We start from the raw sequence: 72,089 nt of genomic DNA, 5'->3' as shown, positions 1-72,089 counted from the left end.
TAGCTTTGCAGGAAAGTGATATGGCTGATTGTAAAGGATGGAACAAAATGTGAGAATGGTAAAATTAAACCAAAGAAGCATAAAAGTGTAAGAAAATTTCATAATAGAACAAAGGTTTTGTATCTTAATGCACAAAGCATTCAGAATAAGATAGATAAACTGATTATGCAAATTGAGGTAAATGAATCTGACCTCATAGTCATTACAGAAACATTGTTACAAGGAGATCAAAACTGAGAACTTAGCATTCAGGGATATTTGACCTTTAGGAAAGAAAGGAGGATTGGAAAAGGTGATGGGGGAGCACTGTTAAGAAGAGATGATACGAAGACTGTTGTGAGAGATGATCTAGGTTCGGAATAAAAGCAAATTACTGCAGATGCTGGAATCTGAAACCAAAAGAGAAAATGCTGGAAAATCTCATCACGTCTGGCAGCATCTGTAAGAAGAGAAAAGAGCTGACATTTCGAGTCTAACTGACCCTTTGTCAAAACTAAAACAAGGAAGAAATAGAGAGGTATTTATACTAGGCTGAGAGAAGGTGAGTCTACTTTTGCTTCTGGAGCCATGACTCACCTTCATTCAGCCTAATATAAATACATCCCTATTTCTCCCTTGTTTTTGCTTTTACATAGGGTCAGTTAGACCCGAAACATCAGCTCTTTTCTCTCCTTACAGATGCTGCCAGACCTGCTGAGTTTTTCTAACAGTTTCTCTTTTGGTATCTAGGATCGGATGATGTATCATCCATTTGAACAGAGATAAAGAACGGGAAGGGAAAGAAGACATTGGTAGGAGAATTGTACAGACCCCACCCACTCTGTAAGCTATAGATCAATTAATACGAGCATGTGAAAAAAAAAGAACAATAATTATGGGTGACTTTAACCTTCTTGTTGATTTGGATTAATGAAACTAAAAAGGATAGCAACAACAACAAATCATTTAGTACATTACAGATAGTTTCCTAGAGAAACGTGTTATGGAGACAACAGGCAGCAGGCAATCTTTGATCTGGCAAGAGATAATGAAGCAAGTTTAATAAATGACCTCTAATTAAAAGATTCCCTATGAAATAGTAGCGTGATAATATTTAAATATTCAGTTCAACAGCGGGAAACTTAGGTCAGAAACAATTGTGTTTAACTTAAAATGAAATTGTGATAAAGTTAGCTAAGGTAAACCGAGCAGATATGTTAGCAAGAATAACAATAAACAAGAAATGGCAGGGGGTAATTCATGGCTCTCAGCAGGGGAAAAGATTCTAATAGGATAAACTAACCATGGCTAACCAAGGAAATTAAGGACAATATTAAGTTGAAAGAAAAAGTATGTAAGCAGTTATATGAAAGCCAGTGATAGCCCTAAAGTTTGGGATGAATTGAGAATCCAGCAAAGAAAGTCTAAATAGATAATAAAGACAGTGAAAATAAACTATGAAGGTAAACTAAGGGGGAATATTAAAACTAACAACAATGTGTAAAAAGAAAGAGAGAGGTTAAAGTCAACTTATTCCTTTAGAAAATGAATCTGTGAAGATAGTTATGGGGAACACGAAAGTAGCAGAGGAATTAAATAGATATTTTGTGTCAGTTTTTACAGTGTAAGATACTTTGAATGTCCCTTTAATAAAAAGAATACAAGGAGGGCTAAAAGTAGATAAGATCCCTGGCCCTAATGGTTTGCAGCTTAAGATCCTGAAAGAGGGAGCTTCAGAGATAACGGATCATTCATTGTAATTTTCCAAAAATACTTTAGATTCTGGAGAAGTACCAGAAGATTGGAAACTGCCAATGTGACACCCATATTCAAAAAGGGAGAAAGGCAAAAAGTAGGTAACTTTAGGTCACTTAACCAAACTTCTATTGTTGAAAAAGGAGTGGAATAAAATATTAAGGAAGTAATTGCAGAACATTTGGAAAATCTAATCAGCAGAGTCAGCAAGGCATCATGAAAGGGTAAGCGTGTCTGACTAATGTATTACATTTATTTAAAGAAGACTCAACCAGAGCAGATAGAGGGGAACCAATAGATGGGCTGTATTTGGACTTCCAGAAGACATTTGACAAGAAATCTCACAAAAATGAAGTCAGAAATGTTATGTGTGTGCTTCCTTTGGAACCACAAATTATATACCAAGTAGGCAAATTGTAAATCTGAACAGGAACACTTTACTGACGATGTTTACACCTCCACAGCCAGTTAGAGACTGGACCCACGCTCTGCCATTGTGGGTCACCTTAAAGGGACAGTGCTCCCAACTACATAGATAACACCTCTCCCTCTTTATTTTAAAACTCCAATTAATAAACATATATACAACAATGCTTACATCTCCACAAGTGGTTCTGGGCTGAATCCAAGCTCCAACTCTCTATGTCATCTGATAAGATCTCTTAAAAGAGCAGCAGGTAGATAAATTACCAGATCCTGATCAAGTGAATCACAGGACAACATGGGAAGCTAGGGAAGAAATTGCCGGTCCCCTAGCAGAGTCAACAGCCATGGGGTGAGGTGTCAGAAGACTGGATGGTGGCTAATGTTGTGCCATTACTTAAGAAAGGCTGCAAGGAAAAGCCAGGAAACTATAGACTATGAGGTTGATGTCAGTGATGGATAAGTTGTCAGGGGATTCGGAGAGACACGATCAAAATGCTTTGGAAAGGCAAGAGATAAATGTCAGGTGCTGCATTTTGGGAAAGCAAATCTTAGCAGGACTTATACACTTAATGGTAAGGTCCTAGGGAGTGTTGCTGAACAAAGAGACCTCAGAGTGCAGGTTCATAGCTCCTTGAAAGTGGAGTCGCAGGTACATAAGATAGTGAAGAAGTCATTTGGTATGCTTTCCTTCATTGGTCAGAGTACTGAGTACAAGAGTTGGGAGGTCATGTTGCAGCTATACAGGACATTGGTTAGGCCGCTATTAGAATATTGCATGCAATTCTGGTCTCCTTCCTACCAGAAAGATGTTGTGAAACTTGAAAGGGTTCAGAAAAAATTTACAAGGATGTTGCCACGGTTGAAAGATTTGAGCTATAGGGAGAGGCTGAATAGGATGGGGCTGTTTTCCCTGGAGCATCAGAGGCTGAGGGGTGACCTTATAAAGGTTTATAAGATCATGAGAGGCCTGAATAGGATAAATAGACAAAGTCTTTACCCTGGGGTTGGGGAGTCCACCTGGGCGGCACGGTGGCACAGTGGTTAGCACTGCTGCCTCACAGCGCCTGTAGACCCGGGTTCAATTCCCGACTCAGGCGACTGACTGTGTGGAGTTTGCACGTTCTCCCCGTGTCTGCGTGGGTTTCCTCCGGGTGCTCCGGTTTCCTCCCACAGTCACAAAGATGTGCGGGTCAGGTGAATTGGCCAAGCTAAATTGCCCGTAGTGTTAGGTAAGGGGTAAATGTAGGGGTATGGGTGGGTTGCGCTTCGGCGGGTCGGTGTGGACTTGTTAGGCCGAAGGGCCTGTTTCCACACTGTAAGTCTAATCTAAAAAAAAAATGGTGGGCATAGGTTTAAGGTGAGAGGGGAAAGATATAAGAGACCTAAGGGGGAACTTTTACATCCAGAGGGTGGTATGTGTACGGAATGAGCTGCCAAAGGAAGTGCTGGAGACTGGTACAATTGCACCATTTAAAAGACATCTGGATGGGTAAATGAATAGGAAGTGTTTGAAGGGATGCGGGCCTATGCTGGCAGGTGGGATTTGATTGGATTGGGATATTTGGTCAGCATGGAGGAGATGGACCGATGGGTCCCCTTCTGTGCTGTACATCTCTCTATGACTCTGACTGATTAGAGATAGCCCGCATGGCTTTGCGTGTGAGAAATCATATCTCTCAAACTTGATTGTGTTTTTTTGACAAGGTGACCAAGAAGATAGATGAGGGCAGAGCAGTACTAATTATTTTCATTGTCTTTAGCAAGGTCTTTGACTAGGTATGACTTGGGAGACTGGTTAGTAAGTTCAGATCACATGAGATCCAGGGAGATCTATCCAAGTGGACACAAAATTGGCTTGATGGTAGAAGATAGAGGCGATGGTGGAGCATTGTTGTTCTGACTGGAGGTCTGTGATAATGATGTGCTGTAAGGATTGGTGCTGGGTCTACTGTTGTCCGCCATTTATATAAACAATTTGAATTCGAATGTAGGAAACCCCCAATGACATTCATACCAATAATATAAAAGCCAATAATGCTGAAGGTAGTATATTCATGTGTTTGGAGAATTGGCTATAGTACAGAAACTGAATTATGGTGTTCTTTTACACGTTAGCAACTTGTGACTCTTGGGTTTCTACAGGAATTAGTATGAGACTGCAGCATATATTAATGACTTGGAGGAAGGAAGTGAATGTACTGTTTCCAAAATAGGCAGGTTGTGAGCAGGATACAAACAATTTAGAGTGATATTAGTACATTAATAAGTTGGCAAAATGTTGGCAAATGGACTATAAAACATAAGAAGTAATTCACTTTCAAAGGGAGGACAGAGTTTTATTTAAATTGGGAAAGCTGCAATTCAAATGGACTTGGGGGTACTTGTGCATAAAATGCAGAAAGCTAACACATACACAATTATAGCAGATAATCAGGATAGCTAATGGTATGTTTGTCTTATTATATTTATACAAGAAGCTGGTGAGATCACAACTGGAGTACTATGAGCAGTTTTGATCCTCTTTATGTTCTGTGTTCTAATTAAGAAAATATATTATTTCATTGGAGTTCAGAGAAACTTCACTAGGTTGATTCCCAGTATAGAGGGATTATCTTATGAAGAAAAGCTGAATAGGTTGGAACTCTACTCATCAGAGTTTAGAAGGATGAGAGATGATGGCAATAAGACATATTGGATTCTCAAGGGGTTTGACAAGGTAAATGCTGAGAGGATCTTTCCCCTCATAGGAGGGTCTGCGACCAGAGGGCATAGTCTCAGAATAAAGAGTGTCCAACTTAAGACGGAGGTGAGGAGGAATTTCTTCTCTAAGGGTTGAGAGTCTTTGGAACTCCTTCCACAGAGAACTATGGGGGCACATTGCTTATGTATATTTATGGCTGAGACAGATAGCTGATCAAGGTTGGGAATCAAGGTTGTGGGGAAAGGGCTTGAAAGTGGATGTGAGGAATTGGCCTAGTAATGATTCTATTGGTGTGGGAAGCTAGAGGAGCAAAATGTACTATTTCTGTTCCTATTTCTTATGTTCTCATGATGTCATCATATTGGCTGACCCTAATGCAGTCTCCGAAATGAACCTTTCAGAACCATTGCCTTCTATAGCTAATTCCCCCAAACTTTTTCCTATTGTTACAAATGGAAAGCCTAACTTAAAATTATAGGCTATTGTTATCTTTTTCTAGGTTCTTGAGGAATTAATAATGAGACTACAGACTTTTAATACTTGTGAATATTTATTTTAAGAATACATTCTGGATTACACTGTATTCATGAATACAATATCATACAGTACTTGGTCAAATATAGTTACAACATAACAATTCTTCTCTAAATTTAAGTATAGTCTTCAGATCCATGAAGAAATGAATATTCGAAGAAATGTCAAGAAAATTCTATTATCAGTCGAATATAATTTCTAAGGAGGATGAGGCATCTTTCTCTGGATACATTTTCATCTAAAGATTTTAATTCTGTTCAATATTAATGCTATGCATGTTGTACTTACTAAGGTTCTCCATGAGTTTGAAGTCAAAATGAGCTTCACCACCTTCTGTGGCCAAAATGGGGCTCTCCTGTTTTCACACAAAATGGGTGATTTCCTGCTTTTTACAGCCAAAATACACAACAGCCTTTTTCATGAGTTCCCTAAATGAAACGTATTTGTTGTCTTAATAAACTCTTCCTGCCAGATCTGCAATTTAAATAATGGATCCTACTTTGGCATACTTTGTTATACCGTGTATGTCTACTTTAGCTTTTAAATTAATAATTTTATTCCCTTAATTTGCTTCATGATGCTCCCAGTACTGTAGGTATGAAGTATTTTGATGGACCTTGATTTCCCTATGACAGCCATGTCTCATTGTGTTCATTCTGTATGGCAGCAACAATCTTGTAAGTACTCTTTATTTTAAAATTCTAGCCCTTTTGCACTATTAGTTTAACGTTACTCTCCCTTACGCAACAAGAATTTTAAAACTTGCATCACAGCACGACAGTATGTTATTTTCTGGCCAAAACTTTACCAGTAATGCTTCCACAGATCGACACTCCCTGATGAAATCTGTAACTGCCAGAATTTACAAGTTTTTAATCTCCTTTTAGCCTACACTGCTGCTTTTGTGCAGCTGACAAAGTCTGAAATAAACTCGTTCTCCTTTGTGATATTTCCACAAGTTGCTGCTAACTGCTTGTTTGTGTAACAGCTTGCAACTCTAGATTGATTATATGAGTAGTTCTGATAGCAGTAAAGTCATTAAAGCTCTAAATTTACTTGTTTTTCTTCAAATTTCTTGATGAAGTGGGTTTATTATCGCAGTACCTTGTGGTATTAAACAATATCGTCCACTACTGGTACCATCTGGTATTTGTGGGTAAAAAGATACTGCCTCCATTTCTCTTTCCTTGACTGGTTTTAAAGATCTAATGGTTTCCAGGAACAGAAGAACAACAACTAGTGAGACTGAACAAGAATAGATTATTTCCTTATGTTACGACAGTGGTGAACCCTTCTGTTAATTAAACAAAGCACCCAGAAAAGCTCACCTCACCTCATAATCTGTTAAAGTATGAGTGACAGAGAACTCCCAAATTCCACTATTTAAAAAAAAGATATCAATTTATTCTTTAACTCAAAAAGTGAACATTAAACAATTATTCACATCTCTAAGCCCCCTTTTCTCTTAACTGCTTATTATCTGTCTTCAATTCTCTAACAATATGCTTTCAATAAGACGCTTATTAAAATGACATCAACTTAATGTCAAAACCACACAGCCGCTGTCATCTTCAGTATCTGAATTCTTCTGGCTGAAGATTTCCCTGGGTTGTCTTCTTTCTTTTTACTCTGAATACATTTCAAATGAAAAGGTACCTTTGATAGAGCGTTTTTCCTAATTTCTTGAATCTGTTTTGATGGCAGTTGCTCTGTCTCCAATTTTAAAAATGTCTGCATTTTATAATCCCCAACATCAGGTCATCTCATTGGTTCAATGTTTGCAAAACAATAAATTCAAACACAATTGGGTTTTAGTATCCTGGGGCATAATTTAAATTGATTGATTAAATTCAAATTGTTGTCAGAACAGCAATCAAAACTCAGGTATCCATTTCACAGACAAATGGTACATATTTTCAATTTTCTAGTACACTCTGAGACTACCATCTAGTCATATCACAGGTGCTTGTATTCTTTGTATTCTCTCAGTTCAGAACTGCATTCACTCTCTCTTCAAGGTACAGTACTTGCCTTCAATGTCATAACACTTAGCATGGTATAGGTCAATGCATGATAACAAATAGGTACAAGTAAAGTTAACTATTTAATAATTGTTACTATGGAAATTGGGAGACATATTTCTCCAAGACCCAGAGCTATCCTCTCATATGTGGTCAGAGTATTAAGTACAGGAGTTGAGGGGTCATGTTGCAGCTGTACAGGACATTGGTTAGGCCACTATTGGAATATTGCATGCAATTCTGGTCTCCTTCCTATCGGAAAGATGTTGTGAAACTTGCAAGGGTTCAGAAAAGATTTACAAGGATGTTGCCAGGGTTGGAGAATTTGAGTTATAAGGGAGAGGCTGAACAGGCTGGGGCTGTTTTCTCTGGAGCATCAGAGGCTGAGGGGTGACCTTATAGAGGTTTAAAAAATTATAAGGGGCATGGGTAAGATTAATAGACAGTCTTTTCCCTGGGGTCAAGGAGTCTAGAACTAGAGGGCATGTGTTTCGGGTGAAAGGGGAAAGATATAAAAGAGCCCTAAGGGGCAACTTTTACATGCAGAGGGTGGTACGTGTCTGGAATGAGCTGTTGGAGGAAGTGGTGGAGGCTGGTACAATTGCAACACTTAAAAGGCATTTGGATGGGTATATGAATAGGAAGGGTCTGGAGGGATATGGGCCAGGTGCTGGCAGGTGGGACTAGATTGGGTTGGGATATCTGGTCAGCATGGACGGGTTGGACTGAAGGATCTGTTTCTATCCTGTACTTCTCTATGACTCTATGACATCATTTGATTGGGTAGACCTTAATGCAGCATCAAAACCTTACTTTATATAACATTCCCAATATTAAAGTAGAGGAAATGTCTGTTCATGTAGTTATTAGATAAGTTATGTAATGAGTTGGAACAGCTGTTGAAGGAATCAATACTTCGAAGTGTATGGTAAAACAGGCCAAAGCTAGCATGATTTCATCAAGGGGAGGTCATGCCTGATAAACCTGTTAGCATATTTGAGGAGGTAACGAGCAGGTTAGACCAAGGAGGACCAAAGATATTATCCATCTGGACTTCCAGAAGGCCTTTGATAAGGTGCCGCACAGGAGGTAGCTGAGTAAGATAAGAGCCCGTGGTGTTAGAGGCAAGGTACTAGCATGGATAGAAGGTTGTCTGTCCAGCAGAAGGCAGAGAGTGGGGATAAAAGGGCCCTTCTCAGGATGGAAACCAGTGACTAGTGATGTTCCACAAGGGTCAGTGTTGGGACCACAACTTTTCACTTTAAACATTAATTATTTGGATGAAGGAACTGAAGGCATTCTGGCTAAGTTTGCAGATGACACAAAGATAGATGGAGGGTCAGATAGTATTAAGGAGTCAGGAAGACTGTAGAAAGATTTAGACAGGTTAGGAGAGTAGGCAAAGAAGTGGCAGATGAAATACAATGTGGGAAAGTGAGGTCATGCACTATGGTAGGAAGAATAGAGCATGTACTATTTTCTAAATGGAGAGAAAGTTCAAAAATCTGAAGTGCAAAAGGACTGAGGACTCCTAATCCAGGATTCTCTTAAGGTAAATTTTCAGGTTGAGTTGGTAATTAGGAAGGCAAATACAATGTTTTTATTCATCTTGGGAGGAGTATAAAAGCAGGGATGTACTTCTGAGGATTTATAAAGCTCTGGTTAGACCACATTTAGAGTATTGTGAGAGATTTTGGGCCCCTTACCTCAGGAAAGATGTATTGGTCCTGGAGCAAGCCAGAGGAGGTTCTTGAGAATTATCCTATGACTGAAAGGGTTAACATATTAGGAACATTTGAGGACTCTGGGACTATACTCAATGGAGTTTTGAAGGGTGAGGGGGATCTGATTGAATGGCCTGGACAGAATGGACGTTGGGAAAATGCTTCCATTGGCAGGAGATACAAGGACCTGAGGGCATAGCCTAAGAGTAAAGGGAAGACCCTTTAGAACAGAGATAAGAAGAACCTTCTTTAGCCAGAGATTGGTGAATCTGTGGCTGCAGAGGCCAGGTCATTGATTATATTTAAAACAGAGATAGGTAAGTTCTTGATTGCCGGGGTGATCAAAAGTTAGGGGGAGAAAGTGGGAAAATTAAAAGTTGAAAACCTATCAGCCATTATTGAATGGTGAAGCAGACTCAATGGGCCAAATGGCTAATTTCTACTCCTATGGTTTTACAGTCTTGTGGAGTCGAGAGAAGAGGTGCTGAGGTAAAATTGAAATGGCTATTTAATACAGTCACGGCACTGGTGCTGCTTTTAAATAAATATTGGAACGAGAGTCACGCAAATTCATGATGAAGAAAGGAACTCTATATAAAAACTTGCTAATCTTACACAATATTGTGCTCAATTCTGGTCTCTCTGCTATAGTAAACACGTTGTTAAACTTGAAAGGGTTCAACAACGATTTTGATTTATTTTATTGTCGTCACATGTACCGAGTGAAAAGCTTTGGTTTGAGAGCAGTACAGGCAGATCATAGTAAACAAGCATGTACAGATCATAGGGTGCTTAGAGGAAGGCATACAAGGTCGCGGCTGCCTAGGAGGTGCACAAAGCAAAATCAACATTGTTTTAAGTTAGATAGGTCCATTCAGCAATCTAATAACAGCAGGGAAGAACCTATTCGTGAACCTGTTGGTGCATGTATTCAAGCTTCTGTATCTTCTGCCTGATGGTAGAGGTTGGAAGAGAGCATTGCCGTGTGGGAGGGATCTTTGATGATGTTGGCACTCTTTCCATAGCAATGAAAAGTGTAAATGGAGTCCATGGATGGGAGTTGAGATTGTGTTGCTGGAAAAGCACAGCAGGTCAGGCAGCATCCATGGAGCAGGAAAATCAACGTTTCGTGCTGAAGCCTTTCATCTGGAATTCCTGATGAAGGGCTCTGGCCCAAAACATCGATTCTCCTGGTCTGCGGATGCTGCCTGACCATCTGTGCTTTTCCAGCAACACAATCTCAACTCTGATCTCCAGCATCTGCAGACCTCACTCTCTCCATGGCTGGGAGGTTGAGTTCTGTGATGCCTTAGGCTGTGCAGATAATTTTCTTTAGTTTCTTATGGTCCTGGCCATAGCCGTTGCCACACCGGGCAATTATACCCCTAGACAGAATGCTTTAATGGTGCATTTGTAAATGCTGGTGAGGGTCCTTATGGATATGCTGAATTTCATAAGCCATTGGAGGAAGAAGCCTTCTTGAGTGTCGCATATATGTGAGAAGTCCAGGACAGATTGTTGGTTATTATCACTCCTAGGAACTTGACACGCTTGACCTCTCCACCTCAGCTCTATGGATGTAGATAGAGGTGTGTCCTTCTCCTTTCTTCTTGAAGTCAATGATCAGTTCTTTTGTTTTGTTGACATTAAGAGAGGTTGTTATCATTGCACCATGATAATTACCACTCTATTTCCTTCCTGTATTCTGACTCATTGTTGTTTAATATCCATCCTACCACGACAGTGTCACAGCAACCCTGTGATTGGGGTTCATACTGAATTTGGCTACACAGTCATGGGTGTACTCGGAATACAGAAGGGGACTGAGAATTTATCTTTATAGCCTGCTAGTGTTGAGGATTATCATGGGGGAGGTGCTGTTGTCTATCTTCACAGATTGTGGTCTGTGGCTCAGGAAGCTGAGGATCCAGTTGCAGAGGGCGGAGCCAAGACCTAGGTCTCAGAGTTTCGAGATTAGTTTGGAAGGGGTTATTGAAAGTGGAGCTGTAGTCGATGAGTAGCAGCCTGACGTAGGTGTCCTTGTTATCCAAATGTTCCAGGGATGAGTGTAGGGCTAGGAAAATGGCATCTGCTGTGGACCTGTTGTACTGGTCGACACACGGCAGAGGATCAAGGCAGATTGAGATGTTGGAGATGATGTGACCATGACCAGCCTCTTGAAGCACTTTATAATTATGAACATCAGATCCACTGAATGGTAGTCATTAAGGCAAGTTGTATGGGTTTTGTTTAGTACTGGGATGATAATGGTCTTCTTGAAGCAGGTGGGGACTTCGATTGTTACAAGAAGAGGTTTAAGATCTCAGTGAATGCATCTGCCAGCTGGTCTGCACAGGATCTAAGTGCACAGCTGGGGACTCCATCTGGGCCCATCCCTTTCCTTGGATTTACTCTCAGGAAGACCAATCTGACGTCTGCAGCAATATGGAGGGAACAGGTACAATCGGGGCTGTTGGGCAGGTGACACCACATCGCTGGCATTCTGTTCGAACTGAGCTGACAAAGCATTGAGCACATCAGGGAGAGATAAGTTTTTGTCCGCTATCTTGCTGTCCTTCATTGTGTATCCCATTGCAAGGATGTTGTTGTGGTTGGAGGGTTTGAGTTATAGAGAGGCTGAATAGGCTGGTGCTATTTTCCATGGAGGTTGAGGTTGAAGGTGACCTTATAGAAGTTTACAAAATCATGAGGGGCTTGGATATGGTGAATAGCTAAGGTCTTTTTCCCAGGCTGGGGGAGTCCAAAACTGTCGAGCACAGGTTTAAGGTGAGAGGAGAAAGATTTAAAAGGGACCTGAGAGTAACTTTATCACGCAGAGGATGGTGCATGTATGGAATGAGCTGCCAAGAAGTGGTGGAGGCTGGTATAATTATGTTTAAAAGGCATCTGGATGGGTACATGAATAGGAACAGTGCAGGATGAATGGGACTAGATTAATTTAGTATATCTGGTCAGTATGGATGAGTTTGATGGAAGGGTCTGTTTCCATGTTGTACAACTCTATGACTCTCAATTAAGATCAGTTAACAATGTTTCTTTTTCCTTCAGTAAGAATTGTTTATTCATGAACATGACATTTGGGAAGAGTTCCATTACCACCACTATCTTTACTTATAGATATATCATACTCTTTAATGTTAGAAAACATTTTAAGACATTCACATACAAAGAAAGGAACACGTTTAGTTCTTGGAGGCAAGTTAGAAGTAAAGATCCAAATGTTTTTGTAAAGATAAAGTGCTAATATATAAAGATCCAAACATTTTTGCAAAGATAAAGTGCACAAATAAGTGGATTACTTTTTCTCCAGCATGAAGTCTATTTTGCTTGCTCCAAGTTTGCTACTCTTACTTTGTTTTTTACTAACTGAGGCGAAAGATATTGATGTTATAGATTGTAGGTAATTAATCATTTTCATTTAAACAGCCCCATTTCCAGTCAATGTCGAGGCTTGTGTGATAGTCATATCTAGATGGCATACGGAAGGAATAATAAATTCAGAGCACAGCAAGACACCAAATCACAATCTTGTACCTGATTAGAGTCTGCGATAGATCTGAAGCTAGCTCAGGAATTTGCAAATTTTTCAATGCATATGCGACCGGTTTGCAAACAAAAGTGGTTATAAAACGGGAAGATCAAGGATCAGTAAGCAAGATAAAACAGATAGCAACGATGATAGTAAAAGGGCTCCAAATATAATTCTTCCATCCATAGGAAAAGTGCAAGTCAGCTTCCTGACAAATGGCATTTGCCCGAAACGTCGATTTTACTGCTCCTCGGATGCTGCCTGAACTTCTGTGCTCTTCCAGCACCACTAATCCAGAATCTGGTTTCCAGCATCTACAGTCATTTTTTTACCTGGATGGATTACTAGTCCAGTGACATTACCACTACACCGACATCTCCGACTATGCTACTGATTCTCCCTCTTTGGATCAATTATGTCGGTAAAGACTTGGTAATTTCAGGGTCAGGAAATGGTTCATGCACTTAATATTCATAGAATCCCTACAGTGCAAAAAGAGGCAATTTGGTCCATCAAGTGTATTAACCAACCTTCGGAAGAGTATCCTACCCAGACCCACTCAATGCCTGTAAACATGACTGATTCACCGAGCTTGCATTTCACTGAATACTATGGGGCAAATAGTATGGTCCATCTACCTAACCTGCACATCTTTGAACTGTGGAAGAAAACAAAATTTGCATCTGGCATCATACTCCAGCATACTACCCCTTCCCCAGAGGCTACATTGCCAGTTTGCATCATACTTACCTAGTATCCTATCCTGCTGGCACCCTATTTAATGAGCAACCTATCACCCCTACACATCTGGCACCCTAATTTCTGAGCACCTTTTTATCATATATCAAATAAATGATATGGATGTGAACACAGGAAGTATAGTTAGTAAGTTTGCAGATGACACCAAAATTGGATGTGTAGTGGACAGTGAAGAAGGTTACCTCAGATTACAACAGGATTTGATCAGATGGGCCAATGGGCTGAGGAGTGGCAGATGGAGTTTAGAGTCATAGAGTCATAGAGATGTACAGCATAGAAATAGACCCTTCAGTCCAACCCATCCATGCCGACCAGATATCCCAACCCAATCTAGTCCCACCTGCCAGCATCTGGCCCATATCCCTCCAAACCCTTCCTATTCATATACCCATCCAAATGCTTAAATGTTGCAATTGTACCAGCCTCCACAACTTCCTCTGGCAGCTCATTCCATACCCATACCACCCTCTGTGTGAAAAGGTTGCCCTTAGGTCTGTTTTATATCTTTGCCCTCTCACCCGAAACCTATGCCCTCTAGTTCTGGACTCCCCGACCCCAGGGAAAAGACTTTGCCTACTTACCCTATCCATGCTCCTCATAATTTTGGAAACCTCTATAATACCTCTATAACCACACAGTACTCCAATATGGCCTAACCAATGTCTGTACAGCCGCATCATGACCTCCCAACTCCTGCATTCGATACTCTGATCAATAAAATAAAACATTCCAAATGCCTTCTTCACTATCCTCTCTACCTGTGACACCACTTTCAAGGGGCTATGAACCTGCATTCCAAGGTCTCTTTGTTCAGCAACACTCCCTAGCACCTTACCATTAAGTGTATAAGTCCTGTTATGATTTGCTTTCCCAAAATACAGCACCTCGCATTCATCTGGATTAAACTCCATCTGCCACTTCTTAGCCCATTGGCCCATCTGGTCAATGTTGTAATCTGAGGTAACCCTCTTCGCTGTCCACTACATCTCCAATTTTGGTGTCATCTGCAAACTTACTAACTGTACCACTAATGCTCGCATCCAAATCATTTATGTAAATGACAAAAAGTAGAGGCCCAGCACCAATCCTTGTGGCACTCCACTGGTCACAGGCCTCCAGTCTGAAAAGTAACCCTCCACCACCACCCTCTGTCTTCTACCTTTCAGCCAGATCTGTATTCAAATGGCTAGTTCTCCCTGTATTCCATGAGATCTAACCTTGCTAATCAGTCTCCCATGGGGAACCTTGTCAAACACTTTACTGAAGTCCATATAGATCACATCTACCGCTCTGCCCTCATCAATTCGCTTTTCACTTCCTCAAAAAACTCAATCAAGTTTGTGAGCATGATTTCCCACACACAAAGCCATGATCACTATCCGTGATCAGTCCTTGCCTTTCCAAATACATTTACATCCTGTCCCTCAGGATTCCTTCCAACAACTTGCCTACCACCGAGGTCAGGCTCACTGGTCTATAGTTCCCTGGTTTGTCCTTACCACCCTTCTTAAATAGTGGCACCACGTTTGCCAACCTCCAGTCTTCCAGCAGCTCACCTGTGACTATCGATATACAAATATCTCAGCAAGAGGCACAGCAATCACTTCTCTAGCTTCCCACAGAGTTCTCGGGTATACCTGATCAGGTCCAGGGGATTTATCCACCTTTACCCATTTCAAGACATCCAACACTTTCTCCTCTGTAATCTGGATATTTTGCAAGATGTCACCATCATTTCCCTACAGTCTATATCTTCCATATCCTTTTCCACAATAAATGCTGATGCAAAATACTCATTTAGTTAGGTGGCACAGTGGTTAGCACTGCTGCCTCACAGCGCTTGTAGACCCGGGTTCAATTCCCGACTCAGGCGACTGACTGTGTGGAGTTTGCACGTTCTCCCCGTGTCTGCGTGGGTTTCCTCCGGGTGCTCCGGTTTCCTCCCACAGTCACAAAGATGTGCGGGTCAGGTGAATTGGCCAAGCTAAATTGCCCGTAGTGTTAGGTAAGGGGTAAATGTAGGGGTATGTGTGGGTTGCGCTTCGGCGGGTCGGTGTGGACTTGTTGGGCCGAAGGGCCTGTTTCCACACTGTAAGTCTAATCTAATCTAATCTACTGTGGCTCCACACAAAGGCCTCCTTGCTGATCTAGATTAGAGTGGTGCTGGAAAAGCACAGCAGTTCAGGCAGCATCCGAGAAGCAGGAAAGTCAACGTTTCGGGCAAAAGCCCTTCATCAGGAAGAGAGGCAGAGAGCCTGCAGGGTGGAGAGATAATTCTCTCCCTAGTTACCCTTTTGTCCTTAATGTATTTGTAAAAACCCTTTGGATTCTCCTTAATTCTATTTGCCAAAGCTATTTCATGTCCCCTTTTTGCCCTCCTGAGTTCTCTCTTAAGTATATTCCTACTTCCTTTGTACTCTTCTAAGGATTCACTCGATCTATCCTGTCTATACCTGTCATATGCTTTCTTCTTTTTCTAAACCAAACCCTCAATGTCTTTAGTCATCCAGCATTCCTTATACCTACCATTTCACCCTGACAGGAATATACTTTTCTCTGGATTCTTGTTATATCATTTCTGAAGGCTTCCCATTTTCCAGTCGTCCCTTTATCTGCGAACATCTGCACCCAATCAGCTTTCGAAAGTTCTTGCCTAATACTGTCAAAATTGGCCTTTCTCCAATTTAGAACTTCAACTTTTAGACCTGGTCTATCCTTTTCCATCACTATTTAAAATTTAATAGAATTATGGTCGCTGGCCCCAAAGTGCTCCCCCACTGACACCTCAGTCATCTGCCCTGCCTTATTTCCCAAGAGTAGGTCAAGTTTTACACCATCTCTAGTAGGTACATCCACATACTGAATCAGAAAATTGTCTTGTACACACTTAAGAAATTCCTCTCCATCTAAATCTTCAACATTATGGCAGTCCCAGTCTATGTTTGGAAAGTTAAAATCCCTGCCATAACCACTCTATTATTCTTACAGATAGCTGAGATCTCATTACAAGTTTGCTTCTCAATTTCCCTCTGACTATTAAGGGTCTATCATGCAATCCCTATAAGGTGATCATCCCTTTCCTTTTTCTCAGTTCCATCCAAATAACTTCCCTGGATGTATTTCCAGGAATCTGCTCCCTCAGCACAGCTGTAATGTTATCCCTTATCAAAAATGCCACTCCCCCTCCTCTCTTGCTTCCTATCCATCCCTGAGCCATGTTTCTGTAATTGTTATGATATCCCAGTCCCATGTTCCTAACCATGCCCTGAGTTTATCTGCCTACCCTGTTAGGCCCCTTGCATTGAAATAAATGCAGTTTAATTTATTGGTCCTACCTTGTCCCTGCCTGCCCTGACTGTTTGACTCGCTTCTGTTCTCAATTGTACCAGTCTCAGATTGATCTCTTCTGAAAATGTGTTGCTGGTTAAAGCACAGCAGGTTAGGCAGCATCCAAGGAATAGGAAATTCGATGTTTCGGGCATAAGCTCTTTCTCTTTCCTCACTATCTCCCTGGGTCCCTTCCCCCCACCTTATTAGTTTAAATTCTTCTGAGCAGCTCTAGCAAATTTCCCTGCCAGTATATGAGTCCCTTTCCAATTTAGGTGCAATCCATCCTTCTTGTACAGGTCACTTCTACCCTAAAAGAGATTTCAATGATCCAGAAATGTGAATCCTTCTCCCATACTCCAGGTCCTCAGCCATGCATTCATCTGCTCTATCCTCCTATTCTGCCCTCACTAGCTCGTAGCACTGGGAGTAATCCAGATATTACTACTCTCGAGGACTTCCTATTTAAATTTTAATTTAGATAAATACGAAGTGCTGCATTTAGGAAAAGCAAATTAGAGCCGGACTTTTACACATAATGGTAAGGTCCTGGGGAGTGTTGCTGAACAAAAAGACCTTGGAGAGCAGGTTCATATTTCTTTGAAAGTAGAGTTACAGTTAGATTTTTTTTATTTCAAAAAATATACTTTATTCATAAAATAATTTGGTGGTCTGTACCCTTGGTCATGCCATACATACTGTTGGGGTAGTTGTACTAGTGGGGTGGGCACACTAGATCTAGGGAGGGAAAAAACTATAACTGTAACAAGTGCTTCTAATACCAGGCCTGAAATGGTTAAACTATCATGATTACTGAACTGGAAACTGCTGGCCTCCTAATCTGATCAGAGGCTAGCTGATAGACAGCCTGTTAATTGTACCTCTGGAATTTGTAACTGGTAGACATTGCTAATTGGATCAGTTGAGCTGTCGATTGAACCATCGAAACTACTCACTTAAATGGTAATGAACTATTGTTTCTGGTAAACCACTAATTAAATAAGCAGGACCAGTGGCCCCACAATGTCTACGGGACTGGTCGCTCCGAGGCAAACAGACAGACAGCTCAAACCATCCAACCAGAGAGCGGAACGCTTTGCCTGGGAACGAGTAGCCAACAGGAAGGCCAGACGTTGACACCTGACCTGGAGCACTGGCCAGCGAGGGGTATAACTGGAGCAAGCCCGAACAGAAGAGCAGAACGCGCCTTCTCCAGCAAGCCAGACAGCTTGCTGTATCACGGACGATTCTCTCTCTCTCTCTCCCAAATAAAGCGGGTTGTATTCTGAATCTGGTCGGGTGTCTCTCTCTCTCTCTCTCCAAAACGAACACCGGGACAGTAGTTTCCGTCCTAACAATACGTAAACATTTACATACAGAGATCAGAATTTATCATTTTTACATACAGTTCTGTACATTCATCAATCATATGTCCATATATTTAACTGAGGCATCAGCAGAGCCCACATGACTGTGTGGGCCCCCTGTTCTTTTTAGGCAGGCAGATGTTACAAGCGGCTCCAAGCTTCAGCGCATCCCTCAACATGTAGTCCTGGACCTTGGAATGTGCCAGTCTGCAACACTCAGTCGGGATCAACTCCTTCAGCTGGAAAATCAACAGGTTTTGGACCGCCCAGAGAGCGTCCTTCACCGAGTTGATGATCCTCCAGACACAGTTGATGTTTGTATCGGTGTGCGTCCCGGGGAACAGATCGTACAGCACAGAGTCCCGTGTCACGGCGCTGCCCGGGACAAACCTCGACAAACACCACTGCATTCGTCTCCAGACTTCTTCTGCGTAGGCACATTCCAGAAGGAGGTGTGTGACAGTCTCGTTCCCCCCCCGCAGCTGCTTCGAGGGCAGCGTGTGGTGCGGCTGAGAGTCCGGGCGTGCATAAAGGCAGAGCCCTTCTCACCACCAGCCAATCCATGTCTTGGTGCTTGTTGAAAACTTCTGTTGATGAAGCATTCTGCCAAATGGCTTTGACAGTCTGCTCAGGGAACCGCTCGATGGGATCTGCCCTCTCCTTTTCCCAAAGGGTCTCAAGGACACTACGTGCTGACCACTTCCTGATGGACTTGTGGTCAAAGGTGTTTTTCTTCATAAACTTCTCCACGAAGGACAGGTGATACGGAACGGTCCAACTACTCGGACCGTTCCGCAGCAGCGAGGCCAGGCCCATCCTTCGCATCACCGGGGACAGGTAGAACCTCAGTACATAGTGACACTTGGTGTTTGCGTACCGGGGATCCATGCTTAGCTTGATGCAGCCACACACAAAGGTGGTCATTAGGGTGAGGGTGGCATTGGGTGTATTTTTTTCCCCCGTTGCCCAGAGCTTTGTATAGCGGGTCCCTTCAGACCCGATCCATCTTTGGCCTCCATATAAATTGGAAGATGGCCCAGGTGATTACAGCGGCACAGGTTCTGGGAATAGGCCAGACCTGTGCCACGTATAATACCAATGACAGTGCCTCACACCTGATGACCAGGTTTTTTACCGTGATGGAGAGCGACCGTAGCTTCCATCTACCCAGTTTCTGCCTCACTTTGCTAATACACTCCTCCCAAGACTTGGCGCATGCCCCAGCCCCCCCCCCCGAACCAAATACCCAGCACCTTCAGGTGGTCGGTCTTGACGGTGAAGGGGATCGTGGATTGGTCGGTCCAGTTCCCGAAGAGCATGGCCTCTTGCCTCGGTTCACTTTGGCCCCCGAGGCCCATTCGAACTGGTCTGCGCACCTGAGTCTGTGCACGGACAGCAGATCCGAGCAGAAAACGGCAACGTCATCCATGTACAGGGAGGCCTTGACCTGCAGGCCCCCGCTGCCAGGAATAGTCACTCCTCTCAGGCTCGCATCCTTCCTGATGGACTTGGCAAATGGCTCTATGCAGCACACAAACAAGGCAGGAGAGAGAGGGCAGATCTGACTGGGAAGCTATCTGATTCCAACCCATTGATTGAGACTGCACTGACAATGTTGGTGTAGAGCAGTCTGATCCAATTGCAGATTCCCTCCCCAAAGCCCATTTTGGAGAGAACATCTTTCATATACCTGTGTGATATCCTGTCAAAGGCTTTCTCCTGGTCCAGGCTGATGAGCAGGTGTCCAACCCTCTGTCCTGCACGTAGGTGATCGTATCCCTGAGGAGTGTGAGACTCTCAGCGATCTTCCTGCCCGGTTGGTCAGGGTGAATCACCCTGACCTGGTTGGTGATTACCTTTGACAGAATTTTGTAATCCACATTCAACAGTGAGATTGGTCTCCAATATTTGAGTTCCCCCCTCTCCCCCTTCCGCTTGTAGATGAGGGTGATGATGCCTTTCCTCATGGATTCACTCATGGTATCTGCCTGAAGCATACTGACATATACCTCCAGCAGGTCCTGGCTAATCAAGTCCCACAGAACGGAATAGAGCTCGACCGGTAAGCCGTCGCTTCCAGGAGCTTTATTCTTTTCGAAGGACTCGAGGGCCTTGGTCAGCTCGTCCAGAGATAGTGGCTGGTCCAGTCTCTCCCGTGTTCTGTCGTCTATGACCTTCGTGATAGAGGACAGGAATGACTGGCAGGCCACGCTGTCGGTCGGCTTCGCGTCATACAGACTGGCATAGGAGGATTTGCTGATCCTCATGACATCAGCCTGAGATGACATTATCGAGCCATCTTCTTCCTTCAGGCTGCTGAGCATGGAGCTCTCTTTGTGCACCTTCTGGAAGAAGAAACGTGAGCACGTCTCATCCTGCTCCACCGAGCGGACCCTGGACCGGAAGATTACTTGGAGGCCTCGGAGGCAAAGAGCGAGGCTTGCTGGCCCTTCACCTCCTTGAGGTCCTCCGTGACATCGACCCCCATCGTCTGCAGCAGGAGCAGGTTCTGCATACTTTCCTGGAGCTGGGGCAGTTTTCTCCGCCTCTCTCTCGCCTCCTGAACACCTTTGAGGATGAAGAACCTCTTGATGTTCCCTTTTACTGTTTCCCACCTGTCCGCTGGGGACTCAAAGAGGGGCTTCATGGTTCTCCAACCTGCGTAGTCCCTCTTAAGCTCCTCAATGTTTCCTGGAGTCAACAGCTTTGTGTTCAGCTTCCACGTTCCCTTATCAGCCCGCTGCTCGTCCTGTAGGCGACAGTCGGCCAGCAGGAGGCAGTGGTCAGAGAACACCGGCTTGACGTCGGTGGATCTGACCGAGAGCGCTCAGGACACAAACAGTTAATCTATCCTTGAGTGGATAGACCTGTCTGCCCGTGACCAGGTGTATCTACCCTGCACTCCATTTGCAGGGGTGCTGAAGACGTCGTGCAGCTTGGCATCTTTTACTGTGTCCATCAGGGCTCTGGATGTGGCATCCAGTTTACTGTCTCCCCCCTCCCCCCCCCACCCCCCGCCGGATCGTCCATCTGCATCAATGATAGAGTTGAAGTCTCCGGCCAGAATGACCGGCCTGGACGTAGCCAGCAACAGTGGAAGCTGCTGCAGGATGGCCAACCGTTCACTCTTACCACTGGGGCGTACACATTAATCAGTCTTAGGGGAGCATTCCTGTACATGACATTGGTGACGAGGAGGCACCCGCCCACCACCTCCTCAACCTCGGAGATGGTGAAGTTGCCTCTTCGCAACAGGTTCCCCAGGCTGGAGGCGCAGCTATCGGTGCCCCCCCGACCACACTGACGACCCATGGGCCCACAAGCTCGACCATCTCCTGTAGCTGCTGAGGTGCGGCATCCCACACTCCTGCAGAAACAGGACGTCGGCTTTAACATTGGCCAGGAAGGCCATTGTAGATATACATCGCGTAGCCGATTTGATGCTACGCACATTGATGCTGGCCATTCTTATCCCCCTTTTAACAGTTTATGAGGTTACCAGTGTCCATTTGCTGCTGGTCATGCCTCTTTGGGGTAGCTGTGTGCATCCCCATGGTGACAGCAAACTGCTGGCCCTCCCAGGGCTGAGGTAGCTGTCCGGCTCCACGCTGGGGCCATTTCCCCGCTCTGGTGTCTTCGGGTCGGGCCCAGGGTCTGCACCGTCCAGTTCTCCATCTGACAGTGGGGCTGTCACAGGACCACTGCTCCGAGTTACCTGGAGCTGTGGGCCGGTGGGTATCTCTTGGTTCTCACCGTGTGTGGGGGGAGCCTTTACCCATCCCCTCAGAGGGATCATCTTTTCCTGTTTGGACGGTGCTGCCCTCCTTTTTCCCCGCGGCACTCTGTCTCTTCCTCTGGTGATGATCCTCCTTGCGCCAGTCCTCACCGTCAGAAGAGCCTGTAGGTGTCACTACCCCCTTTGCTGCGTGGCTTTGGGGGCCTTGTGAGGTTTCCTCTTTGTGCTTTTGACAGTAATCCAATCCTCTGCCTCCTTTGTTCCCTCCTCTTCCATTTCCTCCGTCTGTCTTGAAGGAGCTTGGATCAGCTGCTGCACCTCCCCGCTGTCTGCAGTCTGCTGCGCTACAGCCCTGCCCTTCCTTCTGGGTGCCTCCAGACATCATTCCCGTGCTGTTTTGCGGTACCTTGCTGGTCTTAGGCGGTCCATGGCTCGTGTTGCCACCTCCGGCCATCTGTGCATAGGTGGCAGCCCCTCGTCTTGGGCAGGCCTTGTACATGTGGCCCGCCTCTCCGCACAGATTACAGTTCTTGGCCTCCTTACATTCTTTGGTCGGGTGGCCTTCCTGCTTGCAGTTTCAGCAGACGGTCACATTACAATCCGCTGCAATGTGGCCTGACCTCCCGCAGGTTCGGCACACTTTTGGCTGCCCTGCGTATGTCAGGTAGCTTCTGCTTCCTCCGATGGCAAAGCTGGAGGGTGGGTGGAGGATGTTCCCACTGGCATCGACCTTCAGTGTTACCCTGACCGGTCGTTTGTTGGTCCAGATCCTGAAAGGATTGACCATATCGGTACTCTCCTCCTCGACCTGGACACATCTTCTCAAGAAGGTCAGGACATCTGCTGCTGGGATGTGTTTCAGTTAGATAGGATAGTGAAGAAGGCATTTGGTATGTTTTCCTTTATTGGTCAGAGTATTGAGTACAGGAGTTGACAGGACATTGGTCAGGCCACTTTTGGAATATTGTGTGCAATTCTGGTGTCCTTCCTAGCGAAAGGATGTTGTGAAATTTGAATGTGTTCAGAAAAGATTTGCAAGGATGTTGCCAGGGTTGGGTGGTTTGAGCTATATGGAGAGGCTGAACAGGCTTGGGTTATTTTCTCTGGAGCGTTGGAGGCTGAGGGGTGACCTTATAGAGGTTTATAAAATCATGAAAGGCATGGATAGGATAAGACAAGGTGTTTTGCCTGGAGTGGGGGTGAAGTCCAGAACTAAAGGGCATAGGTTCAGGATGAGAGGGGAAAGATATAAAAGAGACCTAAGGAACAACTTTATCACACAGAGGGTGATGTGTGTATGAAATGAGCTGCCAGAGGAAGTGGTGGAGGCTGGTACAATTTAAAAGCATTTAAAAGGCATGGCATATGAATAGGAACGGTTTACAGGAATATGGGACAAGTGCTGGCAAATGGGACTTGATTAGATATGCTTCTGGCAGGTACCATGAGTGAATCCATGAAGAAAGGCATCATCACCCTCATCTACAAGCAGAAGGGGGAGAGGGATGAAATCAGAAATTGGAGACAAACCTCGACATTAAATGCAGAATATAAAATCTTGTCAAAGGTCATTGCCAACCGGGTCAGGTCTGCTCTGGGATCGGTGATCCACCCTGACCAAACCTGTGCTGTACCAGGCAGGAAGATTGCTGAGAGTCTCGCACTCCTCAGGGATACAATAGCCTACGTGCAGGACAGGGAGGTGGACACCTGCATCATCAGCCTGGACCAGGAGATAGCCTTTGACAGGATATCACATACGTATATGAGAGATGTTTTCTCCAAAATGGGCTTTGGGGAGGGAATCTGCAATTGGATCAGACTGCTCTACACCAACATTGTCAGTGCAGTCTCAATCAATGAGTGGGAATCAAATAGCTTCCCAGTCAGATCTGGAATCAGGCAGGGCTGCCCTCTCTCTCCTGCCTTGTTTGTGTGTTGCATAGAGCCATTTGTGGAGTCCATCAGGAAGGATGCGAGCCTGAGAGGGGTGACTATTCCTGGCAGCAGGGGCCTGCAGGTCCAGGCATCCCTGTACGTGGACGATGTCGCCGTTTTCTGCTCGGATCCACTGTCCGTGCACAGACCCATGCGCATATGACCAGTTCAAACGGGCCTCGGGGACAAGAGCAAGGCCATGCTCTTCGGGAACTGGGCCGACCAATCCTTCATCCCCTTCACCATCAGGACTGACAACCTGAAGGTGCTGGGTATTTGGTTCGGAGGGGTTGGGGCATGCGCCAAGTCTTGGGGGAGCGTATCAAGAAAGTGACGCAGAAACTGGGCAGATGGAAGCTACGGTCGCTCTCCATTGCGGGTAAAAACCTGGTCATCAGGTGTGAGGCGCTGTCAGTGTTGTTATATGTGGCACAGGTCTGGCCTATTCCCAGAACCTTTGCCGTCACAGTCACCCGGGCCATCTTCCATTTTATATGGAGGTCAAAGATGGCCAGGGTCCGAAGAGATTTGATGTACAAAGCTCTGGGCAATGGGGGAAAAAATACCCCCAATGCCACCCTCACCCTGATGGCCACCTTTTTGTGTGGCTGCATCAAACTGTGCGTGGATCCCCAGTACACAAACACAAAGTGTTACTACATACTGAGGTTCTACCTGTCCCCAGTGCTGCGAAGGATGGGCCTGGCCTCGCTGCCGCGGAACACTTCGAGTAGTTGGACCGTTCCGTTTCATCTGTCCTTTGTGGAGAAATTTATGAAGAAAAACACCTTGGCCACAGTCCATCAGGAAGTAGTCAGCACGCAGTGTCCTTGAGACCCTTCGGGAAAAGGGGAGGGTGGATCCTGTGGAGCGGTCCCCTGGGCAGACTGTCACAGTCATTTGGCAGAATGCCTCATCGCCAGAACTTTCCAACAAGCACCAAGACATGGCTTGGCTGGTGATGAGAAGGGTTCTGCTTGTGAGATCCTTTATGCACGCCTGGATTCTCTGTCGCACCACACGCTGCCATCGAAGCGGCTGCGGAGGGGACAAAACTGTCACACGCCTCCTTCTGGAATGTGCCTACGTAAAGTAAGTCTGGAGACGAATGCAGTGGTGTTTGCCAACGTTCGTCCCGAGCAGCTCCGTGATGCAGGACTCCATGCTCTACGGTCTGTTCCCCGGGATGCACACCGAGACAAACATCAACTGTGCCTGCAGGATCATCAACTCGGTCAAAGATGCTCTTTGGTCTGTCCAAAACCTGTTGATCTTCCAGCTGAAGGAGCTGACCCCAACTGAGTGTTGCAGACTGGCACATTCCAAGGACGACGTGTTGAGGGACGCGCTGAAGCTTGGTGCAGCTGCTGCAAGGCACGATGGGGAAAGACCACCGTGTAACATCTGCCTGCCTAAGCACAGGGGGGCCACGCAGTAAGTGGACTCTGCTGACGCCTCAGCTGAATGTATGGATAGTAAACGTACAGACCTGTATATATGAATGATTACTCGATTTCCATATGCAAAAAAATGGAATGTTTACATATGTATGGCATGACCAATTGTATAGATCATCAAAATATTTTTATGAATAAATTATATTTTTGAAATAAAAAAATTTGGGATATCTGGTTCGCATGGATGAGTTAGACTGAAGGATCTGTTCTGTACTGTACATCTCTATGACTCTGACACCTCATGTACTAATAGTCTGACAGCAGCTATCTAAACCTTTACATTTCAGAATATGGTAGTTGACTGTTGTGAAAATGGGGAATGGTTTACCTCGCTCTGACAGTTTATGCTTCAAAACAATGGTCAGAATGGAAGTACAGCACCTAATTTCTGAGCGAGACCTGAGCATAATCTCCTCTCAGAAATGTTGTGCTCTCTTTCTTCATAAAAAAGAATGGCTAGAGTGACAATCTGAGATTGCCATTCCTCAGAAAATCAGGCTCATTATATTCTGAGAAATTATGTACATGTAACATTTTACATTTTAATGTATAAGTTTTTTTATGTGGGGCAGAATTGAATACAAATGTATGGAGGTTATTCTTCAGTTATACAGGGCATTGGTACATCAGCAGTATTGTGTATCATATTGGTTTCCTTATTCAGGGAAGGATATAAATTCATTGAAAGCAATTCAGGGAAAGTTTAAGAGAAAAGGCTTTAACAGACTAGGCATATCTGTTGGAGTTTCGAAGAATAATGTGACTTGATTTAATCTGCAAGGTTTGGATGGTGCATGTGAAAAGAATGCTTCCTCTTGTGTGACAGTCTAGAACTCGGGGTCGCTATTTTTTAAAATTGGTCCAAATTTAAGACAGAAAGAGGAGACATTTTTCCTCAGTGTTGTGAGTCTTTGGGACTCTCTCTTCAAAATGTGGTGGAGGCAGAGTCTAAGGCAGACTTAGATAAAATCTTGATAAGCAAAGGGGTAAAAAGTTATCAGGAAGGGGTGGTAATGTGAAATAATCAGATCATAAATGATCCTACTGAATGGCAGAGTAAACTTGAGGGCCCAAAAGGCCTACTCTTGTTGCTAATATGTATTTCAAGTGTTCATCAGTCTCAAACCCAGCTCATCCATCCTTCCACTATCTTGCTTTATCCCATGACTGTTCTCTGTTCTACATGGTTGCTTCACCTTATTTTCCAGATCATACTATTGAGTTGTTTATTGATAAACCAATTGCAATGCATTTCAATTTGCCTTCTGTTCTCCATTTTTTCTTCCTTTTTACAACTTTGCTTCATCTTACCCTTACTTCAGTCAATTTCATCCTTTCTCCTGCTATAACATTCTTGCACTGGGCAGGACTTTAGCCTCAGAGGGCAAATTCTGAAACTGCTGGGTGTGAAAATTCATGATTCTGGACATTGAGTGTCTTTATTCTTTCCTGGATGTTTTCCTGGAAGCAGGATAGGTTCAAAGCCAGGAAGTTAATTAGAGTGTTTTAATAGTCACTTAAATTCACTCATCAGAGTCAGTCTAGAATTTTCCAGAGGTATTTTGGGTTCCTGGAGGCCTGAGGATTAGACCAGTCACTTGGACGCAACATCTTGGCAGCAGACATTGATGCTCCATGTTTGGCAGCAATGAGATGAGAAGCTGGCCCTTCATGTTACTGTTGTCACATAGACAGTGCAAGGAGCCCTGGAAGTCGTTGGCTCAGGCCTTGGGCTGGGAGAGTCTGGTGGTATATATAATATTACTTGTATTCCTTGATCCAACGGTCATAGACGCAACAGGTTTATCCACTTTCGCTTGTTCCAAAAGTGGCTCAGTGATTAGTACTGTTGCTTCACACCTTCAGGGACCAGTTCGATGCCTGCCTCAGGTGATTGTCTATGGGAAGTTTGCACATTCTTCGTGTCTTCATCGGTTTCCTCCAGGTGCTCCGGTTTCCTCCCACAGTCCAAAGATGTGCATGTTAGATGAAATGGCCATGCTAAATTTTTCCATATTGTCCAGGGATGTGCAAGCTAGCTGGATTAGTCATGGAAATTGCAATGTTGTGGAGATAGAAGAGGGGACTGTATCTGGATGCAATGCTCTTTAGAAGGTTGGTGTGGATTTGATGGACGGAATGGTCTGCTTTCACACTGTACGGGATTCTGTGTTACTTTTCTTTCTGGTCACCCTGCAATAGGGAGCATAGAAAGGGTGCTAAAAAGATTTACAAAGATCTTAACAAGACTGGAAGGCTTGAGTTATAAGGAGAGCCTGGATAGGTTGGGACATTTTTCCTTGGAGCATAGGAGGCTGAGGAATGACCTTGTGGAGATTTAATCATGAGGTGCATTGAAAAGACGAATAACCAAGGTATTTTCCCCATTGTAGGGGAGTGCAAAACTAAAGGGCATAGGTTTAAGGTGAGAAAGGAAAGATTTAAAAGGGATCTGAGGAGCAACCTTTTCACGCAGAGGGTGGTGCTAACAGTATATGGAATGGGTTGTCAGAGGAAGTAGTAGGGACTGGCACAATTACAACATTTAAAAGACATTTGGACAGGGACATGTATAGGAAACGTTTAGATTGATATAGGCCAAATGTAGGCAAACTGGATGAGTACAGTTTATGAAACCTAGTCGTTGTGGGCACGTTGAGCCAAAGAGTCTGTTTCTGTGCTGTAAGACTGACTCTCTGATCAAAGCCACAATGTTTTTGCAGAAGACAAACTTCAGAGGAAGACATATCTCTGAGAATTTTACATCATATATTCCAATACTCCCAAATACCACCTCAGGGATAAGTAGTCATAGAGATGTACACAGAAACAGAACCTTCAATCTAACTTGTCCATGCCAACCAGAAAGCCTAAATTAATCTAGTCTCAGATGATTGAATCCATGACTAAAACGATAACGGCAAGACATTTAGAAAATCATAATATAATCACACAGTGTCAAGATTATTTTGTGAAAGAGAAATTTTATTTGACAAATTTATAAATTTGAGGAGAAATGCAGAAATCCCACCCATAATAATTAAAGTAAGATGAATGACAGGCTATTGTTGTCTCCAGTTTAATCAGTGAAAGCCAAATTGTTGGGGTTACATCGAAAATGTACACAGAGACATCACCAAAAACAGCAGAAAGATATTGGTAAATTAGCTACAGATACTAAAAGTTTGATACTTAACATTAATTTGAAACTTTTGTTAGGAAGCGATTTTCTTAACTGAAATCCAATACAGAAGAAAAAATCTGCATCAATCCCGGAGACACTGCTGCATAACCTTGTGATACTGCACAATAGTGAAACAGCAGGGTGTGCCCACAGCTGATTTTTTTTCATAACCTCTTGGAAGTACACAGACTTACTGGTAATCTATTTTCAGTTCAAGAATGAGGCATGAACCTGGGCTACGAAGTGAGACGAAATGCTGATTGGAATCCAGCCAACAATTTGATTGCATTTTTCGACTTGGAATACTAGTTTTATAAAAAGTATAGAAAAACTGGGATTTTCTGCGTTTAGTACAAACTCAAAAATAATTTCAAAGTAACAAAAACTTTAAAAATTGCCAATTCAGAGCAAGAAAGAAAATGTTCTCTGGATGTAAAACATTGCATGCTCATGCTCTTGTTTACATTTGCTGCAAATCATTGCTTCACTCCATTAGAGTCATAGAGATGTACAGCAAGGAAACAGACCCTTCGGTCCAACCCGTCCATGCCGACCAGATATCCCAACCCAATCTAGTCCCACTTGCCAGCACCCGGCCCATATCCCTCCAAACCCTTCCCTTTCATATACCCATCCAAATGCCTCTTAAATGTTGCAATTGTACCAGCCTCCACCACATCCTCTGGCAGCTCATTCCATACATGTACCACCCTCTGCATGAAAACGTTGCCCCTTATGTCAGTTTTATATCTTTCCCCTCTCACCCTAAATCTATGCCCTCTAGTTCTGGACTCCCCGACCCCAGGGAAAAGACTTTGTCTATTTATCCTATCCATGCCCCTCATAATTTTTTAAACCTCTATAAGGCCACCCCTCAGCCTCTGACGCTCCAGGGAAAACAGCCCCAGCCTATTCAGCCTCTCTCTCTATAGCTCAGATCCTCCAACCCTGGCAACATCCTTGTCAATCTTTTCTGAACCCTTTCCAGTTTCACAACATCTTCCCGATAGGAAGGAGACCAGAACTGCACGCAATATTCCAACAGTGGCCTAACCAATGTCCTGTACAGCCGCTACATGACCTCCCAACTCCTGTACTCAATACTCTGACCAATAAAGGAAAGCATACCAAACGCCTTCTTCGTTATCCTATCTACCTGCGACTCCACTTTCAAGGAGCTATGAATCTGCACTCCAAGGTCTCTTTGTTCAGCAACACTCCCTAGGACCTTACCATTAAGTGTATAAGTCCTGCTATGATTTGCTTTCCCAAAATGCAGCGCCTCGCATTTATCTGAATTAAACTCCATCTGCCACTTCTCAGCCCATTGGCCCATCTGGTCCAGATCCTGTTGTAGTCTGAGATAATCCTCTTCGCTGTCCACTACACCTCCAATTTTGGTGTCATCTGCAAACTTACTGACTGTACCTCTTATGCTTGTATCCAAATCATTTATGTAAATGACAAAAAGTAGAGGGCCCAGCACTGATCCTTGTAGCACTCCACTGGTCACAGGCCTCCAGTCTGAAAAACAACCTTCCACCACCACCCTCTGTCTTCTACCTTTGAGCCAGTTCTGTATCCAAATGGCTGGTTCTCCCTGTATTCCATGAGATCTAACCTTGCTAATCAGTCTCCCATGGGGAACCTTGTCGAATGCCTTACTGAAGTCCATATAGAACACATCTACTGCTCTGCCCTCATCAATCTTCTTTGTTACTTCTTCAGAAAACTCAATCAAGTTTGTGAGACATGATTTCCCACTCACAAAGCCATGTTGACTATCCCGAATCAGTCCCTGCCTTTCCAAATACATGTACATCTGTCCCTCAGGATTCCCTCCAACAACTTGACCACCACCGAGGTCAGGCTCACCAATCTATAGTTCCCTGGCTTGTCCTTACTGCCCTTCTTAAACAGTGGCACCACGTTAGCCAACCTCCAGTCTTCTGGTACCTCACCTGTGGCTATCGATGATACAAATATCTCAGCAAGAGGCCCAGCAATCACTTCTCTAGCTTCCCACAGAGTTCTCAGGTACACCTGATCAGGTCCTGGGGATTTATCCACCTTTAGCCGTTTCAAGACATTCAGCACTTCCTCCTCTGTAATCTGGACATTTTGCAAGATGTCACCATCTATTTCCCTACAGTCTATATCTTCCATATCCTTTTCCACAGTAAATACTGTTGCAAAATATTCATTTAGTATCTCCCCCATTTTCTGTGGCTCCACACAAAGGCCGTCTTGCTGATCTTTGAGGGGCCCTATTCTCTCCCTAGTTACCCTTTTATCCTTAATATATTTGTAAAAATCCTTTGGATTCTCCTTAATCAACCACACTGCCCTGTGGCCCAACATTTCAACTCCCCCCACTCTGCCGAGGACATGGAGGTCCTGAGCCACCTTCACTGCCGCTCCCTCACCACCAGACGCCTGGAGGAAGAACGCCTCATCTTCCGCCGCAGAACACTTCAACCCCAGGGCATCAATGTGGACTTCAACAGTTTCCTAATTTCCCCTACCCCACCTCACCCCAGTTCCAAACTTCCAGCTCAGCACTGTCCCCATGACTTGTCCTACCTGCCTATCTTCTTTTCCACCTATCCACTCCCCCCTCCCCGTCGACCTATCACCTTCACCCCCTCCCCCACTCACCTATTGTACTCTATGCTACTTTCTCCTCACCCCCACCCTCCTCTAGCTTATCTCTCCGCCCTTCAGGCTCTCTGCCTGTATTCCTGATGAAGGGCTTTTGCCCGAAACGTCGATTTTACTGCTCCTCGGATGCTGCCTGAACTACTGTGCTTCTCCAGCACCACTCTAATCTAGACTCTGGTTTCCAGCATCTGCAGTCATTGTTTTTACCTAGTAATCCAGATATTACTACCCTTGAGGACCTCCTTTTTAAATTTCTGCCTAACTCTCTGTAATCTCCCTTCAGAGTCTCAACCTTTTCCTTTCCAATGTCTTTGGTTCCAATGTGGACAATGTCCTCCTGCTGGCCCCTCTCCCCTGTGAGAACATTCTGCACCCTCTCTGAGACATCCTTGATCCTGGCACCAGGTAAACAACACACCATTCTGCTTTTTTTCTGCTGGTCACAGAAACGTCTGTCTGTACCTCTGACTACAGAATCCCTTAACACAATTGATCTCTTGGAAGCCGACGTACCCCTCATTGCATTACAGCCAGTCTCAAAACCAGAAATTTGGCTGTTTGTGCTACATTCCCCTGAGAATCCATCACCCCCCTACATTTTCCAAAGTAGCATACCTGTTTGAAATGGGTATATCCACAAAAGACTCCAGCACTAGCTGCCTATCTCTCTTACCCTTCCTGGAGTTAACCCATCTATGTGACTGTATCTGAGACTTTCTCCCCTTCCTGTAACTGTCACCCATCACATACTGTTGAAAATTCCTCATTGCTTCTATCTGTCTCTCCAACCGATCCACTTGATCTGATAAGATTCGCTTCCAACAGCATTTATGGCAGATATAATCCGCAGTAACCCTTAAACTCTCTTTAAACTCCCACATCTGACAAGAAGTACATATCACTGCAAAGGCCATTTTTGCTCCTTCACAATCTACAGATCCAGAAAATAACACCGTCCTATTCCTCTACAAACACTGCCCCAGGTTAAATTAATAGCTATGGCTTATATTTTAAGTTTAATCAAAAGACTTATCTCCAAAAATATATAATCAAGAAAGAATCCACAATACTCACTATTGCAGCCTTTCACAGGTCTGAAGAATGACTGGCAAAATAAGAATTACAGCTGATATTTCATAATTAAGAAAACAGGTTGTACTATAGATATATGGATCACATACAAAGAACACATTCTAAAATTAATGATTGCTGTTCTATTACTTTCAATAGCAAACACTTGTAACATTTCCTGAGAATAGCTAATTAAATTTATAGTTTACAATGACAACTATACACAAATATTGTGCGAGTAACTAAAAAAAATGCATTTTTTACCACTCAACACTGACTTGATACAATACATTGAAACAGATCGTGTAATTCTTCAGACAGATTACAGGACATAGCTGTGGGCTCTGTTAATTTATCTTTTCAGTATGCTAAATGAAACTCAGAATCCCACAGTGTGGAAACAGGCCATTCAGCCCAAGAAGTCCACACTAATCCTCCGAAGAGCAACTCACCCAGACCCACACCCACACCATATTATCCTACATTTACCCCTGGCTAATGCAGCTAAACTAAACTACACATCCCTGAACACTATGGAAAATTTGGCATGGCTAATTCACCTAACCTGCGCATTTTGGATTGTGGGAAGAAACCAGAGCAACCAGAGAAAACTCACACAGACGGTCACTCGAGGCTGGAATTGAACCTAACCCCGGCTTCAACTGGCTTAAATAATATTTATATTTTCTATGGAAGCAGTATCAGAGGTACAGGCTTGTGATAAGTTACATGGCTGGATGATCTAATCACTAGAGCGAAAGTGTGTCAGATTACCACAGCTGAGTGTGACCAAGAAAAAGATGACAGCCCTTAAATTAGATCTCTTGGAAGTAATTTGGTGGAGTTTCAAGTTCATTCAAACCTATCCAACAGACATTGTTCTAGTCAGTTAAGGCCTATGTCTTCCCAGGTCGACAGGATGTTACCTTTTATGTGAAGCATTTCTTTCCCTCACAGGTGGTGGTGTTTGTACATATCTGCTATATATATCTACTGATTATATGTCTCTCTCTCTCACTGTTTACACCCATTCTAGATAATTGACTTCTTGGAAATTGTAGGGCAATAGTTAGATTCTCTCTCGTTTGGGATGATAATTGTGTATATTTTCGTGTTATTAGCGCGGATGAAATGATCTCAGTCCAAGCCCAGAGTGCGGTTCGACAATTGGTAACTTTATTGAAGTATGTATGAAGTATGTATGGAGACCAACCGAGGTTCAAATCTCGATCGCTCTAACGTTTCCCTTGCGATGTTACAAGTTATATACTTCATGAGTCAGGATGTAGGAGATTGGGTATGAATGAGTGTGAATGGTGGTACTCATGGCTGGAGTATGTGTGAATGTCAAGCTTCCTGCCGTCCTCGGAGAGTTGGCAGCATACACAAAAGGTGTGCTGTTTATCTTTATGTGAATGGGTCCGGGTGCTATCTGCTTGTCTCTCCGTGAGGGCTGGAGGCTAGCACCCCCCCTTTGTTACTTCCAAAGTGTCTGTTAGGTTCATCCTGTTTGTTTGGTGTTTGCCTTTTGTGTAGGACTGTTTTGCATGATTAGGTTATGGGTGTGTGTCAGTTGGGACCTTGATGAGATTATAAGGTGGGTTTCGATCTGTGAGTCATGACCATTGTCTGGAGTCCTGACTAGTGTCTGGCCTGGTGTGTATTTGGATCTGTCTTTGGGTCCCCTTCTCCCGATCACGTGGTCGGGCTGGCAGCTGCTGTCTTAAAATGAATACTGTTTGCTTTAAAATGTATACTGCTGGTTTAAAATGGATACTGCTGGTTTAAAATGGATACTGCTGGTTTTCCCGATGTAGGCCTTGCTCCATGGTAAACATGGGGCGGTTTATGCCCGCCTTCGGTGTCCTCAATGTTACTTGCCACTTATCAGCCCAAACCTAGGTATTGTCCAGGACTTGCTGCATTTGAGCATGAATTGCTTCAAAATTTGATGAATCACGAATGGTGCTGAACATGGCAATATCATCAATGAACATCCCATTTAGGACCTGATGAAAGGGAAGGGCTAGTTGGCCAGGCATGGACTGACCCTGATTAATATCAGTAACAAAGTTGTTTAATTTACAAATAAGAGAAAATTTGATAATCTTAAATGAAAACAGAAAATAGTGGAAATATATATTAGGATACTTAAGATCTGGGAACGGAAACCTGAAGCTTTGTTTTTATCATGGGATATGCCTGTTGCAAACAGGGTCAGTGTTTCTGTCCATCCCTAATTTCCTTTCAGCAAGTTCTGACTTTGTGAGTGTTATATATCATTCTTCAGGAGAATGACATATAGCTGAAATGAAACTAACGCTGAAAAATCATCTGATAACTATTGGCCAACACCTCCAACAGTAAGAAACTAACCTGATAGTCAGTCATGATATAGATTCAGAGAATCCCTACAGTGTGGAAACGGGCCCTTCGGCCCAACAAGTCCACACCAACCCACTGAAGAGTACCCCTCTCAGACCCATTCCCCTCCCCTATTATCCTATATTTACCCCAGACCAATGCACCTAACCAACACATTCCTGAACACTATGGGCAATTTGGCATGGCAAATTCATCTAACCTGCACATCTTTGAATTGTGCAAGGAAACCAGAGCACACAGAGGAAACCCAAGCAGACATGGGGACAATGTGCGAATTCCACAGTCATCCGAGACTGGAAGCAAACCCAGGTCCCTGGAGCTGTGAGGGTGCAGTGCTAACCACTGAACCACTGTGCTGCCCCAAATGTTGAGTGTGATTTGATAACAATGGCTTCTAATGTTCTTCTTTACAATAGCCTTCCCTGATCTCTAAACTGTGTACTATGCTGGTTTCAAGCTGTTGATCAATTCTACACTGATACAAGTATTCAAGTCTTGCATAACTTAGAGCCTGATATTTCTGTTGAGAAAAAAGACTGCGTACTCAAAATTTCCTTTCCACTCATCCAGAATTTCCATGTAAACAGTGAAGGGACAATAAATATGAATGACTTTCACGGAGTCTAATTAAATCACACAGGTGTCAAAATCTACTGCTTCTCTAACTCTTTCTGTCCTACTATTTGCAATGACTGTGCTCACTATCTCCATCATTTTTTAAACTGATATAGTCATACGCACAAGTCTAATAGCTTTCCGCATACAGCATTAGCAAATTTCTTCAGTACAAAGAAGGTTTTGAATCAGTCATAGAGTCATACAGTCATATAGCACAGAGACTGACCTTTCAGTCCAACCAGTCCATGCCAAATTAAACTGGTCTCACCTGCCTACTCGTGGTCCATATCTCTCCAAACCTTTCCTATTCATGTATCTACAATTTCTCATTCTCCTTTATACATATTGTCATTATCTTATTCTTGACAAGAGAACATTAACACCAACAAGAACTTTGTCGTAACAACAGGTCATAGCTTTGAATTCCCACATTTTTGACTTCTGAATAAGACAGCTTTGTAATAAAGAGTCTAGATTAGAGTGGTGCTGGAAAAGCACAGCAAGTCAGGCAACATCTGAGGAGCAGGAAAATCGATGTTTCAGGCAAAAGCCCTTCATCAGGAATAGAAGCGGGGTGCCTGCAGAGTGGAGAGATAAACGAGAGGGGGGTGGGGTAGGGGAGAAAGTAGCATAGAGTACAGTAGGTAAATGGGTGTGGGGATGGAGGTGATAGGTCAGAGAGGAGGGTGGGGGAAGGTAGCAAAGAGTACAATGGGTGAATGGGGGTGAGGGTGAAGGTGATAGGTCAGAAAGGAGGGTGGAGTGGATAGGTGGAAAGGAAGATAGGCAGGTAGGACAAGTCATGAGCGTGTTGCTGAGCTGGAAGTTTGGAGCTGGTGTGAGGTGGGGGAAGGGGAAATGAGGAAACTAGTGAAATCCACATTGATGCCATGGGGTTGAAATGTTCCGAGGCAGAAGATGAGGCGTTCTTCCTCCGGCGTCAGGTGGTGAGGGCGCGGCGGTGGAGGAGGCCCTGGACCTGCATGTCCTTGGCAGAGTGAGAGGGGGAGTTGAAATGTTGGGCCACAGGGCAGGTGCCCCGGAGATGTTCCCTAAAGTGCTCTGCTAGGAGGCGCCCAGTCTCCCTAATGTAGAGGAGACTGCATCGGGAGCAACGGATACAATAAATGATATTGGTGAATGTGCAGGTAAAACTTTGATGGATGTGGAAGGCTCCTTTGGGGCCTTGGATAGAGGTGAGGGGGATGGTGTGGGTGCAGGTTTTGCAATTCCTGTGGTGGCAGGGGAAAGTGCCAGGATGTGAGGGTGGGTTGTTGGGGGATGTGGACCTAACCAGGTAGTCAGGAGGGAATGGTCTTTGCAGAAAGTGGAAATGGGTGGGAAGGGAAATATATCCCTGGTGGTGGGGTCCGTTTGGAGGTGGTGGAAATGTCATTGGATGATGTGGTTTATGCGAAAATTGGTAGGGTGGAAGATGAGCACCAGGGGTTTGAGGGAGGAGGAACGGGATGTGGATGAGATGCGTTGGACGGCATCTTTAACCATGTGGGAAGGGAAATTGTGGTCTCTGAAGAAGGAGGCCATCTGGTGTGTTCTGTGGTGGAACTGGTCCTCCTGGGAGTAGATACGGCAAAGGCAGAGATATTGGGAATATGGGATGGCATTTTTGCAGGAGATAGGGTGAGGTGTAATCCAGGTAGCTGTGCGAGTCGGTGGGTTTGTAAAAAACGTCAGCGTGTCAAGTCGATCGTCATTAATGGAGATGAAGTCTTTTTAAATAAAGGACACCAAGCCAAAGTTGGATGGGAGTATAAATTCTGAGAAAATTATTTAGTGACTGTCGAAAAGGTTCCTGTGTGATTTCTACTTAATCCTAAAAGAAATTATGGAATATTGCACTTCTCGTATCTCAGGAATGTCAGATAGATACTTTAAAGGAAGAGACGCAATCCAAAAGCTGAATTATAATCTCCATTACATATTGATAAACAGAGGCTGATTACTTCCTATAGGAGAAGGAAAAAAACACAGACCACATGCTTACAGACACTATGGTTGTCTTTAGCCAAAGAGGGTTTACCCATAATGCCACTGCTACCTCAACTTAGCTACAGACCATAAAAGGTCCATTACCCAAGCCCTTACTGACTAAAGGAACATGTTATCTAAATAACTTGCTAATGAGATTCACTGCCTCACAATGGCATTGCAGCTCCTGAAGTCCCGAGGGCACTGCCTGTCTCCCCAGGAACCCAGTCATAACAAAGCCCATGCAGACTAAATGGCACCAGAATGCCCTATGAAACTATTACAGCCAGAATGCTGAATATTAGTACCCATTTCTGTAGATTAACTAACCTCCTGTTGCCATCGTTAACTGACCAATACTGCCAGACTAGCAGCATTGTTCCTAGCAACTGAGATTGAAAAAGTATTGTCTTGTAATTAACATCAATTTCTTGTCACCCTATAAGAACTGACTGTATCTGAAGCTCGGGGACTCAGCTGTGCAAAGTGTCCGTTTTGCATACGGGCAGCCAATCTTCTTCCCACGATATCATGAAATAAAACCAATACTTGTCAATTTCACAAGATTGGTGTATGTGCTTTATTTATAACTGGACAACTCTCCGACACCACCTCAGTAGAATCCATATTCTATCAGTTATATCCCACACTGTGGATTTGATAGAAGGTGAAAGAAGGCAGTTCTAAGTGAAAGACTTGTTGGTGTTTTCCCTTTCCAGGAATGCACATGATAAAGTAAGGCAAGCTTGGTCTCAGTGTACCCCTTTGTGTTCTAGTTCTACAGGCTGGATTCTATTGTGAAGGTCACAATGGAAGAATATTTATTTAGACACCTTTGTTCTTTTCAGAGAATTGACTTCTTACAACCTATAAGATACAAATGTCCTGAAATTTCACTAATCACCATGTCACTTTCTTCTAATCTTTGTCATCTTTCTCAGATTTCACACCTACTTCAACACCTTCAGGGATGTTTCCACTCTGGATAGAATCAGGATTTTGCACCTTGGAATTTAAGCACAGTATCCAGCATTTAAATGCTATCGCTTCTGCCATTGTCCATGAAGAGTTTATTCACATGATCACCAATTTCTTTGCACATTTTGTATCCAAGTGAGTTTTACAGCAAGTTAAATGGTGATGCATATGTGACTGACAGGAAGATGTTGGTTGTTGCCCTCACCCAAACCTCCCAGGGTTAAATGTTCTGACATCACATTTAAAGGCTACTTGAACACACCTTCAGTTACTGCAAGCCAAGAGAAGAGTACAGCCTGTGGTGATCAATCCCATCGGCCACCCTCACCCTCAAAGAGATGAATCTTTGAAGATCTGTTTTATGAAGCCTCACCAAGCTCTCTGCTTTACCACATTCAAGCCAGAAGGGAGCTCTTTGTTGTCAGGGATGTGCAAAAAGGTTTTCCTTCCATTAGAGCAAATGACCTGGCCCAAGTTCACATAGGAGGTCAGTACCATAGGCTGGCACCAAAGAATTGGCATCCAATGTAGAAAGTGGAAGAATGATCCTCTGCTAATGACCTAATTTTGTCATGATCTCCTCTTTTGTTTGCTTATTCTATTATTGACCTGAGTTCACAGCCATGGCATAGCTGCTTACTTTTGCATCCCTGAGAGATATGTCTTCATTTCAAAGATTTCTGCAACAAAGACATGAAGTCACTGAACATGAACGTCGAGAAGTGGGAGGACATTGTAAGTGATCGCTCTCATGGTGGTGGAATTACACAGAGGTCTAAAAAGAGGAGAAGCAGAGGTTCACTGCTGAAGTGCACACTCTGAAAAACAACACCAAGACAACACTGGAAGACAGTGCCTTCAAGTGCATTTGTTGCAGCTGAGACTGCCACTCCCATGTGGACCTCTACAGCCACAACAGATGCTGCTCTACCAAAGACTGAAGCAAGACTTTGCAGGCACAGATTCATGGTCTTGTGAGACTAACAGATGCCACTAACACAGAGGAATTTCCTAGGCATTTCTTGAAGGTAGCAAACCAGTTTGACCATTTCCCCCACCATGTTATGAATTACAACCTTAGCCATAAGGCCTACAGCTGAATGCCAATACAGTAAGATTGCAGTGAGAACACAGTGACACTTATGCTTGTAGAGAGCAAGAGATCATGAATCCTCTTCAGAAGAAATCATACTGGACTTTTAATATTTCTCTGTCCATGGGTGTTGCCAGACCTGCTGAATTTCTCCAGAATTTTGAATTTGCTTCATGTGAGAAACAAAGCGCACACACTACAATAATTTCAGTCCGAGACAAGATCTGAATCAGTAGTGCCCTTTATTTCATACTTGCAAGTGGGTGTGATGTCCACAAGGCAGGGACAAAACACACTGAATTCAACAAATACTCGATATTTATATAATTTGGTTCCTACATATTTTTTCTTATTTCATTGTTTCCTTCCCTGTTTACATCCTCCACTTCCCTAAGACCGGTACCCATTACTCCTGTTTATCGTGTCTGATCCGGTCTTGTCTGTGAAAAAAAAGCCTCATTTCTGTTCTCAAGGCCATTTGACCTCATCCTGCTGTGGGCACATCCTTGCCTTACCATTATTTACTCCTTCCATCTGTGCCGCCCCTCTCAGCATCTTATCATTAAGACTCGTTTAATTGGGGTTTGTTCCTGTGTTTCTGTAAAAGTGGGAAACAGATGTTTATCCCTATTGTTTATACAGGCATATTGAATTTAACTGTCTATCTTCATAGCATCTTATCACGAAGCCCTTTTAATTGGGGTTACCATTGTTGTGTAGTCCCGTTTCTTTCTTGCATACATTTTTAGCTAATACAAACAAAACAATTATGCATTTCCTCCACAGAGTTCCCATTCTTGTTGACTCAGCTCCTGGCTGAAACAATAACAGACTGATGTGAGTTCAGTTTTTTTTATATAATGAATTAGAATTGCAGAAGCAACATAAATTTCCTATATCCCACATTTAGATTTCCAGCATTCACAGTATTTTACTTTTACATCCATTATCTGTCTAGCAATTTTCTTCATGCACTATAATGAAACTCATCTCATCCAGGAAATTTTTCAATCTTCACCCGAATCAATTTTAAGCAGTACAGCTTCACCAATATTTATTTCTTTTAGTTCCTCAGTTTCAAGGTTTCTTTGGTCACCTAGTGTTTCTGGGAGATTCTCTGTATTTACTCTCTTGAAAATAGTTGTTTTGCTTCTCCATCATTTCCCTGTTCTCAACTACAAATGTTCCTATACCAACCTGTAATAAATCCACATATATCCATGCTGATATTGACCTTTTTGAATATCTAAATAAGTTTTCACAATCTGGCATTATGTCCCTTGCTAATTGATGTTCAAAACTCCTTTGTCATTTCTTAATCAGTTTCTTGGTCCTCCTTTGTTTGGTTGTAGGCTGTTTCCAATCCTCTGCATTTCCACCAAAAGAGAAAATGCTGGAAAATCTCAGCAGGTCTGGCAGCATCTATAAGGAGAGAAAAGAGCTGACGTTTCGAGTCTAACTGACCCTTTGTCAAAGCTCTTTCAGATTCAGATTCCAGCATCCACAGTACTTTGCTTTTATACTCTGAATTTCCACATTTTTTTTTACTTTTGGCATTGAATGATCTTCAATTTCATTCAGCAGGGTTAATTTACTTTTCCCTTTGGGTGTTCATATCTTAGAGGAAGGTAATTTGTTGTAAACCATGAGCATTACTTTCAATACAAGCCACTGCCTCTTTTTCATCAAATTTGAGTGCATTTTCTCAAAACACTGTAACCAAGCTGCCCTTCATACCCCTACAATATTTTTTCTTCAAATTTGAGACATTTGTTTCAGAATTAAATATATCACATTCAAATTTAATGAAAAATTCAATCATATTCTGATTACTATTTCTCAAAACATCCTTTACAGCAAAGTGTATTCACTGTCTTTAATTAAGCTTCATCAACATTATTTTCTATTCCAAAGCTATCCTATGCATTCCTATGTTTCACCTGTCATCTGTTTTGCTCTCTATATTTCAACTTCCATTTATCAATTTTGATTTCTTCAAATCTCAACTTCTTCTCAGGTTCATATCCCACAACCAATGTAGTTAAATAATGATTGGATGCTGGTGTTTTACTGTTGTGGACTAGGTCAGAAGGCACATATGAGATAGCCTAAAACACTATCTGTATTACCTCACTCACCAGCTCGTTATATTCATTAATACCAGGTTCCCGTTTATCAATTCATAATCTTTTACTAACCCCCATGTTGCTCCAGCAACACATTTTTCAGCTCTGATCTCCAGCATCTGCAGTCCTCACTTTCCCCATGTACTATAACACAGTTTCATTCATTACTTCATAAAACCATTGTTGCTTAGTATATTTTACTATCATAAGTCAGACCAAACTAAAAACAACCCTTTCTAATCAAAACAATACTTTCACACCCATTACTGAATTTTCACACCTTATCAGCCCTTGCTACAAGCAGTGTTTACCTCTGAATAAGTGTAGCATACAGAACAATACCATCCCCATCGTGTCTCCACGAAACATTTTAATATTAATTAGTCCTCACTAATCATCTCCTGGACTTGAATAGATTCCCTAATTAGTAAGTATCTGTTAAATACTTTTTAACTGAGCCATTATCCCTTTAAGAAACCAATTTACAAAACAGCACTTCCATGAAATGAATAATTGAAACTCACTGGCAAATAGTAAACAAATCTCATAACCAACTGCAGTAATCAGTTTAATATCCTTTTTAAAATTTAAATACAGGTACAATTTCTAACTTATTTAGAGCATACAGGCCTAATATTTTTACTAACATTTACTAACTTAAAAAACAAAAAGGACTTAACACCTCTTAATTATGCAAGCAGACTGGACACTCAATCCCGTGAGAAGGAGCAGCCATCATTTAGCATGTTTTAGGGCGGCACGGTGGTTAGCACTGCTGCCTCACAGCGCCAGAGGCCCGGGTTCAATTCCCGACTCGGGCAACCGACTGTGTGGAGTTTGCACGTTCTCCCCGTGTCTGCGTGGGTTTCCTCCCACAGTCACAAAGATGTGTGGGTCAGGTGAACTGGCCATTCTAAATTGCCCGTAGTGTTAGGTAAGGGGTAAATGTAGGGGAATGGGTGGATTGCGCTTCGGCGGGTACTTGTTGGGCCGAAGGCCCTGTTTCCACACTGAGTAATCTAATCTAATCTAAGCCATCTCCTATCTCCCAGTACAGAAGGCCTTCAAACCTTTGTATGCTATAGATAAAACAATGTAACAACAAAGTAATGGTATAATAATATGTAAGAACTGTGTATAAAAGGGCTCTTGTAAGAACTGTATTATGGGATTCTGTTGCCGCCTTGAATTTGCACCGAGGTTGCCAAATAATAGACTATTTTCACCACTCACTGATTTTGGTTGTTATTTGAAAATGATCCCACCCAGATGACTCCAGGTTATAGTCCAACAGGTTTATTTGAAATCACAAGCTTCTGGAGCACTGCTCCTTTGTCAGATGAAGTGGATGGAAGTGCACAGGCACAGAATTTATAAATGGAAAGATCTAGGTCATTAAAAGCATCAAAAGCTCATACAAATGGTGTGGTGGGACTGTCAACCAGCTGGGCTGAATAACAAGGTTTCACAGGTGATCAGAAGTGTCAAAAAGTGTAAGTAAGAGACAATAGCTAAATAGCAAGTGGAGGCAAGGTAGAGAAAATTACCAAATAATCAGATGGTGCTAGAGACAAACCAAGTGGCTGGAAATAACACAATAGCATAATTAACAATGAGCTGTTAACCTGCCAACGGTCCTACTTGCACCAACTTCTGTTTGCTCATCATTCATGTATTTGTCAAATAATAATGGCTGTCTCTTAACCAAACATTGTCACCTTGCTTTGAAATCCTTCCATGGCTTCATCCTATTTTTAGTCTCTTTCAGTGCTATATCTGCACTCATCCAATGCTCGCCTTAAGCGTCCCAAATTTCTATCGAACCATTTGTAGTGATCACAGCTTCAGGTTTCAAAGCACTAAACATTGGCATTCCAAACCTCTCTTTATAATTCATATTTTTGACCAAGGTTTTTAAACCAGCTACATTGCATTACATGAACTGTGCAGAAACTTCAGTGAACTGCCAGAACTATTTCAGGTCACTATTAACACAACCAAAACATAATGAACTGAACTGTCCCAAAGCATCATCAAACAACACAATCTCACTTGCATTGAATTATTTCAGAATTAGGACAGCATGGTGGCTCAGTGGTTAGCACTGCTGCCTCATGGTCCTAGGTTCAATTCCAGCCTTGGGTGACTGTCTGTGTGGAGTTTGCATATTCTCCCAGTGTCTGCACAGGTTTCCTCCCACAGTCCAAAAACGTACAGGTCAGGTGAATTGGCGATGCTAAATTGCCCATTGTGCTAGGTGCATTAGTTAGAGGGAAATGGGTCCGGGTGGGTTATTCTTCGGTGTGGACTGGTTGGGCTGAATGGCATGTTTCTACACTGTAGGGAATCTAATCTAACCAAAAATCAGCTCACTAATGTGCTTTGCTTTTGTAAAGACTGATTGTTCTGTCAGGACCCACAGTCAACTCAAAATAAGATCAACTTTAAAAATTTACATCAAGATTAAGTCTGTGTACAAATTCTTCAAATCAGAGCGAGTCAGGTGGCAGCCTTTTAGCTCCCTATTCAGACACTTTATTTTCCCTGCTGCCCTGTGATTTCTTTCCCTTTGAAGTATTATTCAAATGTGTTTGGCTTCTGACTTCACTTACCCACCATTTCAGATCACAAAGTGTGTTCTCTCACTCTGGTTCTACAGCTTTCAGTAACCATGGAGCTGTACAGCTCACAAACAGACCCTTCTGTCCAACTTGTTCATGCCAACTAGATATCCTAACCTAATCTAGTCCCATTTGCCAGCACTTGGCCCATCGCCCTCTAAACCATTCTATTCAAATGCCCATCCAGATGCCTTTTAAATGCTGTAATTGTACCAGCCTACACCACTTCCTCTGGCAGCTCATTTCATGCACACACCACCCTATGCATGAAAAAGTTTCCCCCCTCACCTTGAACCTCTGCCCTCTAGTTCTGGACTCCCCCACCCCAGGGAATAGATCTTGTTGATTTACACAATCCATACCCCTCATGATTTCATAAACCTCTAAGGTTACCCCTCAGCCTCCGACACTCCAGGGAAAACAGTTCAAATCATCCAACCCTGGAAATATCCTTGTAAATCTTTTTTGAACCCTTTCAAGTTTCACAACATCCTTCTGATAGGAAGGAGACAAGAATTATATGCAATATTCCCAAAGTGGCCTAACCAAATGTACTGTGCAGCCACAACATGACCTCCCAACTCCTATACTCAAAGCTGTCCAAAACAGGAAAACATACCAAATGCCTTCATCACTAGCTTGTCTACTGGAGACTCCACTTTCAAGGAACTATGAACATGTACTCCAAGGTCTCTTTGTTCAGCAACACTCCCCAGGATATTCCCATTAAGTGTATAAGTTATGCTCTGATTTGCCTTTCCAAAATGGAGCACCTCACATTTATCTAAATTAATGTCCATTTGCCACTCCCTAGCCAATTGACCCATCTGTTCAAGATCCCATTGTACTGAGGTAACCTTCTTTGCTGTCCACCACACCTCCAATTTTGGGGTCATCTGCAAATGAACTATACCAGCTATGTTCACAGCCAAATCATTTATATAAAATAGTGAAACGTAGTGGACCCAGCACCAATCTTTTTGGCACACCACTGGTCCCAGGCCTCCAGTCTGAAAAGCAACCCTCCATCACCATCTTGTCTTCTACCTTCAAGCCAGTTCTGAATCCAGATGGCTAGTTCTCCCTGTATTCCATGAGATCTAACTTGACAAATTATCTTAAGCAACTTCCTTTCACAACACAATGTCATGGAATTATGATGAGCACCACCTCCTTAGTCCCTCCAAAGACATTTCTCTGGCCTTAGCAAACCTATTACATTTATATTATTGATAGTCCTGCAGTGCTATTTATGGACAGTGGACAGTGTTGCTGGTGATAGTGCCAGTACTAAAATATTGGCCTCCACGTTCATTAGCTTTTGCATTCAACCTATTCATATTTAAGATTCACAAAATATGATTCACTATTTAAAATTATACTAAACTATTACAAACATGATCAGCACTAGTACAAATATGTTGGCAATCCAGAGTCCTTAGATCCACGTGCAAGTAGAATCTTCTTGCTCCAACAGGACTTCAGGAAATAATTCCCCTAAGGAAGCAGGAACCCTGATGCAAAGCAGGTAGCTGTCCACGTGGACAGAAATCCCATTGGACTTCATTTAAGTTTTTAAATAAAAATGTAAATTCAATCATGAAATCTCCATAATGAGCAGACAATCAGACTGAAAGTTTCTTTCCCTCCCCCAAAATTGCATACCAAAAAGGTAGAGTTAGTAAGTTTGCCGTTGACACCAAAATTGGAGATTAAGTGGACAGCAAAGAGGGTTACCACAGATTACATAAGGATTTTTATCAGATGGGCCAATGGGCTGAGAAGTGATAGATGGAGTTTAATTCCAATAAATGCAAGGTGCTGCATTTTGGGAAAGCAAATTTTAAGCAGGACTTTACTATTAAGTGTACAAGTCCTAAGGAGTGTTGCTGAACAAAGAGACCTTGGAGTACAGATTCATAGATCCTTGGAAGTGGAGTCACAGGTGCATAGCATAGTGAAGAGGGCTTTTGATATGCTTTCCTTTATTAGTCAGACTATGGAGTATAGGAGTTGGGAGGTCATGTTGCAGCTGTAGAGGACATTGGAAGGATGTTGTGAAACTTGAAAGGATTCAGAAAAGATTTAAGGATGTTGCCAGGGTTGGAGAATTGGAGCTATAGGGAGAGGCTGTACAGGCTGGGGCAATTGTGGGCAGTGCGGTGGCACAGTGGTTAGCACTGCTGCCTCATAGCACCAGAGACCTGGGTTCATTTCCCGCCTCAGGCGACTGTGTGGAGCTTGCATGTTCTCCCCGTGTCTGTGTGGGTTTCCTCCAGGTGCTCCCGTTTCCTCCCACAGTCCAAAGATGTGGGTCAGGTGAATTGGCTATGCTAAATTGCCCGTAGTGTTAGGTAAGGGGTAAATGTGGGGGTATGGATGGGTTGCGCTTCGGTGGGTCGGTGTGGACTTGTTGGGCCAAGGGGCCTGTTTCCACACTACGTAATCTAATCTATTTTTCCTGGAGCATTGAAAGCTGAGGGGTGACCTCAGGTTTACAAAATTAATGAGGGGCATGAATAGGCAAAGTCTTTTCCCTGGAGGTCGGAGTTCAGAACTAGAGGGCATAGGTTTAGGAGAGAGGGGAAGATATAAAAAGAGAGCTAAGGGGCAACTTTTTCACACAGAGGGTGTTATGTGTATGGAATGGGCTGCCGGAAGAATTGGTGGAGACTGGTACAATTGCAACATTTAAGAGGCATTTGGATGGGTATATGAATAGGATGGGTTTGGAGGAATGTGAGGTGGGTGCTGGCAGGTGGAACTTGGTTGGGATAAGTGGTTGACATGGACAGTTGGACTGAAGGGTCTGTTTCCATGCTGTACATCTATGACTCTGCAAGATCACATTAAGCTCAAACCCTAGAGATTACATAACCTAGTTCCTATTCCACATTCCTCCTCAGCTTTGAATAAATCTAATTACTTCAGAATCCCTGCAATGTGGAAACAGTCCACTTGGCCCAACAAGTCAACACTGACTCACCCCTCCTATCCCTGCATTTCCCATGGCTAATCCACTTAATTACACATCCTTGGACACCACAGACAATTTAGCATGACCAATCCATCTAACCTGCACATCTTTGGATTGTGGGAAGAAACTAAAACACCTGGAGGAAACAGACAAAGTGCAAACTCAAAGGTAGATGTGAGAGGGTGGCATTGAACCCAGGTCCCCAGTGTTGTGAGGCAGCAGTGTACCAATTCTTCAAACTGCTTTCCATTGGCTAGCTAAAAACATTTACTGAAGAGGGATGGTTTGAGGCAGTTTTCATTTTATAGGATTGGACATCCACAATTATACACTATGGAGACAGATGTTTAATTTTAGAATTTGAATTTCAAAACAAGCATGTTTGAATAGCTTTTATTTTTTAAAAAATGGTTGATCTTTCTGGAAATGACTATAGCTAACATTTGTCAGAAAAATCAGGTGAATGTGAAGCACAGTGGTATTAAATGGAAATTCAGATAGAAGCATGCAAAGCCATTAGCTTAACATTCAGTTCAAAAAAATCTAGGATTGAACAAATTTAATTAAGATAACTTGGTTGTAATTCAAGTGGTATTTTTTCCTCCTAGAAAAAGAATTTAGGACAGTTCAAGGACCAGTTACTTCAGCAGGTTTAGACTGTGGAACATAGTCAGTAGACTGCTGCTAGGTTAGAAGTCTCTAGTTGTTAGAGCAGAGAAAAAAAAGTTTAGGCTGAGATTTGTGAACAGTTCACTGATAGATTTGGAAAGGATTTGAATAATCTTCAAATGAATGGCAAGGAAACAACTCCTAAAGAGAAAAGGGTAACAATGTTATTTCTCCAGAAACTGTTACTGAGAACATCAGGAACCAAGTTGAAAAACTGTCAAGATCATTCTGAATTGTCATTTCCTTTTGCATGCAATAAGTAGTTCTGCTGTTCATGAAAGTCTACAACCTCATGATGAACGTCTCAGAACCATGTTAACCAGCTAGACGACAACTTATCAAGCCAGGTTATATTCTGGGAGCAAACTGGTCTAGTGCTGCCATCAAGGATCAATTGCAACACTACAAGTTAATTCTATCAAAGTGGTTATCTGTACATTTCACAAAAAACACTTCAGGAATTTCAAAGCTTAAAGTAATTTATTAAGTGACAAACATTAAAAACGTATGCCTTTTCAAAATATACACAAGTTACTTTAGACAATATCAAGTGAAAAGATGAAAGCTTCAAGCCAATAGATTTGCAATTAAAAATCAACACATTTACAGGTGTTTTGTGAATGATAATATTGCATAATTATATTTTATCAAGTAGAAGCCAACAATCTCCAAAAAAATGTCAAGGAGGAAAACAAACTGACATTTTATTTTAGAATAAAGATGTTCTAAATTCAGTTTGTCTTAAATGAGAGAAAAAAAGACTTCATGGTGCATTGGCAAACAAACATTGTTACAAGTGTACAAGATAACAGTTTGGTTAACATTAGTTCTGTAAACCACTCAGCTTGGGATGACAAAGATGATTGATGAAAAAAAAGTGATGTTTGCTTAAAATCAGGTTACAAATGTAAAGATTAGCTATTTAACATTGTAGCACAGGCAAGGTTATAATAATTTTCTTCCTGGTTTATAAATGTAGAAGCCAAAATTAGGTCACCAATAGGTTCACATGTTGCAATACATGCATTTTCATAAAATCCACTAGCTGGTCAATAGGTCTACTGAATTGATCAATTGTTCTCTTGAGTAACAGTCTTTGTCTGCAAGTCACAGAAAAAGAAAAATTAAGCCTATAAAAACTTGTAAATTCTAAGTTGTTAGTGATTTAGTTTATTGCTTAACAAAATGGGTTTTAAAACCCATATTTTTCAAATGATGGGCTAAAATGGAGGAACATCCATGACATTTGTATTACATTCATGCTTTGTGGACAAAGGACAAAAAAATGTACTGTGCCTTCTGCTATTTCTTGACATGTGGGTGCAAATCTAATTGGCTGAAGACTAACATCTGTTTATGGAGAGGAGCTCGAATTGGCCAGGTGGGAAGAAAATCCACTCAGCACTGTTGGATGGAGAGATCGTCACAAATTTTGGCCAGATCACCGGTTTGGACACATTTAAAATTAATAAAGTGAAACTCTGGTTAAAGCAGCATAAACTTTGCCCAACTTTCCAGGAAATCCAGAATGGTCAACCATTAAAATTAAATGTTAGTTTTCAAAAGGTAAACTAAGTGTCCAAATTTTACTGCAAAGCTGTACAATGAAAGGATTGATCTTGGAAAATATTACAGTAATCAGTTAACATGCTGGAGGCATTTAGAATCCTTCTAAAGGGAGTTGGAGGATGGGAAATTTCTTTGGGCCGATAAAGGTTAGAATTAAGTCAGAGGCATGGTTTTCCCATTTGGACTCAAACTTTCAGAATATTACTAAGGCATAGATTGCATATTTGGAAAAATGTTAAAAACATAAAAATGTTAAAAACAAAGCAGCTGTAAAGAGTTACATATAGTTAATCAAGGACCAAGTTGACTTCATACTGAAATTCCAGTGTTCATTTGCTACCTTGAAATAGCATACAAATACTGCAATGCAGTGAATACCCAGTTATATGTAACTAGATGCAAAGTACAGGCTGGTGAGTCTTTTGTCAGTGGTAGGAAAATTGAAGATTCTCAAGGACAGCATTTATTCACATTTGGAATAAATTTATTGGTGACAAGCAGTATGACTTTGGGTAGGGGTGGTTGTATCTCCAAACCAGTGAATAATTTTTTGCACCCCCTCCCCACCATGGCAATAAAAGTGATTCAGGGCAGAGTGATGGACTACATGCACTTTAGCAAAGATTTTGATGAAACTCCTCACAGCAGGCTGGTACAGAAAATGAAGTGACATGGGATCCATGGTAAGTGGGAAACAAACCAGATTTGATCATGAGACATTTGTAGGAGGGTATTTTTCTGACTAGCGATCTGTGACTTGTGACTAGTGGGGAATTAAGGATAGTGAGGATGATTGCAAGATTCTACAGAATAATGTAGACACTGGAGACTTGGGCAGAGAAATGGCAATTAATCTCAGACAAACATGGTGACATTTTAGAGAAAAAAGTCTGAGGGCTTTAGGTGCACAGGTAGAAAGACAGACTGGGAACATTTTTCACTGGAGTATGGAGTTTGAGGGGCAACCATGTAAGTGTTAATCTTATACTGTTCATGATTTTATTATGGTAGTTGTTTCCCTAGGATAGGGATTTCAAGATTAAGGGGCACATGGGGGGAGAGCAGATGTGGATGCAGATACAAATTACAACATTTCAAGAGACATTTGGATAAGTACACAACTAGCAAAGTTTGAGGGAGAATGGGCCAGGAGCATGCAGGTGGGACTAGTTTAGTTTGGAATTATATTTGGCATGGACTGGTTGTATTGAAGGATCGGTTTCTGTGCTATATGAAAAGTGGTAAGGTTGTCAAGGCTGTGTATGGTACTTGCCTTCAGTTGCAGTTTAGTGTTGGCAAAACACGTTGCAACTTATTGAATTTTACTTAGGCCACATTTTAGCACATTGTACACAGTTCTGGAAGTGTGACAACCAGAAGCCTATGGAAGCTTTGGAGGGGATATGGAAATTTACTGAAATGATATCTGGTTGAATGGATTAGCTAGGAGAAATTAGACAAATTAAAAAATGTTTTCACTTGAGCATTGGAGGCAGAGGGCAATCTGGATAGAAGTTCACAAAATTAAGACAAGACATGAAAGAATGGGTAGTCAGAGACAACTAGGTTCTAGAGAAACACTTAGCAATGCATTCCTTGCCTTATCAAAAGACAAACTGCACCAATTCCTGTGACTTTTGTTAATGTCTGTAGAATAAATTGGGTAGCTGTACATCAGCACAAACAATTCTGAGCCCAAGTTCGGAGCTCACCATTTAGCAGGATGAAAGTTACACAATTATGGTCAACAAAAATAAAAAAACACATCTCAAAATATTTGATTCTTGAAGCATTAAAGATAAGAATTTCCTGTCAGGGCATAAATGGTGAAGTTACACCATAAAAATTACATTAAGTCATGTACCAATTTTTCAGCAAGTTTAGTACTAGTCCCAGTAGGGGTCAATACCAGATGGGAATTTCTACAAGGACTTTGTTATATAGTACTGCATGCATTTTCTTATCACCAACACCTCTCTCCCACCCCTGAAACATTCCAAATCATACAATACTTACAGGAGGAATGATTTCCCCATATTTACTGGTAAAGGTAACGCCTACTTTCTTTTTATGCCCAGTTCTTTCATCAAAGCAGTTGCAGGAGTCAAAGGGTGGACTATACAAATGAAGGCTGACTGCCACCTCTGTATGACTCAGATTTTCAACTCTGTGCACCCCAAGTGAATCTGAAAATGAAACAGCAATTTAGATTAAAAAGATGAAAATATTGGGAAATACTCAGGTCTGATGGTATTGGTGGAAGAACGACAATTTCTGGTCAGAAGTTTAACTGTAATTTCTAGGAATTGACTTGAAGTTAATTCTAAGCTATTGCAAGGACACTTTCACTTAAGATTTTTCCTTCAATATAAAAAAGGTAGCCATGAATTTTAAGAAGTTTGAACAGCAACCAACTGGAGACTGGGTTTTATTCCCTGCCAACCCACAAATAAAAGCTTAAGGGAAAAAGGTAAGCAATAAGCCACATTAAACAAAACAGGCTCAAAACATTGGAGAGATAGTAAGAATTTTCAAACAAAAAAAGAAATTTTGAATGGGATCTCAAACTTGCATTCCAAGAGTTGATTTCTTGTTCTCAGCACTGATAAGTACATGATGAAAAGCTTTGGTTTTCAAGTCTCTTTAGTACCCCACTCAAAAAAAAAAAGCACCATTTCCCTCAAGTTTCATTTAAAAAAAAATCACTAAAAGTTTCAGTTGGATTAATCACTTGTGTATAAACCTGGCCTCAAAATCAGAGGGGTTCACTTAGAATGCAAAGGACAAGATGAAATAGCATTTTCCACCTCATTGGTTCTTTCAATTGCTGCAGACCAATTCCACATGTCTTTTAGAACTTGGCCAGCTCAGAAAATAGTGGCTTGGTAACATTTGAGGTGGTCATGCAATTTACTGACTGGAATTCCACTCATACCATTCTCAAATGGTGGGTTCAAATTGGAATACAAGTTCATGAGGTGGGGACTGTAGGTGTTGATCAGCAGGGGAAAAAAAGTTTTGACCATCCATCCATGACTGACATTGTAAGATCTCGAATCAAAATGGAGGAGTTACAGGGAACTTCCTCCTGACTATATGCCATTGTGTTGCCAATTCTGGAGTAGCAACCCTCAACAGGGATGAGATATCCCTGGATAGAAACACTGATAATTAGATCATATGTTAAAAAGATTTTGGGTTTGTTAACCTGGCAAACTAGGGAGCCCTGGCTGACAGATAAATAGGAGACTGAATCTCCTCATTCTAGGGGCTGGCTTGGGAGTCCATATACTGGGTGTAAATAAAGGGTAAATTGGTGACAGAATACCATCCTGTACAGTTATTTCAGTACAATTCTGGACCATGACAAAAGTCAGGTCGGTGTTTACACACAAACTTGAAGAATGGAGGAGAGCATTAAAAGTTAGCTTCTCTAATGTATTTAAGCCAATTCAAACTTTACAATACAGAATAAAAATTTTAAAGAAACATTGCACAAGACAGGAATACAGGCAAAATTCCCCCTTCATTGCCCTAAAACAGTGGGCACAGAAGTTGTAACAGAAATCTTAGGGCAGATGTGTCCTAAAGGAGTAGGTTTGATTGAAGAACAAAAATTCTGTTGACTATGATTTTGAATAGCTCCATTTGAAGTTAGCTCAAAGAAGCATCCTACGGTTAGGAAAAATAATGGCCTTGGATGCCTTTACACAGCCCAACAGAAAATAAAATTTAAAAAAGGTCAGGTACACTTTGGAAAATGTAAAACTCATGCTGCTGATACTATACGAAACCTAGGGAGGCCTAGTGAGGAGAACCTTGTAACAAATCAAGTCACAAGGGTTTGGTAGCTTCAAATTATTAGATAACAGTATTAGGTTAGAGGGGTGTTTCCTGTAGAGATTACAGAGCAGAGCAATCTCCTGCAAACTTAAATACTATGACATTACAGTATATTTTAACTGGCAAAAAAGTATGATGTGCCCTCAAGAGCTTGGGAACTGTCATGATTGGAACAGATTTACTATGTCCACACCTCAAAATTCAGGAAACAAAATGGGTCTGTAGTTTTCAGTTCAGAAACACTTGTTCCACAGCCACTTGCTGTTTAAATAGCCATTATTTGGATTGCCAAGAGGTTTGTTTTGGCAACTGAGGCCATTATGAACATTTTTCACATTTGAAATGCTGACAAAATCACTTATCCCAGCAACAAGCAGTTCAGTTTGATTGACAGTTTTATGGACAGGTTAGGGATCATCAGCCTTGACAGATTACTGGCTAAAATCATTTGTAAAAACAAGCCAATGACCAGTTAAGGGGTGGGGGAGGGAAATACCAAATAGGATTGATTTCTTAGATTTAGAGGTGATGTACTCCTGAAAGTTTGATTAGGTTTGGCTTGTATTTGTTGGCATTTTAGAAGATGGTCAGCTCTCCATGTTAAAATAGGTCAAAAAAATTCTTATTGGAATTTAGTGTGGGTACAGGAAGGTAGTGTCCCATTGTGGGAGGGTCTAGGGACTAGAGGGCATAATCTCAAATTTAAAGGGGAAAAAAAGTGTTACCCATTTAATGATAGACAAGAGGGTAGCAAGTTTCTTAATGACCTAGCGTTCTGCAGCAGGAAATAAAGTATATTCAAAATGGAAACAGATTTAAATTGTTACAGGAATCAGGGTTATGAGGAGAAGGCAGGGATGTAGAGTTGAGGATTCAGATTGACCAATGTGTCATTTAATGGTGGAGTAAACAGAATTGGCCAAATGGCTTATTTCTGTTCATACATCTATGGTCTTGCAGTTTTAATTTTAAAAAATGCCATTGCAATTACACATTGCTGCACACCTCTGGACTATACAAGAGTTGAACAGAGGTCTCTTGGTGAAGATGTATTGACACTACACCACTCCTCCATTGCAATTACATGGTCTGAGGGCTGGAGGTCATAATTATAGGGCAAGTGACAATGGAGGATATAGTGATACATGGATATTGAAAGAGCAGTGAAGGGTTAGGGTCATGAGGCTCATTTGAGTCAGCTAATCTTGGCACCATTGTTTTCTGAAGGCACTGTCAGATTACATGAACACTGACTGCTTACCTCTATGGAGACAATGTAGTAAATCACAAAGTAATTGTAGGTTCAATTAAAATATAAAAAAGGTCAGTTACCCACTTAAGGTTCAACATGAAAATCCAGCCTCAAAACTAACATTAATTGGTCAACACTTCATAACAGAAGTTGTTTTTCACCAATATAAAATACTTTCTCTACCCACCAATTAAAGAATACATCAAAACAAAAATTTGTTAGTGCAGAGACCCAGGTTGGTTCTGGACCACAGGAGAGTGGAATTCACATTCCACTTAAAAGAAACAAAACCTGGAATTAAAAGTCTAAATTCAGACCACAAATCAATTGTTGATTGAAAGAAAAAGCCCCATCTGAGTCACTAATAGCCTTTAGGAAAGGAAACCACCATCCTTACCTGGTCTGGTGTATAAGAGACTCCAGGCCAACAGCAATGTGGCTGATTTTCAACTGCTCTGAATAATAAAATCTGACCCAGCCAGCAACAGCCTTATCCAATAAATAAAGTCAAAAAATTTAAAGATGAAAACTTTTAGTCTCAATGTACTTGTGGCTGAGATCAATGAAAGCCTTACCATTGATGTAGGTACATTGATTTTCTTGTAGAATGGTCTCAAACTTCTTGTTCAGTTCTTTTCCTTTGCCATCAGGCCAGTGAAAGAGTGTTTCCTTCAACTGCCCCTGAAGCAGTTTTAAGAAGCAGTGGGAATCAGCATGATCATGGATACTGCTATAATGTGGAAAATAAGACTCCAGTATTGTCAAACAATGGTTCTACAAATCTTGATTTAAAACAAATCCTGAGGGGAATACAAACTCAAATCAACTGAAAACTTTTTCTATCAAAAAGTTGGTTTTTCATAAAGGATCAGTTTTCACATTTCAACTAATATTTTGAAAAGCAAACAGACATCATAACAGTGTACTCGAATAGTTAGATAAAGTGGCATGATGCAGCTTTGATACCATTTCTCAAAATATGGTATTAGGGGCTACATTTGAGGCCATGGACTTTCCATTAGAGAAAAAAAAAGTGTATGACAAACTGTATTTTTGCTTATTTGTTGTAGCTTTACCAGAAAAAGAAGTCAATCTGCCATTGCTCAACACAGGGTACACGGTCACAAAAAGACAAACTTTTGGGAAAGAAAAAACAAGACTTAAATCAAAAGCAAAGTCATTTAAGAAGTAGCCAAGCAGAACAAGCTCAATAGAAAGGAAAAAAAAAAGTTACAATGCTAGGTTATAGCCTAACAGGTTTATTTGGAAACACTAGCTTTTGGAGCACTGCTCTTCAACAGGTGGTTTGTCACAAACTACCTGATGAAGGAGCAGCACTCTGAAAGCTAGTGCTTCCAAATAACACCAGGTTATAGTCTAGCAGGTTGGAGAGAGATTTAAAACTTTGTACATCCCAGTCCTACACCAGTACCTTCAAAATCATGAAGCTCAAGTCTTTGATCAAAAGCAGACAGACAATTAGTAATACTGTTCATGAGAATTAGTGTAAAAAATAACCATCTATGCGCTTTGGTTAAATCCTGCCACAACAAAAAGAAAAGCCAAACTATTTTGTGTAGAAGGACTGAAGCAATTTAATAGTCACAAACAAAATACTCAAAATAGCATACCTTCCATGGCCTTCGCCCCAGCATAGTATCATCAGATTAAACTTGCCATTTCCTTCATCAACTAGATTTCTTGTGTACCTGTAAACAGGGAAGAATTATAATTAGTGTTAAAACCAAAGACGATCTAAGACACTTAAGATATTTATAAACCAGAAACACAAATGCCAATATGAAGATTTTTTGATTATGTTGTGTTCAACCGAGTTGGGCATGCAATGCTTGATAGAAGATTCAACTATCAACATTAACCTGGAAAATCAATTTTCAACTAAAAGCTATTTCCAAGAGGGAAGATTTCAAAAAAGCCAAGCAAAACAAGCCCAATTTGAATTTTATTTTCCCCCTCATCAAAAACAGACATTCAATAATGGTTCAATGTTCAATTAATATTAAAAACAGAATTGAGATTTAGTTGAAAGAAGACGTTTTCCCTCATTTATGATTCTAAATTTATATATTGTACAGAAACCCTTTTGACCCATTGAGTCTGTACCAAAGATTTACTATGCACACAAGATTGGTTTTCCTGCACTAGGCCCATAGCCTTGAACATTAATGACAGATGAACAGCTCAGAGACCCTTTGTCCAATTCATTCATGCCGACTGAATATCCTAATCTAATCTAGTCCCATTTGCCAACACTTGGCCCATATCCCTCTAAACCCTTCCAGTGGGCGGCACAGTGGTTAGCACTGCTGCCTCACAGCGCCTGAGACCCGGGTTCAGTTCCTGACTCAGGCGACTGTGTGTGGAGTTTGCACGTTCTGTGTCTGCGTGGGTTTCCTCCAGGTGCTCCGGTTTCCTCCCACAGTCCAAAGATGTGGGAGTCAGGTGAATTGGCCATGCTAAATTGCCTGTAGTGTGAGTAAGGGGTAGATGTAGTGGTATGGGTGGGTTGCGCTTTGGCGGGTCAGTGTGGACTTGTTTGGCCGAAGGGCCTGTTTCCACACTAAATAATCTAATCAGATGCCTCTTCAATGTTGTAATTGTACTAGCCTCCACCACTTCCTCTGGTAACTCACACCATGCTCTGTACATAAAAAGATGCAAGGGGCAACTTTTTCATCTTTCCCCTCTCACCATAAACCTGTGCTCTCCAGTTCTGGACTCCCCCACCCCAGGAAAAGGCTTAGATATTTATCCAATCCATACCCCTCATGATTTGAGAGATCTATAAAGGTCACTCCTCAGCCTCCAATGCTCCAGGAAGAAAGACAGTCCCAACTTATTCACCCTAGAACAAATCCTCCAACACTGGCAACATCTTTGTAAAGCTTTTCTGAACCCTTTCAGAAGATCCTTCCGATAGGAAGGAGACCAGAACTACACTATTTAAACAGTGGCCTAAGTATCTGGTACAGCAGCCAGACTCCTATACTTAATACTGACCAATAAAGGAAAGTATACCAATTGCCTTCTTCACTGTCCTATTAACCTGCAATACTACTTTCAAGGAGTGAGAGCCTGCATTCCAATGTCTTTGTTCAGCAATATTCCCTAGGATCTTACCATTATGGTCCAAGTCAATAGACAATAGTGCAGAATGGCCTACTCTTGCACCTTCGAGCCAGCACCACCATTCATTATCATCCTCAGTATCCTGTTCCTGCCTTATCCCCATAACCCTCGATTCCACTATCCTCAAGAGCTCTATCCAAGTTGTTCTTGAAAGTATCCAGAAACTGAGCTTCCACAGCCTTCTGGGGCAGAGCATTCCACACATCCACCACTCTGGATGAAGAAGTTTCTCCTCAACTCTGTTAAGGTTTGCTTTCCCAAAATACAGCACCCTGCATTTATCGAAGTTAACTCCATCTGCCACTTCAGCCCATTAGCCCATCTGATCAAGATACTGTTGTAATCAGAGGTAACCCTCTTTGCTATCCATTACACCTCCAATTTTGGTATCATGCAAACTTACTAACTGTACCTCTTATGCTCACATCCAAATCATTTAAGTGACAAATAGTGGACCCAGCATTGATCCTTGTGGCACTCCACTGGTTAGAAACCTCCTGTCTGGAAAACAACCCTCCACCACCCAAACCTGTTCTATATCCAAATGCCTAGTTCAGTGTTCCATGAGATCTAACCAGTCTCCCATGGGGAACTTTGTCAAATGCTTTACTGGAGTCCACATAGATCTGTCCACCACTCTGCCCTCCATCTTACTTCTACAAAATACTCAAATTAAAAACATTATTTCCCACAAGGCCTTATTGACTATCCCCAGTCAGTCCTTGCTGTTCTAAATAGGTGTAAATCTTCTCCCTCAAATAACTTGTCCACCAACATTAGGCTCACCGGTCTATAGTTCCCTGGCTTATCCGTACCACATTAGCCAACAGCCAGTCTTCTGGCACCTCACTTGTGAGAATCGATGATACAAATATCTCAGCAAGGGGCCCAGCAATCACTTCCCTAGCTTCCCAAAGCTCTCAGGTACACCTGATCAGGTCCTGGGGATTTATTCAGATTTATGCAGAGATATCCAGCACTTCCGCCATTGTAGTATGGAGATTTTTCAAGATGTCACCGCCTAGTTCCCTACATTCTATATCTTCCATGTTCTTCACCACAGTATACACTGTGGCACTATACTCATTTAGTATCCCCATCTCCTGCACTCCAGACAAAGGCTGCTTTGCTGATTTGAGGGGCCCCGATTTCTCTGCTAGTTACAAAAACCCTTTAGATTCTCCTTAAACCTGGTTTGCCAAAGCTCTCATGTCCCTTTTTTGCCCTCCTGATTTCCATCTTAAATATACACCTACTGCCTTTATATTCCAGGATTCACTCAATCCCTCCTGTCTAGAGGAGAGATGCTTCCTTCAGGGACATAGCTTTTTAAAAAGCTGGATCCCCACCTCGTTTACCCTCCTTGGGTGGGCACTCTAAACCCCCACCACCCTGACCAAAAGGCTTCAAGTCTCCTCTAAGCCTCCCTTTCACTAATGAGTAATTTCACAGTCATCAACTCTTCAAATTAAGTGGATCAGCTTCTTTCTAGTCACCAAGTCTGTGCCCCTTGTAATCTGATACAACTTTTAAACAGAAACCTCAACCTCTGCAAAGAGAGCAACCTGAGCTCATCTAGTCTCTCCATAGTCATATGGAAATATACACACCTGTGTGTACAGACATAGTAACCATTAAAAGGATTTGTTTTTACTAAACCTGAAAAGCCATTTTCAAAAACTTTAGTTGCAGTCTTTATATTCATAATAAAATGAATGACGAGAATTCAAAATAAAAAACACATTACAAAAGGATGCCTATCTGGAAAACATCAGGAATAGGCAAACAGGTTTGGGCTCTGGAGAGAAAGGCGAAGGGGGTGGGGGAAAAAAAAAGGGAGGAGGAGAAGTAAACAAACATTGACTTGTTCTGGTGGTGCTTTAAAATACATCCCATTTAAAATCAGAATTTGGAAGAAAGCTCATTAGCCAGAGACTAGAAAGTGTATGCTAAGAGCAAAAATATTATATATATCGTTATTGAGAATCTAAGAAAAACAAATCTCAACAGATGTTGGCACCTGCTGAATATTTTCAGCATTTACCACTCAAGAATCTGACTTGTTACCAGAGACCACAAAAAGTGTATGAGCCCGACAGAACACATTAGCAAGACAATTATATATAAAAAGGTTATGCCATAATAAACAGTGAGGCAGGAGTGGGGAGAGAAAACAGTTTGTAAAGCTTGCAAGCTTTCAAAATTTCACAGCTCATTTATATTCGGTTTCAAGGCTTTCAAAAAGGAGTCCAGAGGAAAAATATTTTGATTAATTTCCCCAGTATAAAGTGCAATCAGCACAGGTAAGGCAGCTCATTGGTGAGTAACAGATATCCAAGCAGCAAATTTAAATTGTCTCAAATAGGGGAATGGCAGAAAGGCTCATACCTGTGGAGTACACATCCTGCTGTGGGCAAAACTCCTCATTAACCAGATGTTGGAGAAAGTTTTAGTAAATCAGTGATTAAGTTAGTGAAAGAGAAAATGTAAATAAGGAGCAGAGAGAAAAATAGTAAGTGAGGAATCTCAAGAACAGAAAGTAAAAAAATACAGCCCTATTGTAGTGTGCTTGGTATTGGGAGGAAATCCTAGATTCGTTCAAATATTGCTCCACAGCAACAGCTCAGGTTTTGAAAAAAAAAAGAGGATTGTAAAAGCTTAGTATTTAGAAAGTGTAACCTCTCCCATTACAAGAGAAAGTTAGTTTGATCTGTCAGACTGTTAGGTCTATTTAAGTTACTGGAGCTTTAACTGCTCATTGAGTTTACAATATAGGAATACTAAAACAATTCACTAGAAGGCTTAGAATGGTAAAGTAGGTAAACAGTACCTGACATGTCTTCAGCTGAGACAGCTACCTTTCAGAAGCCTAAAAAAAGCACTGTCCCAATCCAAACTCTGAAAGCTAACGGTCACTATTAAGTTTTGATCAGAATGGTGAAATACAAATTTCAATTTTTAAAATAGCACAATACACATTAAATTTTAGTTACTCTAGCCTGCAAGGTTATCCCATTCTCTCAAGTTCAGCTCAAAGCTGCAGATGGGGTTAGCGGAAGTTGGGTGTGCACATAAACAAACACCATCACAGGTATGCTGTCAATGGACTAATTCTACATATTAGATTGTAAATTCTCAGTCCTGGGGGTTACTGATGTGTAGATTTCTCTCTCCAAGTGCAATTAATAAGCCGAGATGTCTAGTAAATCAGCACTCAGCCTCTGTAACCATTGTCCACACCTTTCCAATAGGAATATTGCAGTTCCAACAGCAGAGGCAGGAAATAGTCAGGACAGTACAAAAGTCCTAATGCAACTGATTCTGCTGAAATCCTCCAGTGGGCACCAACTAGCATCTGAAACCTTCTGAAAAAGAATGGCCAACTCAAAACTTGGGGGAGAAGGTGAGGTCTGCAGATGTTGGAGATCAGAGCTGAAAAAGTGTGTGTTGTGGAAAAGCACAGCAGGTCAGGCAGCATCCAAGGTTCAGGAGATTCAACGTTTCGGGCATAAGCCCTTCTTTCAGGCTTATGCCCGAAACGTCAAGTCTCCTGTTCCTTGGATGCTGCCTGACCTGCTGTGCTTTTTCAGCAACACATTTTCAGCTCAAAACTTGGCCAGACAACAAGCAATGCTGAATGCAATGGTTAAGTAAAACTCAAACATGAAATCGACTTAGTGCAAACAGCAGCCAGATGCTAATTATTAGCATAACCAAAAAGGCAATTATTCTGGATAAACATACTCCAACTTATCTACTAAACAAAGACAAGCCAGACAGAAAGGCACCAGGTACTGCTACACAAAGCAACTAATAGTAGCATGCTATTTAATAGTTTGAAACAAGTCAATTATTTAAGTGCATCTCCCTGATTGGTCAGGACTATGAAGTTCCAGAACACTATCTAAAAATCATAAAACCAGGGCTCATCTGCAAGGGTCACTGGGAATTTGGAATTGTCAGAGACCACCATAGTAAGAGGTAGAGACCAGCTGATGAGAATTGGGAAGTATTGTAACCATAAAGGCCAAATAGGATTAGGGACAGTATGTTTAATAAAAAAGGTTATTGTAACTTTGTTGCTAATAAAGTTGGGAGTAGAAGTTGCTGCTGTTTACTTATGCTACTTAACTCTGATCTACCTATATTGCTCCCAAGACAAAAGCTCTTCACTATGCCTCAGTACATGTGACAATAAATTCAATTCTTTTACACTGGTACCAGCTTATGTTCATAATTTTCTGCTCAGTTGGAGAGACACAGAGAGAGAGAGAGAGAGAGAGAGACACACACACACACACACACACACACACACACAGAGAGAGAGACAACATAACACTGTACCGCCAATTTGCTTAAAAATGTTGCCCCACCCCATCCAGCTGGGACTTGTAGGCTTTGGTCTCAGTAGACCAGATCCATTTTAGATTTTCACATCTTTGTCACCACTTTCACTGCCTTTGCCTTTTGCAAAGGATGTTCTATGCACTTGCTCCTCTTCCCAAAGAAAACCAGCATTTTCTCTTCAAAGAAAATCAACAATGGTTTCTCCCCAGAAACACCCGAGTTTATCCAGCGAGGTGTGAGATTTCCAATATTGAGGAATGTGCTTTCAAACAATTAAGGTTAAGTTTGCTTTATATTTTGTGGCTCTTTAGAAAGCCTCTTGAATACGTTGTGGAAAGGGCAGATCAGAGCAGGATCTGTCTACTTCATGATAAAGGTCCTGGGGAGAGAGTGTTGCCAGAGACCTTTGAGTGCAGGTTCATAGTTACCAGAATATAAAGTCACAGTAGATAGGACAGTGAAGGTGGCCTTTGGTACACTGGTCATCAGTCAGTGCATGGAGTATAGGAGTTGGAAGGTCATGTTGCACCTGTAGAGGACATTGGTTAGACAATTTTTGGAATACTGCATTCAATTCTGGTTTTCCTGCTGAAGGATGTTGTGTAACTAAGATTCAGCAAAGATGTACAAGGATGGTGGAGGGTTTCAGCTATAGGGAAAGGCTGAATAGGCTGGGGTTGTTTTTCCCAGAGCAGAGGCTGAGGAATGACCTTATACATGTTTAAGGTCTGAGGGATGGGTAGTGGGAATAGCCAAGGTCTTTATCTTAGGGTAGGGGAGTCCAAAACTAGAGAGCACATGTTTAAGGAGAGTGGAAGATTCAAAAGGGACCTAAAAGGGCAACTTTTTCCATGCAGAGACTAGTGTGTGGAGTGAGCTGCCAGAGGAAATGGAGGCTGGTACAATTTAGGATATTTGGTTGGCATGGAGGAGTGTTTCTATACTTTACCGTTGCCCACAAAATAACAGCTTAAACACTGTTTTAAGCTTCAAGTGCTTTCTTCAAAAGGAAGTTCTCAAAAACCAAAAAAGTACTCCAGACTTTTTGCATGTGCATAAGCATTTAAAATGAAGGACATTCTTATATTCCTTTTACATGCAAGTATCCTTCTGTTTTCTTGAAGGTGTGGAACAGCCTATTTATATGCAGCTTGCAACATTATACAACCAAGAGAAGACCACTTGGGCCTGCTACACTGTTGGGAGGGGATGTTGAAACCAAAGAAGCTGGAAAATCTCAGCAAATCTGGCAGCATCTGTAAGGAGAGAGAGAAAAAAAAGCTGTTTCAAGTCTAACTGACCCTTTGACCTTTTGTCAAAGCTTTAATTCAGACAAATGAGAGGTACTGCATTTTGGGAAATCAACTCTTAGCAGGACTTATACACTTAATGGAAAGGTTTTCAGGAATGTTGCTGAGCAAAGACCTTGGAGTGCCGGTTCATAGCTCCTCAAAAGTGGAGTCGCAGGTAAATAGAATAGTGAAGAAGGCATTTGCTCAGGAGTATTGAGTACAGAGTTGGGAGGTCATGTTGCGGCTGTACAGGACATTGGTTAGGCCACTGTTGGAATATCGTGTGCAATTCTGGTCACCTTCCTATCGGAAAGATGTTGGGAAACCTGAAAGGGATCAGAAAAGATTTACAAGGATGCTGCCAGGGTTGGAGGATTTGAGTTATAGGGAGAGGCTGAGGCTGTTTTCCCTGGAGCGTCAGAGACTGTGGGGTGACTTTAGAGGTTTACAAAATTTGAGGGGCATGGATAGGGTAAATAGACAAAGTTTTTTCCTGGGGTCAGGGAGTCCAAAACTAGAGAGCACAAGTTTAGGGTGAGGGGAAAAATAAAAAAAAAAGACCCAAGAGGCTACTTTTTCCAGAGGTTGTTGCAGGTATGGAAAGAACTACCAGAGGAGGTAGTGGAGGCTGGTACAATTGCAACATTTAAGAGGCTTTGGACAGGTATATGAATAAGAAGGGTTGAGGGTTTTGGGCTGGATGCTGGCAGGTGGGACTAGATTGGATCGGGTCATCTGGTCAGTGTGGACAGATTGGACCAAAGGGTCTGTTTCTATGGTGTACATCTCTGACTCTATTCACTATAAAGACATGAAGGTGAACTCAACAGTACAGAAGGGTTTTCCTAATATGATAATAAAGGATGGGTGTGTTTGTGGTTTGCAGGGGGCAGGTATCAGATTCTGATTTGAATAGCACTCTAGCCAACTTAGTAATGCCGACAGCATGCATTCAGTTCCTGAATAAGCTCAGTTACCACACAAAAAAGTCTCCCCAACCTTTCTCCTTGCTGGAGGTGTGGTGACCCTCAGCTTAAGCCCCCTGTCTGAGAACATAATCCCATTGTCTGCTTAACCTTTGGGGTAAGAAGGCCATTCAGTCCTTCAAGCCAGTTGCACCATCTGTTTTATTTACACTGTGGGTGAAGTGGTATTGAGGGAGAGCAGAAATGGGGGTGGAGTATAAACCCAGATTAGCCATAATTAGTGAATGGAACAGTAATCTCAAATGATGAGTGCCTAGCCCTGCTCTAAATTTTAGATAAGATAAATATTTATACTTTGTTAGCTTTGTGACTTCCAGCTTTAAAGCTGTGTTGCCTACCAACCTGCCAGATTGGCTTTGTAGGGACAAGTAGAGTCAATTGCTACATTTGACGTCTACACTAACTCCCTCAGGATATATATGCAAGAGATTCAGTGATGGGAATGCAATGCAACAAGAAACAAAAAAAGGTCAATACAATTCAGGCGTGTTGGCCATGATCATTTTCTGGCTCTTGCACAGCACTAGTGTTAGTTGCCACATTTTACCCCAAAACTGGTCTGTTACAGTGATGTTCTGGAACGAGTGATTGGCCAACTATGACCATCTTCCTTTCTGTTGGTTAAGACTCCAGCTAGCCTAGAGCTCCCCTCCAGTCCCCTCCCAGTGAAGTCAATCTGTGCTCCCTGCCACTAGTCAATGTTCACCAAAGCCACTCACTTCAAAATTCAGTTCTTGTCCTCATATGGAGGAGGGATTAATTACCAAAAGATTTATTGCCACTGGAGGTGGTTGACGGTCTTGTGGTGCTAAACAGTCAATGGTACCTGCCTTCACCTTGTGACTTCAAGTAGACAAGTGGGAATAATCATTCTTGCTTATGGAAAAAAACATACCGAGGCAAAAGTAGTTGGCAAAGTTTCAGCTGCACAAGAACAGCTTGATGTTAGAAAAAAGTTGCATATCTGTTTAAAAAAAAAAATGGTGTTGCTTGTCAAATCTTGACCACCAGCTGTTTTCACTTCCTATGCTTCTTCAGGAGATTGCAGACCTTGAAGTTGGATCCATTTGATTTGGGCCTGAAGCACAGGTCTAACTGGAGATTGGTTCAGGCACAGTACATTTGCATTTCACTTATTCAGCCTCATGACCAAATAAAGTAGAAGAAAAGGTAAAGTCACCATAGTCCTACTAGACTATGATTGTGCTCATTGCGGAGATGACTCGTGATGGTTTAACCAAAGGATCAACACACCCCAGGTAAGGACGAGGGGTTGAGAAGGAGAATCCTTCATTGTAAATCTCAGCTAGCACAGGAATTGAACCCATGCTGTTGGCAGCACCAACCAGGAGGATACACTCTAAAAAAAAGAGTTAACCACATATGTACAGCTATGATAGACAAAGTGATTGGGTAGGAAACTATTCACTAAGCCTCAGGAAAACACTCACCAGCCACCATTAATAACTTTCTACTTCTGGTCTTACCTATTCATCTCAATCTGTAAAGCTAATGAAACAAGTATAAATTTTGTAAGTTGGAATGCTGAGGTATGATTATTCATGAATACAAAAAAAACCAATTTTGTGCCACTTTCAAAAAAATCTAATCTAATCAAGCAAACAAGACTTCGCACAGCATTAGATCTCCAGACCAACAGTTTGGTGAACCTCAACTGGGCAGTCTTGAAATTGGATAAGTTTGTTGCTACCAAAGATCACCACATTTTATAATGAAAACTACAATACTGGCTTCACTGTGCAAATAATGATGCCAAAACAACATTCTAGAAAGCCAAGGCCCACCCTCTGCACATTTGCACTACTTCAACCTCAGTGCAAAGAGAGGGAAGATAGAGGCAAGAAAAACAACAAACCAAAAAAATTTGAACAAACTAAAATATTCCAAAGTGTTCAGTAATTTTCTAATTTTAGAAAGCTTTTTCAGGCATTGTACATTGAAGTCATCTGTTCTCACCATAAGTCAATGGAAAGTTGCAAGAGAAAAAACATTCCACAACCCTTACAACAGCTACTTAGGGCCCTTCCAGAAATATTTTCTGGACACTTGCCCCTCTCGTAGTAAAACCACTAAAGGCAAGAGACTCCAGGTCAAAGGTCACATGGCAAGACCCGTTTAAAAAGCTCCAGTCATAATGCAAGACTTATAAAGTGTTACTCTCATTGAGAAGAGAGCAGAGTTAACGGTTCAAATCTGCCAAATTTTCATTGTCACCGACAGATTAAAGATAATACAGTACAACTTGGCAGTGTATTGTAATTTTACTTCAGGTCTTTGGTCAAAGATTTGCTGTTGGCAAATTAGGTTTGTTCTGCTTCTAGGACAGAGTAGCCTTTAGGAAAATTCCTTTTAGCAATAACTTTACAGTTCGAACTGCAGGAGTCAAAGAGTTTACCATTTCAGACTGACACGTTCCACAAGTGGTACAAGAGTAGGGGGTGGGGAAGGGGAAGAGAGAAACAGAATAGCAAGTTTTAATAAAATCATCGTATCTTTGATTGCAAGTCCCCATGGCAGAAAGGAAGAAAACACGGTGAAGTGTAGTAATCAATCATTAAATGGAAACAGTTTGAAATAAACGAGTACGGGGCACGGGTTACAGAAGTACCCCCTCGGAGTAAGAGTCATTCTTTTCTAAAATCTGCAGGAACATACAGCAATACTATTCTTTGACGTTTGGGGAAAAGAGCGCGGAATCCCCGCACGTTTACACAGAGAAAGAAAGTGTCCGGATCTATCAGAGGTTCAGCCTGGCCAGCGGTCACTGTTTTAGCCACGGGCCTGTCTCACACTGCGGCTCTCTCACAGACTCCTACAAGGGGAGGAGTATTTACCACAATCAGCCCCTTCACCGAGTACAATGCTGATGGCTCTTCCCTCCTCAATCCCTCACCTGTACTTATCAAACTTCGCGTATTTCAACCATTCTGAAGGGTCACTCTTATATGATTCCAGCATATCCCGCACCTCGTCCACGTCAATCTTATCATTCTCAAAAATTTGATGCAAAGCCCGAATTAAATCCGCCAGACTCGCCGATTTCACTTTTCCTGCCTGCTCCATTGCCTCCAACAATAGAACTCTACAAAACAGCTTCCTGCTATTTATCGATCCAAGCACTGCAGGACCAACCACCATTCAAGGGGAGGGCTTAATTTCGTTCACTGAATAATTTAGGTTTTCCAATATTTCAATACATGACGTGGAAGCCATATGAGTTGATAAACCAATGTAGTTGCATATTACCTTATATAATGAAATCGTCATCTCCCTTAGATACGTTAATACCGAATCTGTACACAATCACCCCCTTTACGATTAAACATGTGACTGGGAACGGCTAGAGTTCGCAATGTAATGAGATGATTTAAATATGCATTACACGGCTGTCAAAGTCACAATAACAATTTGTACTTCTAAAATATGTTTAACAGAGTGGGGCAGTCCATGGCACATTCATAGAAGTGTTATTAAATACAATTTCATATTGAGACCCTGAAGAAAACATTATGACAGGTCACCAAAAGCTCGGTCAAATAGGGTGAGAAGCAACTTGAAATGAGGGGGGAAAAAAAATCGAATTTCAGAGTTTAACGCTAAGGTCAGAGGAGATATAGCCACTAACATTGGGTAGTTTGAAACACGTACTCAGACAAGATTCTCTCCCCAATAGAATATTTCACGGCCCTTCGCAGAAGCAATAGAAAACAAATTATGATGCCAATTATCCATGAAACGATTGATCATGGTATCATAACTTGCAAACGTTGTACCATTCCGTGATCAAACAATAACATTTCTGCCAATTGCCAAATTCAGCGTTTAACATTTCTGTACAAGTACCACACAAAAACATATATTTTATAGTAACTAGATTTTCAAATTCTGCTGTCATCTCTGAATGAAGATCAGGTACTTTGCTTATTTTGCTAAATAGTACACTTCAGAAAATATAAACAATGGAATTTATTATCCGAACTCTGTATTAGAGGAAGCGGTGGAATGGTGATAATGACTAGTAATTCAGAATCAAAAACAGATACTGCTGGAAAAGCTCATCAGGTCTGGCAGCATCTGTGGAAAGAAATCAGAGTAAACGTCCAGTGGAGTGACCCTTCCTCAGAATTAATGGTAGCTCGGAAAACGTCAGTTTATCTGCAGAAGATAGGATGTGGGTGCTGGATTGGATAATGAGTAAACAATGGGTGGGGATAGAACCCACAGAAAAGGACAACATTTGGACAGACATAACGATCTGGCTAGCGGGATGAATCTTGGAGCTCTATTCCCATCTATGCTTTACTCCTTACCCCCTTTCCCCCACCCTATCTTCTGCATATAAACTGACATTTTCTTAGCTACTAGTAGATCTGTGGAAGGGTCACTCGATCTGAAACATTAACTCGGACTTCTCTCCACAGATGCGGCCAGACCCCCTGAGCTTTTCCAGCAATTTCTGCTTTTGTTTCTGATTTACAGTACTCGCAGTTTTTGCGGCTTTTACTTAGTAATCCAAAAGTCTAGGCGAATGATCTGAGGGCTGGCATTCAACTCTCATGGTGGCAGATGGTGAAATCTGAATTCAATGAATAAATATGGAATTAAAACTCTAAAGATGACCTGTGCCAATTATCATAAAACCCATCTGGTTCACTAGTGTCCTTTAGAGAAGGAAATCTGCGAAATGTACCTGGTCTGGTCTGCTTGGGATTCCAGACTCTCAGCAATGTTGCTGACTCTTGTGTCTTGTAAAATAGCCCAACAACTGCACAAAACTACCATTATCTCTAACAAAAGGAATGAAATTGGACAGAGCACCTAGCATCCAAGTGGCACCAGAATCAATCATGGCAAACACACTCCTATTGATCTTGCAGAGTCCTTCTTAAAAACATCGTGAGCCAAAATTGGAACAATTGTCCTCAAGACTAGTCAAGTAAAAGCCTAGCATGTCATATTTGCAGATGTGGGTGGCATGGGTTCAATTCCCGCCTCAGGCAACTGTCTGTGTGGAGTTTGCACATTCTCCCTGTGTCTGCATGAGTTTCCTCCTGGTGCACTGGTTTCCTCCCACAGTCCAAAAATGTGCAGGTTAGGTGAATTGGCCATGCCAAATTGCCCCTAGTGTTAGGTGAAGGGGTAAATGTAGGGGAATGGGTCTGGGTGGGTTGCTCTTCGGCGGGTCGGTGTAGACCTATTGGACCAAAGGGCCTGTTTCCACATTGTAAGTAATCTAATCTAACCTAATCATAATATCTCAGACACCACCATAACCATCCCTGAGTATGTCTTCTCTCAATGGCAAAAGAGACCCACCAGAGATGGTAGCACAGTGGTAAACAGTCAAGAGGGAGTAGAACCGGGAGTCCTCAGTTTTGGCAGCGAGCTTCATGTCAGTCCTTATGACAAACATGGAAATGGACAAGGAAACCTCCTGCTGGCTACCCTCTACTGCACCCCCCCCCCCCCCCCCTCACAACAGTTGAATGCCAATTGAAAGAACTGAGCATGGCAAGAGCACAAAATGTATTCATAGTGGAGAATTTCAATGTCCATCACCAAGAGTGGTTGATGGCACCATTACTGATTGAGCTGAAAAAGGCCTTAAGGTCTGGAGCAGATGGTGAGGGAACCAACAAGAAGGGTACAAAAACAACCTAATTAACCTCATTCTCACCAATTTGCCTGTCATAATAAGGTCTTATCTTCATACTGAACATACCCTCCATTGCGTTACGTAGCATTCCAACTATGCTAAATGTTTTAGTTTTTGAATAGACATAGCAAGCCAAAACTGGGCATCCATGAGGTCTGGTAGGACATGAATGACTGCAGAATTATAGTCAACAACATTCTGCAACCTCATGCCGAGTATGTCCCCCATTCAACTATTACTACCAAGCCAGTGGTTCAAACCTGGCTCAATGTAGAACAGCCTGCCAGGAGCAGTACCAAGTATGGTAAAGCATGAAATCAGCACCATCTCCATGCCAAATAGTACATGCAACATACATTACATAATCTCACAACCACAACCCATCCCACAACCAATGGATCAGATCTAATCTCTACCATCCTGCTACATCCAGTTACGAATGGTAGGGTGGACAATTAAAAAGCTGGGGAGCCTAGCACATCAATGCAAAAGACAAAGCTGATATATTTCCATCCATCTTTAAACAAAAATGCGAAGTAGATGATTAATTTCCGCCTCCTCCTTAAATTCCAAGCATTACAGATGTCTGTCTTTAGCCAATTCAATTCGCTCTATTTGACATCAAAAACTGGACAAAGGCAAAAGCTATGGGCACTGACAACATTCCAGCAAGAGTACAAAATTCGGTGCTCCATAACATGCAATTTCAATGTAGTCTTAATACTAAAACCAGTAATAAAACTGCAATGAAATAGTTTGGGAAATGAGCACACTTATGGAGCACAAAACTTTTGAACTCTTGCTGGAATGTTGTCAGTGCCCATAGCTTTTGCCTTTGCCCAGTTTTTGATGTCAAGTTAGAGTGAATTATGGAAAACTGTCTCGCTATGTTCACAAAAAGCAAGACAAATCCAACTTGGCATTTATTGCCAAATCATTTTACTAAGAATCATCAGCAATGTGATGGAAGTGGTCATTGGCAGAAATATCAAGCAACATGTCTTCAGCAATAACTTGCTTACTGATGCCAAGCTTGGGTTCTACTAGAGTCAATTAACTCCTGCTCAATACCTCCTTGGTACAAACATTGATAAAAGAGCTGAATTCCAGGAATAAGAATCATTGCCCATGACATCAAGGCTGTATTTGACTGAGTGTGACATCAAGGAGAACTTACAAACTTCAGTCAATGGGAATCGGGGGAGAATTTTTCAATAGTCAGAATCATATGTGGATTGAAGAAATTGGTTCTTGTTGTTGGAGATCAGTCATCTCAGTTATATTGGAGTTCCTCAGTGTAGTGTCCTAGTATCCCAACAATTTCAGTTGCAACATCAATGACCTCCCGTACATCATAAAGTCGAATATGAGGATATTTAATGATCATTGGCACTCTTGAGACATTAAAACTGAATTGCCAATGTAGTGTGAGCTTTACCTCTAGCAAGATATTTATATCTGATGTGGAAATGCTTATGTTAGAATGACAGCTTGGGTAATGTGGTAATTAAATATTCAATAGATGTTTGTTATAACTCCTGATGTATACAAATATTGCAGTCTGGGCTAATATGAAGCTATTCAGTTAAAAAGAGTAATTTACTTTTGCCAACGAGTCACGTTTCAGGTGGCCCCAGTTAAGATGGAATCTGAGACAAACATTGAAAGTGTTGCAGGAACTCAGCAGAATTGAGTTCTGAACAAAAGTCAAATAGGAATCAAAATGTTAACTCTGTTTCACTCTTTGCAGATGCTGCCAGACTTGCTGAGTTTTTGCAGCATTCTCTGTAGTTGTTTCAGATTTCCAGTATCCAAGGTATTTTGTTTGTATTCCAGATTGAATCTCAGACCTTTATATGCTCAGGCCACATGCTATGATTCAGTGATGATATCATGAGCATGTCTCTTGAATGTATACTGCATTATAACTAGCAGACATAACACAAAATTCTCCCTTTCCAAAGTAAAATTATCCCAAATGGATATCAGTGGTTGTAGATACCTACATGCTGTCAATTCAATAATTATGCAAACAGGTAAAGCAGAGTTTACATGGTTAATAAATCAAACATAAATATAATGTTTCAGAGATTTGACAACTCCACCCTGACCTCGTGATTGTATGACAGTCTGGGGAAGTATTCGTTGTTCACAATTACTTTTGGTTGACAAATTGGTTGTCTTGCTACTTGTCCCTGTCATTCAACGTCATCACATTGTTACAGTTCTCTTCCTCACTCTCTTTATCCATGATCAGTGTGTTGTACATCGGTCTGCACTGGCTCCTGTTCCTTAACAAAGTATCCCAATGATCAATAAAAATTTCA

At 42.0% G+C, this 72,089-nt stretch overlaps 1 protein-coding gene across 1 annotated transcript; it reads right to left on the bottom strand.

Moving 5' to 3' along the window:
- Positions 1–48,245: 48,245 nt before the first annotated feature.
- Positions 48,246–67,251, bottom strand: LOC132827815 (cysteine dioxygenase type 1-like). The gene is made up of 5 exons (XM_060844552.1): positions 67,000–67,251; positions 55,942–56,019; positions 54,886–55,040; positions 51,232–51,401; positions 48,246–48,746 (listed from the first exon to the last, which is right to left on the bottom strand). The coding sequence occupies exons 1-5, from the start codon at positions 67,242–67,244 to the stop codon at positions 48,717–48,719; spliced, it is 678 nt and encodes a 225-aa protein (XP_060700535.1). The 5' UTR covers positions 67,245–67,251; the 3' UTR covers positions 48,246–48,716.
- Positions 67,252–72,089: the final 4,838 nt, after the last annotated feature.

Source organism: Hemiscyllium ocellatum, chromosome 2 (genome assembly GCF_020745735.1).
Source record: "Hemiscyllium ocellatum isolate sHemOce1 chromosome 2, sHemOce1.pat.X.cur, whole genome shotgun sequence".
NCBI lineage: Eukaryota > Metazoa > Chordata > Chondrichthyes > Orectolobiformes > Hemiscylliidae > Hemiscyllium > Hemiscyllium ocellatum.
The sequence above is the reverse complement of the archived record's forward strand: the minus strand, read 5'-3'. Positions and strand labels throughout refer to the sequence as shown.

Bases quoted from the DNA above. Each gene is read 5' to 3' on its own strand.
- LOC132827815 (XM_060844552.1), bottom strand. From the start codon at position 67,244: ATGGTGGTTGGTCCTGCAGTGCTTGGATCGATAAATAGCAGGAAGCTG. The intron at 56,020-66,999 runs GTGAGGGATTGA...CCCTGTTTACAG, and splicing joins GCGAAGTTTGATAAGTACAG to GTACACAAGAAATCTAGTTG. The intron at 48,747-51,231 runs GTAAGTATTGTA...TGTGACTTGCAG, and splicing joins ATGGGGAAATCATTCCTCCT to ACAAAGACTGTTACTCAAGA.